Source organism: Prinia subflava, chromosome 8 (genome assembly GCF_021018805.1).
Source record: "Prinia subflava isolate CZ2003 ecotype Zambia chromosome 8, Cam_Psub_1.2, whole genome shotgun sequence".
NCBI classification, from domain to species: Eukaryota; Metazoa; Chordata; class Aves; order Passeriformes; family Cisticolidae; genus Prinia; species Prinia subflava.
In genome coordinates this window covers 24,660,821-24,721,768 of record NC_086254.1, presented here as the reverse complement: position 1 = coordinate 24,721,768, position 60,948 = coordinate 24,660,821, and the positions used below count along the sequence as shown (strand labels likewise).

At 46.3% G+C, this 60,948-nt stretch overlaps 1 protein-coding gene across 1 annotated transcript; it reads left to right on the top strand.

The window, feature by feature from the left end:
• The first annotated feature begins 1,038 nt into the window (after positions 1-1,038).
• On the top strand, positions 1,039-40,420 carry BMP7 (bone morphogenetic protein 7). The gene is made up of 7 exons (XM_063404217.1): positions 1,039-2,119; positions 24,865-25,057; positions 34,750-34,898; positions 37,453-37,650; positions 38,550-38,626; positions 39,247-39,357; positions 39,820-40,420. The coding sequence occupies exons 1-7, from the start codon at positions 1,606-1,608 to the stop codon at positions 39,967-39,969; spliced, it is 1,392 nt and encodes a 463-aa protein (XP_063260287.1). The 5' UTR covers positions 1,039-1,605; the 3' UTR covers positions 39,970-40,420.
• The last annotated feature ends 20,528 nt before the right edge of the window (positions 40,421-60,948 follow it).

The following is a 60,948-nucleotide window of genomic DNA, read 5'->3' as shown; positions in this document are numbered from 1 at the left end:
GAGCTTGAGCCATCCCTAAACAGGTCTGAGCTAAGGGTTTAATGCTGGTTCCACCACTATTTCAATAGCACCGTGAGTCATTTCTATGTGATGCCTCAGTTTCCCTGTTATTAAGGGGTGCACATGCATGCATACAAACACATTAAATCATTCATCATGATTTCCAGGTAGTTTTTTGACTGGGTACCAGCTGTTTACACCAAGATCTGAAACATAAAAACTAAAAGAAGTGCTAAATATTAGTTTCCAAAAGAGTTGCAGGATCTGGTGCCTGATACTACCAGATATTGCTCATGAGAAAATATTAGATGAACAATCTATCCAGAAACACCCCCAAAACTGCTGACCTCCTTTATCCTCCACCCTCCTCTTCCTCCTTTGCCCAAGGAATGAATCTTAATGTCAGCATAAAGTTAATGTATATATGTGTACTGCTTCTGAGGTTACCTCGGGCTCAGTTCAGACCAAACAGACCATCCCGGCTTCCCCTTATTTCCAAGTAAGATTTGGGAAGCATTAGTTTACATTTGTCATCTGATATAATTATTTTATTAATTACTCTTGTCGCAGACTTCTACCTGGCCTAATTGGGACTGGGTCTCCGTTTACTGTGGGTGTTGCACCCAGTGAGTTAAAAAAGTTGACGATCAATTTCAAGGCAGTATCCCCAAAAGGGCGTGAGCCAGGAGCAGAAGGAAATGGGAAGGCAAGGGCGCAGGGTAATGGAATGGCATAAACCACCCGTGTGCACAGGTTGATGGTTTCATTTCAAGTAAATGTTCCTGGCTTTACCATTCTTAGAGAATATCTCCCCCTTCGGATTTCTGACGCTTCTCCATTGACTCTCTCCCCACTGCCAGCTGGAAAAAGTGACCCGGGGCTCTGTGCACAGAGACATACACAAGTGTCTGTGTACCCGAATATATAATCATCACGTTTTAAATTATTTAATGGTGTTGGTTTTGTCACGGACAGTCTCTTCTAATCTGTACTTGTTAAAAAAAAAAAAAAAAAAAAAAAAAGAATAAGCAGGGGAAAAAAAGCGTGTCCGGTGCTTGCGCAGACAGCCGATGTACTCGCATCTATAAAGTCTGTGGGAGTTTGGGCCCCTTCCTTATACATAAACCGCCCTCCCTCCTGGGGTGTCTTCTCCTTAATGACGTTCGCGCTAATTTAGGCGCTCGGGACCGGCTCAGCCTCTCGCCCAGCCCGCAGCCTCCACAAACATCCTGAAAAGCAACCTGAGCAGACGTCCCTCCTCGAGGCAGTCCCAGGGATTTTCTCTCCCGAGCGGTTTGGAGCGGGCGAGCGAGAGAGAGCGCTTGGGTTCTGCTGCCTGCTCCTCCCACCAGAGACACCCTCCCGCCGCTCCCCGCCGAGCCGCGCCGCTCACACGGCTCCGCCGCGGCGTGCGGGACGCGGGCACCGCGCTCCGCTCCCGCTGCCGCCGCCGAGGGAAGCGCCTCGGGCCGCCGCCGCCGCCGCCCCGTCCATGGGCCGGTGCCGCTGATCAGCCCCCGCCGCCGCCGCCTCGGGCCATGAGCGGGCTGCGGCGCCTCCGCGGGGGCTGAGCGGGGCCCGCCGCTCGGTCCGCGCCCCCCGCGCATGCCGGTGGCGGGGCGCGTCCCGCGGCGGGGCAGCCCCGCGCCCCCCGCGCCGCCCCGCAGCCGCCGCCGCCGCGCCGCGATGCCGGTGGCGGGGCGCGGGCAGCCCGCCTCCTGGCTGCTGGTGCTGGGCGCCGCCGCGCCCGCCCTCTGGCTGCGCTGCGTGCTCGCCGACTTCACGGTGGACAACGAGGTGCACTCCAGCTTCATCCACCGGCGGCTGCGCGGCCCCGAGCGCCGCGAGATGCAGCGGGAGATCCTCTCCATCCTCGGCCTGCCGCACCGCCCGCGGCCGCACCTCCACGGCAAGCACAACTCGGCCCCCATGTTCATGCTGGACCTCTACAATGCCATGTCCGTGGAGGAGGGGGCGGCGGGGGCCGCCGGTGAGGACGGCGAGGGCTTCTCGTACCCCTACAAGCCCATCTTCAGCACCCAGGGGCCGCCTCTGGCCAGCCTGCAGGACAGCAACTTCCTCACCGAGGCTGACATGGTCATGAGCTTCGTCAACTTGGGTGAGTGCCGGTCTCGGCGGGGCTGGGTCCGGGACAACCGGGCAGCAACCGTGCCGGGGGGAGGCTGGAGCGGGGACCTGGTCACCGACGGGAGCACAGGGGTTGGTGGCGCAGGTGGCATCGGTTGGGAGCTGTTTCCCAGCGGGTCAGGTGGGTGACAGCCCACCTGGGCAAGGAAGGGCAGGTAGCGGCCCTCGGAAGGGTGGCTGCTTTGCCAGGGGTAATTGAGTGGCATCGGCGGGGAGAGGGCTCTGACTTGGCCATCGCAGCGTTTGGACACCGCGAGCTCTCCCCGCGCTCACACACTCCGACACACTGAGAAGACTTTGCCGTCTTCTCCCTTGCATAGTTCGCTGCACGTCAGAAATGGGATTTGCAGGTAGGAGTTAAACAGAACGATTAGCAGGTCTGCTCCGCATCCCACACCGCCGAGGAAGACACGAAACCCGGGCAGGAGCACGGCATGGGCCCCGCACCGCTGCCGGTGCCGGGCTGGCGCTCCCGCGGGATGCGGAGCCGCCGGGGCAGCGGGGAGGGATGGCTGGGATGGTTCCCCGCGGCATCCCAGCGCCGCGCTCCCTCGGCCCGAGGGGCTGAGCCGCTCGCACATGTTCTCCTAATGGCTTGGGAGGGATTCTACAGTAAATCCTTATTTACTCCTGCAGCTTTTCCTGTTGACCCCGGTTTGTGCCGCTAACTCGCCTCTTTCCACAAGCACATGTGGATGGGTTTATGCAAACGATACGAGAGCTGGCACGCTTTGTATGCGCCTCGCTAGGCCTCCCTAATTGGATGCCACGGCCCAATCTCATTTCTATTTGCTCGCTGTAGATTGCACACCCGTCTGGACTGACTTGGCCGGATTTGAGTAAAACATTGTCAGGGTGCACATTCTATTTTAAATAGATAATTACAGACCTGGCTCGCTCTATCCGTTTTTAGCCCTCGTCATGTGCGGCTCTTAAACCACACACATACAGATTGGGTGCCTGCAAGTTCAAGGCAGAACCTGAATTGCATTTACAAAACAAGATCAGCTCAGACTGTCCCAAACAAAGGGAAACACAAAGTGCAAGACGAGCACACCTCTGGCACATAACCTGCCAGGAATCACAGACCCCCATCTCCAATAAATCCATTAACACCTTTGTGGATGTCACTGTTCTGGACACTTCCACTGTCTGGAACTTCAGAGGCAGCAAAGATTAAATCACCACCTAAACCACCACCTCTCTAATCCCAGCACTTTAACTAACGTGAAAAGATCAGCCGCCGTAAAGGCTCTGTGACACACGTTAATAATTATTAGACACAGTAGCCATCCCGGCACAGTTCTTGCATGATAAGGAGCCACAGGACGCTGTGGGAGAGCTCCAGTTTGCATGAGCTGCTCCTCCTTATTAACTGCCATAAGCTTCCCAGTGGGAAGCTCGGAATTACATCTGGCCCGGGGGCTGTGCTCTAGGAGGGCTGGTGCTTTCCATTTGGAATTACAGTGTTTGTCTAGTCTCTGCTGGATACTTAAGCCGATGAGCAACGATACATTTACAGTCAAATATTTGAGCAGTCAAAAGTACCAATGGCAGTCAAATATTTGATTTTAAAGATAAGGGTGACCTTGCTAACGCTGTTCCCCCGTGGCTCTTGGGTCCTACACCGAGCGCAAGGGAGAGTCCTGAACAGAAGACAAAAGATGTTGAAATAACAATAGCAAAATTGGCGCTTCGCTTTCCATTTCAGTAGAGAGAACCTTATGAAACAATGTAAGTACATAATGGGAGGGACTTCAGCTCTGCTCCTCAGGTACAGTAATTTACTGAATCATCAGGGAAACTGCAGCGCTCCTGTCCCACATTTCCGATGTAAGGAATCCTCCTTCTCAGCTCACGTAAGAGTTATAAGAAAGAATTAATGTTCAGGCCATGGACTGTTTTGAATACAAGGGAGTGGACCCGATCCATAAATGTGAAATAAAAGTTACAATTTGGACATGTCTGTGTCTATGAGAGAACTTTGTGTGGATGGTTTCACCTGTACAAGCCGTAACCCCCAATAATCGACATCCTGATGCGCTTTGATGACTGCAGTCATATTCATTCATTTCAACCTGCCAGAGTTTTTGCCAGCTTAAAAATCCAAGAGTGTTCTTTACGCAAAATCCCGAATGATTATTTTATTTAATTGCCATCAGCATGGTCAGGGGGCAGTAAGAGCACAAGCAAAACCCAATAGTTTTAAGGACAGGTGGAATTACTATGAGCAAGGCACATTTTGAAGGTTTATCTGTGCTGTTTTGTTCCCTTGTCAACAGTGCATGCCAGGACGAGTTTAAAAAGGACACAGATCTATAATAGCTTTCTTCATCGCTGTGCACACCTTTCATCCCATTATAGTCATTGCTCTTTCATCTTTATAGGACAAAGGCAGGCTTGTTTATGGAGGTTTTAATGAATTAGAGCAGCCACTCACTCTGTATATAATCAAACACAACACCTGCTTTGAGACATACAGTTTTCTATGACATTCAGGGAAAATTAGAAGATCTATTGTAGAAGTGAATTTTTTTGGAGACTTTCTACAATGATCCCTTTTAAAGCAGAGCTGAATTCTTAAATGTGGACTGTAGTAAGCTGTGTCCTACTTTTGTAAGAGATACTCTGTGAGCATTGCATTTCACAGGTAGGCTTTTATTACTATACCACAACCATCACAATGAGGAAGTGTCACAGCATAATAAAGTTTCATTTTAGCACGGAGGAAGTAAAAGCCAGTAAAGAAATAATACTTCGAAATTTCAGTCAATAAAAAACCATCAATTACAGGCCTCCAAATGCTAATCTACAAAAGCACTTTTTTGGCCTTATATATATTCTTCATCCATCTAGTTGTACAGCTTTAGAGGGAATAACATTTTTTAAAAAACTACATTGCAAGATTTACTGGGCTCCGTAGTAAAATCCCAACAGCAACCCCCCCACACATTGATTTCTATGGAGATAGTGTGTATATGTGGTCCAGAGAATTTATGCTGGGTATTGGTAGGAGGAACCAGAATACAGGTGCTCTGTTTTGGGGAGCTTTGTACCAAGCAAAGTTTTACTTACTGTAAAATCTTGGCAACTAATTAGATTTAGATTTATAACCAGTTAATTCACAGGCTACATTTTGTCTTAGCTTACACCTGTGCTAAGATGAATGGGGAATGGAGTTGTGTCAAGAGTGAAGTTATATGTAAATTAAAAGAGAATTTAGCCACAGTGGTCTGACTAAGTCAGCCGGTTAATTACTGGCTAATTTTGTAAAATTTATTACTATAATTTTGGCACTTGCAATTTAATTTCAGATCCTGTCTAATACAGTTTACAAGCAGATCCATTTTAGGAACTGAAAAAAGCCAAAGCATTTTCTGCACAAGTTTAATTTCAAGTTTATAAACAGCAGCTAAGGAGTAAACATCCTCTAGATGACTTAGACCTTCTCTTCTAAAAATAATTGCGTTGTCCTTATGCCGGTAAACTTGCCTTGGTAAACAGACTTGCTTAGAATATTTTTAAAAGAGTCAGCACAAGTGATATGCAATTTGTTAATTTGTCTCGTGGTTGATTATAAAATGAACAACATTGTTTAATCCAGGCAAAAAAGAAGGGGAGATTGTGAATTAGTCATTCTTGGAAGGAGCACTTGAAAGTGGCTTTTGTTAATATAAATCAAGAAGCTGAAGAGCCCCCAAGTTTCCTTTTATTTCATACCATCTGGCTATCCTTTTTGTTGACAAGTGTTTGGCATACAGAACCATCTCTTTGCCCTTTAATAACAGGCTTTAACACTGTAGGGTATTAGAAAAAGATTCTATAACAGTTAAAAAATTTCCTTCGGGGAATACTTTATAAAGTGAGCACGGGCTGCAGGCATTTGCAGCTGTAACCTGGCTTGTGTTAAAATTTGGAAGGGGCTGCCTTGCATTCCAGCTCACTACAGGCCTTCATTGGTGTACAGCCAAAGGTTAATATAGATGTCACACAGTTTTTCTTTGGAGAGCCTCAGATATAAGAGTACGAGTACAGCTGTGTTTTTAGTAACCCTTTCATAATCACTTCTTTTAAACCTCATTTTCCTGCTTATATAAATCAAAGATTTTCAAGGATATTTGACCTGGATTTGAACTTATTTGATCTTCACATATTTCCCACTTGAAACAAAGCAGATTAAAAGTTAGCCCTGGATGCCTGGTTGCCATCACATGGTTTGTCCATACATTAGGCCAAGCCCTCGGCTTTTTTTTTCCTCTCTTTCACCTAGGGCTGTTAAAAGCTCTCAAGCCTGAACAGGTACATCCCATAATTGTTTTGGGCAGTGTGGATATGTGCAGCACTCACTGGTGAAACACTGGCTAAGACAGAAATATTGCAGCCAAGTAATGTTACAAAGGACACTGCAGCAAGTGACAAGCAGGTATTCTTTGAATGTACAGACTCATCTCAGAGAGAATTTAATTAATTTTCTACTTTCCAGGTGTAAAATGGCAGGACAGGAACGATTTCCCTCTGCCATGTGGGTGTGCTGGTAGCAGAGGAAGGAGCAGCCAAGGACAGAAGTCCTTACACAGGGAAAAAGGACCTGGAACTTGTCCCCACCCGCTCGCACACAGCAGATTTATCCCAGATTTATCCCAGAGCAGGGTCTTTCCTCTGTTCCCACACAGGCTGTCCTGGGGGGTGAATCCCCCTCTGCGAGCTGCAGTTTAGAAGCCAAAACACAGCAGCTCTTGGAGGGCTTTGAAGGAGACAAGGCTTGATGGCCAGGTCTTGTGATGCTGGTAACAGGAGCTGGGCACCAGTGAAGCGTGCAGGACCTGCTCCCGGTGCCCCCAGCTGTGCCATGCCTGTGTCCCTGTGTCCCTGTGTCCCTGTGTCCCTGTGTCCCTGTGTCCCTGTGTCCCTGTGTGTGTCCCAGCACTGCCCTGCAAAGCAGCTTTAATGGCCTCTGGACAGGCAGCACAAAACCAGGCACTACATTCCCTGGAAATAAGCCTGAAACACATTTTCGGGTCGGCGGGGAGAGATGTGTGAGAGAAGGTTACACAAGTGGTTGGAAACATTAATTAAAAAAAAAAAAGAGATTATAACTATTAAAGGCCAGTCAGAGCCGTTGACAGGCTCCTTTTAAATGGGACACTGTGATGTTTTAGTTTAATACATTCTGGCAGTGTCACCGGGGTTAAGGCTAATACTGGGATGTGTGGATCCTGTCATGTTATTGTCAGGAGGAATGCAGGGATTAGGTCTGAGAGTGGCGGTGGGTGAGTGCTGCAGCTGTGTACACTTATTATAAAAGATTTAAGTCCCACTGGTAAAATCAATATATTAAATTGCAAGAGCCCCTGTTTTTAATTAGTTTAAATCAAATATACGGTTAGTGCCATTAGGGCTGCTATCCTTGAACTGAGTGAGGAAATGCTAATATTTATATGGAAACTGTTAATTCGTGGTTCAAATGATAACACATTTAGTTTCATGCCTCTAAATTGTCCTAACTGGATGAATACCAGTGAGAAGTTGCAATGATGGATGGAGTCATCTGAGCAAGAACACAAGTAAGCAAATTTTGATAGCCTGCCAGATAAAGAGACTACCTGTTGATATACAGCATTAAGAGACCATGATATTTTAAACCCTTTCCAGTCCTCCTCTCTAGGGCCTACATCAAAGTACTTTTATGAATTAACTACATATATATATCAAAAATACATACTATTACTATATAGAAATGAAATATGCTATTTTATAAATGTGTATTTCTTCTCTAAATTGAAGAGACTTCTAAAGAAATGAGAGAGCTGTTTAAATTACTTTCAGGATGAAGATTTTCCTTCACAACTGTTTGAAATAAATGAGACTACACACAAAGACTAATCACATGGATAAAGTTCTGCACATGCTTAAGGTTGGAAAAATGGAAACCCAAGAGAAAATTCTTGGCTAGGTCTTCATTGGTGTAAATTGTCAAATTTCTACTGAAGCTGGCCCTGTGGTCTCATTTATACAACGCTACGTCCAAAGTAATTCCCATAAAGTCCCTCTTGATTTACACCAGCACCACTGAGAGCAGAACTGGGCCAGAGAAGTGCCCCTGTGTTGAAATAACGAGCGTGCAGTAGTTTCTGCTAGAGCTTCACTGAGTTTTTCCCTTAATCTTGAAATTGTTTCTGAGGGAAGTTTCCTTTGCTGCAAACAATCAAAACATGAACCAGCTCCTATTAGTCACTGCTTATCATTATTAGCCCGATCCATGTTGTTGAGCTACAGCTGAATTCCCATCCTTGCAACAAACAAAGAGTTGAGCAAATAATGTTTGACAAAAATGTGAAACTGATATTTCTTAATACAAGACATATTTCATATGGAGAAACTTCAGTGCTGAAAGATTCCTGGTATCAAAATATCTGAATCATAGTACAAATAAACAGCGCCTTGTAAAGGCTGCGGGGCCAAATTCCGTGCTGGAGTAATTCCACTGAAGTTAGTGGAACTGTGCCAGGAGATAAACTGCCATCTAGATTGTTTTGGTGTTGAAGGTTTTGTCAGTAAAAATCTTTGCTACAAAAGAAGGTTGCAGGTAGCAAAGCTGAACCCATTCTAATTAAAAAAGCCCTTTTGGAAATCCTTGTTTTATTGATGAGGACCACAAAAAGTTTGCTGAGCCCTCCCTTTACTTGGGTGTATGTTCTACAATTCCATTATTTATACATAAATATACCTGATTTACAGCAGGTAACAGAGAAGCCATCCTGGCTGTAATCTCCACCACACTGTGCCTTACCCCTTCTTTTAAATATTTGTGTCATCTACATCCCAAAGTCAGTAAAAATCCTTCAGTGATCCAGGCTGAGTGGATCGAATTAATGGCAACTTTGAGACTACAAGTTTTAGTGTAATTGCTTTATTGTTTTGGAACCAAGATGCTTACAGTCCAGTTCCTGTGCAAACATGTTTAACGTGTGTTAATGTGTTTCAAACCCAGACCCTCTCCACAAAATTCTGCTTTTCATTAATTGACATCAGTAGCATGGTACAGTATTTCAAAGCACTGGCCAAACATAAACTGTGTTTCTAATTTCCTTACTTTCCTGTGTTTGGAATGCCAACGTTAATTTGTTCCCATGGAAGAGTGAGAGCTGCCAACCACAGTTTTATATAAATGGCTTTACAGTGCAGGGCTGCCAACATTAAATGATACTCAGGAATTTTCATGACATTTTGTATTTAATGCTGTGTGTGTGTGAGAGAGAAATTGAGGGAGATGTATGGCATGTTGAACAGCACAGGCTCTGATGATCAAGGCAAATATTTGAAGAAATTGATCCTTTGAGGAACTGTTACTTAATGTTTCTTCTCATTTAGGATTTTTTAATAGTCTGTCAGATATTACATAGCATGTTCCTTGTGCCTAGAAAAAAGCTGTTTTGCAGGGAACTTTGTTGCTAACGATCCAAATAATTCCCCCCCGCAACCCCCAATAATTTTAGTTATTTATTAATAGATGAGCAGATGGACTTTAGTTTATATTGTTCCTCTGATCATTCTGAACTAGATTGTAAGAATGTGGTATTACTCAACATGAGAAAATGCAAAAGCTGAAAGAGCTGCCACAACTAAGGATCAGGGGAATTAACTGATTTTGGATAAACTGCCAACAGGTAATTTTTCTTTAGAAGAATAGGAGCAGCTAGATAAAATCATTTGCCTTTCTTAAAGAAAATCAAGCATTATCATAGTTTCTTTAGTGGTATGTCTGCCTTTGTACATAAACCAATTGTGAAGTTCCCTTTAAAGAAAGTTTATTTTAAACTGTTAATGGTAAAAACAAAGTCTGTTTATGTATTTCTCTTCTTATTCCTGGAAGATATTCAAAATACAAATTGTTCATGTTTCAGTAGATTCCCCTTAATGAGTGCTATGGTTTATCTCTCCATTTCCCCAGTTTATTGGAACAGGTGCAGTGTCTGCCATCTGTGCCAGCCCCTGCTATACCAACAAACAAAGTGTTGTTTTGGTTCACTGGATTTTAAAGTCTCCTGAGAGTAAAGAAATGAAAGAGAAAGAATTTAGAAAGTGCCTAGTGAAGGAAAGCCACTTCAAGTAATGTGCTTTGTCACTCAAGTCTTCCCGTAAATTACCTTAAACTATTTCTAAACTGTTTGAAAAATATTATCCGTGGAGGATTAAGTTTCTGTTGCATCTCCGAGGTTCCAGACTGTTCTTTATCATCTTTATCCTACCACAGTAGCTTCCAAGTTAGAGTATTTTGTTGTCAGGTTGAATTAAATTTTACAGAAGTAAAAACTCTTTCTTCCTTCTCTTAAAGTGGAAGAACTGTGAATATTCTTTTTTTCTTTCTTTTCAGTGTTTCGGCTTCCACCTCATTTAAGAGATACTGCAAATAGCCATCCAAGTTTAAACAAGATTATGTTGTAATTAGACAGACAAACTCATAATTATTTAAGGGCTAAACCAACAACAACAACCCTTTCAGGTTCATTTTGACAGTGTTTATCCAGTGTATCTGGAAAGGCTTACAATTAAAGTGCCTGAAGGGTGGGGATGAGATTTTTCAGCATGCAGTCAGTGCTATCGGGTCCACCTGGCCTGGGAAACTATGCAGGCTTTGTAGTGGAGAAAATCCCTCAACTTAGATCTTCATGGCAAGCTCTTAAAAGCTACCTTCTTTTAAAAAAACACACACACAAAAAACCCCAGCAGGGAAAAGGAGGGGAGAGGGAAGGCAGCTTCCCCCTAAGCAATAATTAAAAAGAGCTCTCTCAGGGGTGCTGATGAGCCCATCGTCAGAGCATCACTCTGTAAGGTTTTCCTTTCAAATGAGCACGAAATTTCCTCTGGTTGTGCCGTGCTGAGTGATGCTGGGCTGAATCACCCCTCAGCACAGCCCCACTGATGTCACCCCAGTGTCCTCAGCTGCAGCAGCCTGGCCCCAGGCCACCCCGGCAGTGAAGTCACCACCTCTGACACCATCCCAGGAGCTGGCACTGGTCCTGTGCCCAGCCTGGGGGCTGGAAACCAAACCTGTCCTGTGCCCAGCCTGGGGGGCATCAAATCAAACCTGTCCTGTGCCCAGCCTGGGGGTTTTAAGTCTTCCTGAGCTTTGCCCCTGGCACTGGAGCCCCTGAGCCAAATCCTGCCTTTGGCCATTGCCTTGGCACTGGCGGGGCTGCCTCGGCTTTACCAGTTGTTCTTCCCACAGCTCAGTGGCTGTAAAACTTTTTAAAAGAGACCAGAGGAGCTTTGGGAGAAGTGCTAAAAAATGCTCATAAAATAATACAGTATCGGTTGTTGGGAGTTTTAATCCTGATGGAGAGAGCAATCCTTCTTGTGTGAGGATTGGGGATAGGGCTGGTCCTATTTCCCTGTGTGTACCTGGAATATTCATTGACTGTTGTGAGTCCTTTGGCACCACAAAGGAAAGCAAATCCATGTCTGTCATTTAAATGCAAGATTAAAAATTGTAATTTAGAAATTCCTAATTCTGGTGCTTGCATTTGAGTGCTGTTCTTTTGTATCCATATTTTAGCAATTTATTTACATAAGGCAATTATCTGTAGTGCCATGAATGATAACCAGTCATCACTAAGAGGAATCCATTCCTAATTGTATTTGTTCTACCCACAAGCTGCTCCTCCCTTGGTTCTCAAGGTTAAAACTTATTGCTTCTTCCATCACTAAAAATATTCTGAACAATTTAATCTTGCTACTTTTATTTGTTTATTACTTTGCAGTCGTTATAATCCCACGAGGACTTTTTAGATGTTAATAAAGAGTACTGCACATCACTTTTCCTGAAGCTTGTGTGGCACTATAAACATCATGCTGAGTTTAAGTTCCCCTTTCTGACCATATCCTTAAAAAATCCAGCATTTGTTAAGAGAATGGAGGGGAGTCTTTTTTAATTTTCTTTTTAACAAAAAGAAATAAAAGAGGGGGGAAAAAAGAGGTAACTTTAGCCTCAATCTGCTAGCTACATAAAACAGTAAATGTTCAGTTGAGGCAGGGAAAAACCAGAACTGCTAGAGACTGGTTGTTTCCTTTTGGAGGAAACAATAAATGTGCCCACTTGTATTTTAACAACATTACTACTGGGCCCCCTAATTACACAAATATACTTGTAATAAACTGCAGGAGAGAAGAACTGAAACAGAATCATTCATCACAGATCCTTCTCCTCAGCTCAAAAAGAAACTTTTGGGTAACCACTCTTAAATCTTGGCCCAAATGAGGAGATGAAGATATTCCAGCACTGTGTGATGAATCATTTGTCTCCTGAGACAGGTGAAAAGGAGAAGCAAATCAGACATGTGGTGTAAAACTCCTCTCATTGGTGTGGACACAACTGTGACCTCTGAATACAATAGTTCCTGCAGTCCATGGCATGCACTGTAATTAAATTACCAAATATTGGAGTCCATACCCACGGAAACCTCTGCCTGTTCTGCTGTTTTAAAGCCGGACACAGGGAATACAGAAATGCACGAAGGAACCCAGAACCAGGCAGAAACTCATTCAAACAAACCCAAATCTTTCTGCAGCAGTCAGTAATTGTCTTTTTGCTCATTAACCCACAGCTGTGAGACGAGAGCTGCCTCAGTGAAAATCCTGCAGAGGAGGGAGGTGAATCTAATCTGACACACTGAGAGCCTTTCCCCTGGGCTGGCAGCTGCAGTCCAGCCAGGGAGCAGTGCCTGGCAGCAGGACACCGAGCTGGAGAAGAGCTCGGAGCTCCTGCTCCTTCAGAGACGCTTTCACAGCCCCCCACACTCATTTCTGTGCTATTTTTGCCAGTTGCACACAGCAGGACGTGAGCTGCTCTCCCCCTGTCCTCTCCAGCCCCGTGCGAGGACACCGGGGTGTATTTCAACAGCTGATCTTTTACCCCAGAACTGCAATTGCAAAATTGCCTTTGAAGACACACAAAAACCAAAACAAAACAGAAAATGCTGTTGTTAGGGGCTGACTCAGGAGGCCAGCACGGCCCAGCCCTAGCGAGAGGCTCAGGAATCCAGCAGGGCTGTGGTATGCAGGGCTAGGTGCTGCTGATGTCACTGATGGGCTTATCTTGTACCAAAAGAAAATTCCTCTTGTATAATAGGGATCGTGGGTGGGAATTAAACTGCAAATAAATCTTTGCCTCACCTTCGTATGCCGTTGTGCCTGGGGCATGGGCCACCAACGTTCAGAGGGTAAAGGGGACAGACACGTGCACATGCTCTGTAAGGGAATGTGTCATGTTTATCTTCCTGAGGACATTCCTGAAATAACAGTCTAAACTTGCCACCACTCTGCGACGCTAACATTTTACATCTGCAATCAGGAGTATGTGTGGATGTCAGCCACTCACAGCTCCTTAATATTCACAGCTCTCAGGGCTGTATAGAGTTAATAAAGGACAAACAGCCGCCTGCTTATTTCTCAATAAAATAAATGTGTTGCACAGCAGATATTCCTAGAAAGCAAAAAGCTCCTCTGTATCAGCTGTGAGTCCCATCACAGGCTAAAGGACAGTGAGAGGACGTGTGGTGCTGGCAGGGAGGGTCATCCCAGGCAGTGACCTCCTCTCCAGGTCCTGTGTCCCCAGCCCAGTGCCCCACCTGAGCTCGCCTCTCTTGGCAGCACAGAGGAAACATGATGATCTCAAAGAAAAATGTGAACTAGGTCAGGGAGTCACACTTGCATGAGGAAGGGCACGCCACAGTGTCTTTTTAAGCAGCAACTGAAGTTTCTAGTGGTTATTTTCCAAAACTTCTCTCCGAATACTTCATTTCTGTCTAATAAACTGTGTTAATACCACTGGACCTCCCACGCACAGCACACCTGAGAAAGAGGCAATGGCTGCAGCAGCCTGGGTGCAGGGAGAACACTCTGCTCTGGCAGGGATTTCCCCTCTGGGGCAGCAGGACCTTTCCCCTCAATAGTTTGTTGTCCCCTAATCTCCCAGCTGGCCCAGAGCTGCAGATGTTTGTTAGTGCACAGAAAGCTCCAAAGGCCCAGCTGGTCCTGGGGCACAGCTCAGTGTGCACATTCCAAGCTGAGATTTTGCTGATCACAATCAAAGGCTGAGATCCTTATCTGATGGCCCCGTGCCTGATATCTGCTGATTTTGTAATGTCCCACAAACTGCTCTCTCAACAGCACCAGAATCTGGGATTTCAGCTGAGAAATCCAGCCAGTCATATGGCTTCAAACCTGGGAAACTGGTTTTTAATTATTTTCCTTCTATCCCAGTAAACCACAAGAAAGGCTGGATTCCCTGGGACTCCTGCTGTGTTCCTCCCAGTGCAGGTGTAGGCCCACACTCCTGCAGCATTTGGGGGGGATGCTGGAATTGTTGTGGCAATACAATATTAAAGGAGGATTAATTAGATTCATGCTATTTATTTGGGCAGCTGTTCAGTAGATGAAAGGAAGTGTGATGCAAATGAAATGAATGAGCCTTAAGAGGCCAATGTCCAGTCACTTCTCCACTCGTGTCCCTCAGCACAGCTGGTGCAGAAATGGGCACATTCCTTTGGCAAAAATGAGGCATTTGAAGATTCCATCAGCTGAGATTTCCCTTTCAAGTGTTGCCAGTAGATGCACAGTATATACATGTGCTTTTAAAAGACTTTTATTTTGAACTCAAGATGTGAATCTATGGCATTAAGAAAAGCAGAACAATCCTTTATTTAGCTGCACCTGCACCTTAATGCCTAATGAGTTTAGTCTGATGGAATCCAGACCTCAGGAAGGATTATAAATTCTCATTTGATTTCATTTACTTCTAAAATACCTTAAACCAGCTGTACCAGTCCAGAATCCAGTCCTTCTTTCTCTATCAGTTTTTCAAGTGTTGAAAAACTTTTGCTGTCTTAAGTAACTTTACGCTATATAATGATACTGCAATAGTAACAAAAAACAGAGAGCAGCTTGAAAAAAATCATGTGGTAGAAGATAATTAGCATATAAGCTTAAAAGCATCAGATTATGAGCACAACTTTCATAAAGTTCTTTTGGCCATGGAGGGAAGATTTGGAACTTTCTCTGCAGACACCAGAGGTACCTTTAGCCACTTCTGTCTGTTTTATATAAACACATCAGAGATGTTCAGGCAGTGACCTCCCCAAAATTACTAACTTGGGCTGTTTGTTATGAATAACATCTAATTTATCAAATACTTTGAAAGACTTATTGCTTTGCTCCAGCGTAGGTACTGGAATGCAAGGGTAAGATTTGATCCTGTTACATCTCTGCATGATGGAATCATTGCATTGAGGAGTTGCTATAACATGATTTGATTTTAATTTGCGTGTCCTCTGCACATGCCAGTTGCAGATTAAGGTGTCTGTGCTCCCTGCAGGATCCCATCTTCCTGCAAGTCCTTCCCCTGGGGGCTTTTTTCCCCATTTTAGGTTTGCCTGTAGCAGTCTCTCACACTGCCTCTTATCTCCCCTGCCTGAATGCACTTTATTTCTGACCAGATCTGCTCAGCCACTTGTCTCTCCTTCCGTGGGCCTGGGGATGTTTCCATTTGCTCAGTGCTGTGTGTACAAGCAGTCAGGGCAGGCTGCTGCTTTTTGCATCAGTGATTTTTTGAGACCTGCTCAGTCTCAGAGCAGGTTGCAGGAAGCACCTTGGGCCCCATTTGTCGAGTGTCTGGACTGGGGGATTATTTTTCTCAATAAACCTTATTGCTGCTCAACTTCTCTCCCTCTTTGTGCTCTGCAACCTCTTCCCCCTTGAGACACCCATCACCCTCCTCCTCCTCCAGACCTGCCCTTGTCTGTGCTGTGGCTGCCACCTCAGCCTGATCCTCATTGTGATTCCTCCCCTGATTGCCTCTATCTCTGTGACCTTTGGATGCACTGGCAAAATGTGTGACTTTTAATTCACACCTGACAAAGCTGGCACAGCTTTCCTGGGAAGTTGGCCTGGCCAGACACAGCTCCCAGATTCCATCAAATTCCATCAGTTTCCGTCAGGGAAGAGCCTTGCTGTCCCCTGAATGACAAAGAGCCAGTGAGCAGCGTGATGCACCCATCATCTCTGCTCAAAGGGGGAAGGGAAAAATGTACTCCTGCATCTGCCACCATCTGCAGCATCACCACAGTCCCCTGCTTGCCACTGGAAACAGCCACCCACAAGGTTTTGGGAATGGGAGAGCTGGTGGGGCAAAGCCCCAGGTCAGCACTGTCCTGGGTTCTCCCTTTGCTGTGAAAGGAGGAAGAGAAACAAGATCTGAGAGCCTGGAGAGGGGGGCCCTGCAGGAGATTTCCTTATAGTGGATTCCAGGAGAATGAGGGTAGAAATAGAGGGAGTCTCAAAAGAAACTATCTCATGAACTCCCATTTTTTTTCTTTTCCCTGTCACCCCCCCAAATTCCCCATTCCCTCACACCACTCAAATCCCACAGCAATCCTCAGTGTTACAGCAGCTGCAGATGGATCGCAGCCCCATGTGCTGCTGTGTTTCACGTGGCAGGGCTGTGAATAAGGTATTCTGCAGAAACACAACTCTTCCCTGCTTATTTAACTTTGCTTTCCCCAGATACACATGCAGACACAGCAAACAGCACCAGGAGTCACACCACCACCAGTCTGTTTACTATTAGAAGAGTTTCGTGTTCGCAGAGCAGTCCCACGTGTAAATTTTTCACAATACCTTTCATCTCGTCTGGCTCTGCTTTCAGCAGAGAAACCACAGCCTGAGCGGGTACCCATCAGGGTAAGAAAATGGATTACCTGTGCATAACCTGCCCAGATACCTCATGGATGTTCCTTAAAAATAAATGGTTTTACCATCCAGCATTGCCTCAAGGTGTCCGCAGAGAAATCCCAGCAGGGAACGTCTGAATTCAGACAGCAGCACGCACGATTCTCTCTGTCCTTTCCTTCCCAATGACTGTTTGACTTTACCATCTACCACACTTGGGAATTTTCACTTAAAAGGCTCCTGGGTGAGAGGATGTGGTGGCTCACACACCCTCTGGTCCCCACAGCACATCCCATGGTGGCATGTGGCTCCTGCGCTTCGGAGCACTGCCCGACCCGGGTCCAGCACTGACCCCAGCCCTGGGAGAACACCAATTCAGGAACACCAGCAAGGGAGAAACACCAATTTCTGTCCTGAGCAGCCCTTGCTAGCCAAAGTTTGACTTAGTCAGGAGGGACTTGCTGCTGTTTGGGAGATAATTAAACCCATCTTCCCTCGCCCGGCTGTTTGCACACGCACAATGATACCATTGTTCAGAGTCATGCAACACATATGCTGACATTAAAGTGTTTAATCTTGTACTACAGTATTCCATTATTTTTTGGACATCTGTACATGATAGAAGGGCTACGTATTAGGGGATTTGTTGACAAAGAAATGGCTAATGCTGATACATGTGTGGACTGAAAGGATCTTTCCAAGTCGTGTTCTGCAGTAGGGAGGCTGCTGCTTCCCAGGCCTGAAGCCTGGCACAGATGTGATATGCACTGCTGCTATTACCACTTCTCAATTTATAACAAGGAGTCAGTGTTTAGAAGAATTTTGGAAGCTCCCTGCTGGGTTTGTGGCTAGGTGGTCTTGCTGGCAATACCAGCTCCATGCTGAAAGCTGAAAAAATGAAGTGATGGCTAAAGGGAGAATATTAACTCCAGAGGGGTTTTTTTCCCCTTTCGAAGCAAAAATGCTTACCCCAGATCACTTTGCAGAGTGAGCACTAAAGAATTTCCAACCTCTGGGTTTGAGGATCAGGATTTATGGAGCCTGGTTTTCATCTTCTTTGAAATTAGTGTATTATTCCCTCTCTCCACCCATGGATGGGGCAGGACTTTGCCCTGGCACACTCTGAATTTACCATGCAAGGAACAGTTTATCACCCTCTCCTCCCTGGGGTGCAGGTTCCCTTCTGCTGAGCTGTGCCTTGGCTCAGAGCAGCCCCTCCAGCAAAGGGCACACGGGGACAGGGCTTGGGCAGATGGGCCCAGAGCCCCCCAAATGTCTGGGGGTGCTGAGCCTGTGGCTCAAGGACAGGCTGTGTTTTTAGGAGTGGCAGGATGGCAGCAATCCCCGGTGATGGGATGCACTAATGAGTTATAGAAAAACCTCAGCCTATTTTTCTAGTGAGCTTATCTCACAGATCAAAATCTAGGCTGTATTTGTTTTTCCTTAAGTTTCTCCAAAAACCTGCACTAGCTTCTCGATGACTGGGAGAGCTGCAGCTATTCCATGTAAAAGGCCCTCCAAATACTGTTTTTATCACACTTAAAAAAAATTAAAATATATATCCCATCACACACCCCAGGACACTTGCTCTACTCCATTTATAGAACTCCCAATTTGTATTCTTCAACTACTTCTTCAAATATTTCTGTTACTGCTGCTTTAGCTGCCCATTGTCAGCATGTAAATCATGAAGCCGAGAGAATGAAACAAATGAAAACCAATCACAGAACTTTGCATTCCCAGATTCTTGCCATTATAAATTTCCTGCCACTGCCCCTGTAACTGTTGCTGTCAAGCACAATGAGGAGGGAAACATGTGCCTTCACAGACTGTGGCCTGGCATGACATTGCTGCAATAATCTTTATTATAGTCTCCCTTTTCCTCTGAAAAATTGAAGGACTGACCCCGCATTTCTTGCTCAATCAGGTGTCCTGCTGAGCCCAGTGGGCTCCTCCAGCTGCAGAGACCGCTGGATCCTTCCCCTAATTGCTTTCCTCCTTCTTGAACCTCAGCAACATAAGGAGAAAAGGCCTAAATTTCATAAGCGCCACGGTTCTATCCACCAATTTAGAGACAAAGAAGTGCAATTTATAGAGGGGAACATTTAATTCCTGTTAATTAGAAGCCCATCAAGAGGTCTGGGATTTGGCATGGATAAAATTCACAGCTCAATTTCACAAGCACCACGAGCCCCAAGCCCAAGGGGTGGCCCTGGCCTCCCTCCCGCCGTGCTGGGAGGGCCCTGGGTCCCTGTGTCGGGAGCTGGGAGAGGACAGCATCCACCCCAAAGCTCATCTGGGGAAAGGAAGGGTTTTTTCCAGCTGAATACACTTCCCAAGGGAGCTGGAGGGCGAGAAAGGAGACAGGAGGGGAGCTTCCCTTGGAGACCCAGGCTGGAAGGGCTGGTGGGGCTGGCCCAGGGCAGCTGGTTCCTGGGGATCTCCTGCTCTGCACTGAGATGATGCAGCAGAGATGCTGAAGCTTGGGCTTCGGGGAAATAAAGGTAAATTTTCTTGGAAAATTCAGATAAGACTTTGCACTGCTGGATGCAAACGTGTCAGTCAGAGTTCAGTTTGCTCTTTCATGGAAACACTGAGGCTGAGATCAATCTGCTGGACCTCAGGACAATCCAGGCAGCCCTGGACACCTCTGCCCATTTTCTGTGGCTCTGCAGCTGTTGAGAAAGCAAATAAAGGCTTTCCTGCCCTCTAAACTCACCACACAGACTCTGAAAACCTGTTAATGCCAGAGTGTGGCAGATTTTTTTTTGGCATCCAAATCTCTGAGGGGTTTCTCAAGGCAACTGGTGATGGCTCAGCAGCAGGCTGAGGCAAGGGGGTGTTGTCTTTTGGAATCTATTTTCCTTTGACTTATCTTTCAGTCTCAGGAATTCGGGACCTTTAATCTATTTGAGATTAAAGTCATTTACAAATCCCTTCTGGCCTTTTTTGGGAGTGAAGAAGTTACAGACACCCTACTGCACATTCCTTCTGGTGCCTTTTTCCATTGTAAATGAGAAACAAGTAGCTCTAATTGTTGTAAGCACTACAATAAATGAGACAACTGCTCTCAAAGTGCCTTATAAAAACAATTAACATATTATCAGGTGAAAGCGTTAACAAGAAAGTCTAAATTTTTACTTGTTTATATATTCAAAGTATATTCTAAGTGCATCACCCAAATGTGCCAGGGAGGAAGAGGTGTGGAATTACCAAAGCATTCCCAGTTTGACAACCTGGGAATGGAGTCTTCATTTGATGTTGAATGTCTTTCTGAAAAGCAGCTTTTTGCATCTTCAGAAAACAAGAGAGTAAAAATACCAGAGCAGGGAGATTGGCCTCCCATGAAATCCATTGAAATTAGTGAAAACTTTTCTGTTGGCTTCCCTGATGTTTAGATAAGCTCTTTAATGTTTCGGTAATAATTATTTTTTTAACACAGTCATCCTTGGAAAAAAAAAATCTTGCTGTGAAAAGATTCACCCGGGGCTGGTGATTGACACTGTGCTGCTGAGCTGGGATATGTGGGGAGAAATAACCAAGAGCTGCCAGCTCTGCCTCACCATGATCCCTGCTGCCAAACCCTGCCTCCAGCAGCCCTGACACAAACCCAGAGCTCCAGCCAGTGTTTGTGAATTAGCTCAGGTTGGCTTTGTATTTGCCAGCAGAGATTTACAGAGGAGCTGCAAACTGCTGGGGTGCTTATTTCTAATCTCAACGTACTTTGCTGTGGAAATGACCAGCCGTGGGATCAGCTGAATTTCCAGCTTTATGCTGATGTGTCATTTGTTTTGGAAATTTGGGCACCTGGGGTGCTAAATCAGGACCAGGAGGTTTTCTGTCCAACATTGGTTTTTTGGTACTGGTTTTAACTGCATTGCTCCAAGTTCTAAATATCAACAGCTACACATTTTCATCCCTGCATGCTAAAGTTTTTAAGTTCTGTATCTTCAGCACACGTCAGAACAAGCACCAGTATTTGTTGACATTTTATCTCCATCTTTCCCATATTTTTGGATCTGATACCTGGCTACTTCACACCTGAGCACATGCACCCATCCTGTTTTCTTTTAACCATCCCTGCCAGTTGCACAACCGTGTCCTGCCCCCTCTTGTATCACCATCAGGCCACAACAGAGGCTTGGAGAGACAAAAGACTTCAGAGAGCTGGGAGCCCTCTCTGTCTCAGATAGAGCAGCCCTCAGATCCTGCTCAGATAGGCAAGGCCAGGCTCTGAAAGGTGCAGATCTCACTTGCATATTTGTGACAGGTGTGGCCAAGCTACTGATAACCACCAGCCTGAGATATTCCTTGTTTTGGCTGCACCACCTCAATCGTCCCCCCACGATTTTTGGTGTCCTGCCTATTTTCTCATGCATCTGATGTCCTCCTCCACCCCACAGCTCTCAACTCCCATCCTTTCCCAAGGACTGTGCCAGAGGGAGTGTCTGACCATCCCCGTTCACCACAGCTCCAATCAGCTGCCACACTCACCATGCCAAGGGTTATTCTACACCAGCAAATGTTGAGCCCTGTGTTAAATTAGGCCAGAATTCGTCTGCAGTGCTTGTGCCTCCAAAATGCAATAGCATTTCTATGTTTACACATGCGTCACCTGTGAGTGACTTTGATTGTTTTATAAGGAGGGGAAATGCACTCTTTTCCCACAGTCAAGGCACACAGTCTGTTTCATAGCAGAATTATTTTTCAAGGGTGTTCTTCCTTTTCCTATTTTACAACCTTTGATTGCACATCCAGAGCTTTGGCTTCCTCTCCAAGCAGCTGCCTTGCCAAGGCGTTTGAATTGTGAGCTGGAATTTCCAATGTTTGAAATTAGCATCTGGGCTAAAACCATTCACCAAAGCCTTTGGGTAGTAGATTTGTGAGAACTGTGAGCCTGGGCCAAAGATGAGTTGAAGTTCTGTGGGCAGAAGGGCTATGAAGCATATCCAGCAAATATTCAAAATGCTTGATGCCTTTTAAGGGAGAATTTAACATTAATTTAGCATTAATGGCTAACAAACAGCTGAGACTAAGTCCTGCAAGAATGACCAAAAGGTTCTTCTTATGGTCATTGTGCCAATGGGGATCGTGGATTTTATAAATCTCACGGAGAAACCACAGTCACATCCAAAGAGCTGCAGCAATTCTCCTGACTCTTTCAGTGAACACTTAAAATACCACTATTCCCCCCTGCCTTTTTTTTTTTTTTAAGCTCTCCCCCCTACTCTCCCCCTTCCAGCTCCTCAGGTAATTAACTGGAAATGACCCAGTTGCAGCATTGTCAAAGGTCTAACACCCATCAAACCCAGGAAACTCAGGCTCCTTGAATGCTCCCCTGCTTACCCCGTGCTGTTGTGCTTAAGGTATTACAGGGGTCTGCAAAAAGTGCTTGATCAGATATACTGTACCATATGTTCCCAAATACCAACACACAGCAGCATGACTTAGGGATAGGGTTTCAGCCTTCATAATGAAGAGTCTTGCTTTTATGAGTTCGAGTCAGACCCTTAACGTTATTTTAACATAGATTTTGGTGTTTAATTATGTAATAAGATTTACTGCAGTCATCTAACAGATGTTGATTCAGGGTCAGTGTTTCTCATAAATTAGTTCTGAAAGGATTTGTTACTTCTGGGTCAGCAGATAGGTCCAGAGTGCAAAGAAAAAGGGGAAAAACAATAAACACTGAGTTGAAGGGTTTCTTGGGATTCTTACTTCAGTTACATATCCACATATTTTCATGATCTTAATGACTACAGCCACAGGAATGTTTGCTTTAACACTAAAGATGGCTCAGGCCAAAACCCTATATCCAAACATCTGCAAAGCATGGGAAAGTTCAAACTTTGGGGCTCTTTATTTCATGACCCCGGCCGTTAATTTTTCATACTAACACGACACATTTTTTCTAGGGCTCAGCAGTGGGAATTGCTGTGAACTTTAGCAGCACCCCAAAAAGTTTCATCTTCATGTGTTTGTTGTCAGACCTTGTGTATAAAGTGCAGCTAAAGGCCAGTGTTGGTTGATGTGGTTGTCATCACACACACACTGAAAATGTGCACCCACCTTCCTCTGGAAATTCAGACTTTGGAAGGAAATTGTATTTGTACATCCTACTGCTAACAGCTGCAACTAAACCCACACAGCATTATCCTCATTCTTCTACGTTTGTGGTTAAAGGAGTGAGTCCGTATTAAAGTATTTTTCCGTTCCCCTTTAATTTAGCTTCAGATAAATTCCTTTAAAACAGAAATTACGCTCTTTATATCTTATTCTATTAGGAGTACTTTGGAGGAAAGGGATTGAGGCACGTTTTATAGCGTTGCTAGCACGTCCAGGGCTGTTGCAGTCTGCCAAGTCTTTTACAAACACCGGTGAATATTCACAATATTCCTCCACATCAGGGTATGAGACACCAAATGTTGTCCCTGAGATGTTTTAGTAGAGGTGCAACAGAGACTGCTCAACACATAAAACCATTTGCTGAACTTAATCACCTTTGTCTTGGAAAGTTTAGAGGTTTCATACCTAAAAAACTCCTCTAAGATGAATCCCAGCTATGAGTAAGAGCTCTGCAGCATTTCCCTGAGCAGCAATCACACAGTGGCAAACTGGACTCCTCACAGAAGGGATGTGAGAGGGGAGGAAGAGTCCATGGCCAGCAGCTGAGCCTGGGCCAGCAAAGCAGGGCTGAACCTGCTCCATGCTTGGACACAGCCCTGTTCCCAGAGCCTCTGTCCCTGCCATGGGGACACCCTGGCCAGTGCTGGTCTGTGTACCATGCAGAGCTGTAAATTTAAACAGCACTTTCCAGACCCAGGGTTGGAAACTCCTCTTTTTTCAGGAGTAATTCCCTTTAAGTCAATGGATTTACACAATGGATTTGCTGCTGCCAGAAGAAAATCAGGCCTGTAGAAAGACACACATCCTTTGCCAAGGAAATCTCAGAGCTAACTACTTGAATTGTGCAGTCAAGCTGCAGAGAGGTCAAGTGGACAGACGACAGGACTGGGACATATAGGAAGTCCCTGGTTCAAACCTCAGCTCTTAAAATGTCACGCGTTGTGACCTTGGGCGAGTCAGTTCATCCCCTCATACCTCCACTTCCCCCTTCTCCTTTGTCTGACTTGTCTGTTTAATTTGGAATTTGTTCCAGGAAGGGTGCCCTGCCTCCTGTGCTGGGCTGGGGCACTGACACCTCTCCTCCCCCTGGCTGGAGCACTGGCTTGGAGCCTTTGTTTCCCCCCAGCACTGACCTCTGCTTCCGGGCCCGCGGGCAGGGCTACAAGGGACCACCAGCCGTCCATCAGGGGACAGGCAGACCTGTCACCCTGTGGGACAACACACGTCCCAACACCGGCCTGGGAGGATCTGGCACTTGTTATTTCACAGTCAGGAGGCAGAAGAAAGCCCTCCCTTTGAACAGTTGCTGCACAGCCCTGATCACTGAAGGTCCTTTGAAACGAAAGCTTTGACCCTACGGAGCGGAGCCATGAGCTTGTGATGAGTTCAGCTGGCACCAAGTGTGGCTCACTGGCATGGGAAGCCTCAAGGGCTGGAATTTGTGTCTGTAGTGTGTGGGTATGAGTGTGTGTGACTGTCAGAGGCAGAGCCAGGCCAAGGACCAGCTCTCCTGAAAAGGGCCATCTGTTTGTCCCACAGCAGCTCGGTCGTTATCGGTGGCAAACGTCCAGAGTCACTTGTCAGGCACAAAGCTGCCAAAAATCATTAAAACACAATGGCCCCCTGTGCCAGCCAACTGTAAAACCATTCCAAAGGGAGCCTGATAAACACATTTATCCCTATAACAGCCCAGATAGGGGCAGGTATTTCCCACGTGCTTTAACGATTGGAGCAGCCCGCGAGACGCTGCGATCACGATCAGATTTTCCTGCCCTTTCCTGCTGTGACAACCCACGGGTGTGTTTGGTGGTGAGGGGAAGGGGAAGGGGAGCAGGGCAGGGGCTGACGGGCTGTTTTCTGTTCCAGTGGAGCACGACAGAGAGTTCCACCACCAGCGCTGCCACTACCGCGAGTTCCGCTTCGACCTCTCGCGCATCCCGGAGGGGGAGGCGGTGACGGCGGCCGAGTTCAGGATTTACAAGGATTACATCCGCGAGCGCTTCGACAACGAGACCTTCCAGATCAGCGTCTACCAGGTCCTGCAGGAGCACCCGGGAAGGTGAGGGGCCTGCAGGGAGACCCTGCTGGCACAAGAGCTGGGGTTGTTCCTCCAGGGAGTTACAGCCAGGTCTCGATGCCATCAGCAGGAGTGGGTTTGACGTGGGACCCAGGGAATGTCAACCCTGCTGCTGCTGCAGGCACACGGCTCCCGTGTGTTGTGACATGGGGACAGGTGCCCTGTGAGCCTCCCGTGCCCCAGGGAGCATCCCCAGCCTGGGCAGCAGCCTGGGCGTGTGCTAGTGCAGAAAAACGATCATAAACCAGCGATATTTCAAGATTTCTGGAAGTTCCCCCCCTTCCTCCTGCCTCTGATGGATCCTGAGGTGGCAAACCCAAATGCTTCCTTTGGAATTGTAGCTTAATTACCAGCCCTTATTATCAAAGGCATTCGAGCTCCCTAATTAACAAAGACAGATGACACCATGCTTTTTATATTGACTGATCGCTTTGCATGTGCAAAACTACAAGATGAGCTATTAAATAGCTTCCAAGCAATTATTAATGTATGCCAAGCCCCCTGACAAATCCTCCAGGGAACTTGAATAAGAACATATGTTCAATTTTCTCATCTGGTTTTAGTTCCAATTAATCAGCAATCCCAAACCACTTATCAAAGGCACTTAGTTTCATTTGCACATATTTCTCTCACATACAAATCCTACCAAAAGTGAGATTGCATTTATTTACGTGAAAAGTATTTACAATCTCATTCTAGTCAGAAGTTATTCTTTAGGACTACTAAATATGGGCTAATAATACTACAGTTCTAATTTAGGTTTATGAAAAGAGAAACACTAGGGATTTAAAAAGTGAAAAGTCCACAAGGGTAAGGAAAAAAGTATAATCAGAACTCTGGCTTTATAGTTTTATAAGAGCTAATAAAAATGCAGAAAAAATTGAAATATGTCAGGAAACCTTGTCAACTTTTTTTTTAATGATGAGAATTTCTACTGGCTTTACTGGATGGTAAAAATATTTAACCATGGGTGTGTTTTCTTCCATGTCTGAAATTCTGATTTTATAGCTTAAAACTCACAGTTCTCCTGGCATTTATAATGATGCAATTATTTGCGGTGTTTGTGGCCTGTGCTAAAATGAATCTATTTTTATCAAACAGTGGTAATTCAAACTGTGCATTTTAACCAGGTCTTCCTTGAAGGAGACAAGCCAGAACTGTTCAAGGACCCTTTAGATGTCCTGTTTACCCTCAGCATTTCAGTTTATTCCCTCTTAGGCCATTCCAGAGGCAGCAGCCTCATTTTGCTGTATTCCTTGGGTGGATTATTTAGGTCCAGGCCTGCAGGGATGTCTTTCCAGTGTTGGGAAGAGCAGAAACTCTAGATGTGTTGGCAGAGGAGGAGGAACCAGCCTGTGTGCGTTGGGGAATTGCCAGGAACCTGTTCTTGAGTAAATGACCTTCCTCATCAGATGCCAGGGAAGTTCTCCCTCGGGTCCTGGTGAGTGAGGTGCCCATTAGGAATCTTACTGACAGAGCCAGAACGAGGTCTGATATCTGAATTTTACAATGGTGCATCCAAAAGTTTGTTACAGCTTTGTTTAGAGAGGATGAGAAGGCACCATTGTGGAGCAGCAAATGCTTCTGCAAACTGTCTCCTCCACTAATTCCTATTCCTAAAGGAAAAAAAATGTGTGCAAAGGGAGGGCATATACATCAAGTCTGGAAGAGGTGAGGAATCTTGCTAATTATACAGATGTTCCAGCCACAAGATTAGATGCAGTTTAGTGCATCATATTCACCACAGGAACACTATTTTTAATGAGTGTTCATGCATATTCCCCTTTTGCATACATTTTGGCACAGGCTATGGTGAGTTTTGAACAGTTTGTCCTGAAAAAACATCCCTGTTGGTTTGGATTGACCAAAGGTAAAAATATTGTCACTAACATTTGTAAAAATATTTGCTCTTTTTCTGCATTTTTCCACTGACATTTTCCACCCGGCTCTGTCACAGCCCAGTCATCCAAGTCAGTGTGTCATTGGGCAAGTGGAGAAAGAAAACAAACTCTCTCCAGTGTTGATCAAAAAACACCCATTCCCTTTGATGCCTCCTTGGCTGTTTGTCTCATCCCGAGCCGCTGGAAAGTCAGCCCCATCTGACGTTGTTAGCAACAGGAGCAAAACAAAGCCAAACCCTCCCCCCCACGCAGGCAGGGAAACCTCTGCTGCCTTTGGGTTTCCTTCTCTGCTGCTGAAACAGAAGCACTGCTGGAATTTGCCTTTTGAGACCCAAAAAATGAGAGATTCCCCAGGCTGGTGCTGCTCCCGCGCAGTGCCCGAGGCACGGCAGCTCCTGCCAGGGGCAGCTCAGCATCACCTCAGGCTCAGCAGAGGGCAGGACAGCTCCCAGGGCCACACAGCAGCACAGGGCGGGCTGGAAAGCTCAGGCTGAGGGTGGCTGGAGGGATTTTCCTCTGTGAGATGCACTGAAGGCAGGATTTTCAGTGAAACCACAGATGAGCCTCCGGTTTGGAGGGTGTGATGGTGCCTTCAGCTCACACAGAGCAGAGGAATGAGCAGTTAATGACTTCACGAGTTCAGACAGGTTGGAGGTATCTAACCAGCAACATCTCTTGTGTGCACCTCACTGTCAGTGCAAAAGCCAGGCTTAGGGGTTTCCAGAGCAGCAGCTGCACCCCCAGCACACTGTCCCTGAAATCCTGTCCCTCAACAGCACAAACATCTGCAGGGGAGAAACTCTGCCCATCCAGCTGCTCAGCCTAACAACCCTGGCAGCAAAAATGGGAGCCCAGCCCAGCCCTTTGCAGCCACTTGAGATGAGATGCCACTTGACTTTTACTACTAGAATTTGTATCTCTGTTGGACTGAAGATATTATTACAGGTGTTTGTACAAATCAGGTTAAAGGATCAAATATTCTTTCTGACTTTTCCCAAGCTTTCTTTGCAAGGCAAGCTCTTCAAACTGGCAGCATCTCCCTGCTAAGGAGGCATGCACAGCATTCTTTAGGCACATAGCATCAGTTATTCGCTTTAGGCAAACAAGTACATTCATGAACAAAAATGTCCCGAATATCACAAACACTGATGATGTTTTAACTGGTGTAACGTGTCTCAAAGCTTTCGAATGCATTGCTCAAAGTCCAGTGACTCATGTCCAACTTGTGTTTGGACGTCGTGGCTCCCTCACCCAACAGCCTGGGAAGGTGTTTTACAAACACCTGAGAAGGGTAAGAGCAGCAGGACACCACGTTTGTGGTGGCAAACCCTTCTCAGTGGGAGCTGCAGGTGGCCCCTGGGGAGCCGGGAGCTGCTCCAGTCTCCTCCTGGAAAAGGAGGGAGGGCAAAGCAGATCCCACTGCTCAGTCAGGGCATCCCCCTCAGTTCATTCACCTGGAGCTGCTGAAAAATGCAGACTGTAGAGCTGCCCCAAAGCTCAGGATCCTGCTCTTCTGTCTGCACCTTTTGAAGGTGAAATACCTCGTCCCAGAGTTACATCTCCTATTTCCTCGGACCCAGCACTTGCACTGCAGAGTGAATCCCCAGCCCTTTGAAGTCGATGGGAGTTTTGTTACTGGAGAGGATAAAACCAGGTACTTGACCAGCCTTTGGTAATTGAAATGTAGTTGTTACATGTTCACTTTGTGGCCATTATGGATTTCACGGGCTTCAAAGGCAGTGATTTGAATGCTCATGTTACCAGCCCTACAGAAAAATCAGATCTTGCAGGATGCATTCCTGGGTTTGCCTTGCAGCTGGAATGCTTTAGCCTGAGCTTCAAACCACACCACTGCTGCAGCAGATCAAACCTGAGCCCCTCTCCAGAGCCCTTTCTGCCGTTCATTGGAGTCTGGTTCCATGCTGTGGGTTGAAACATGTAATTCTAGTACCTCAGAAAGGCTTAGGCCCACCCAACCCATAAAGCAGATGTGCCTTCTTTTTGGAGCTTTTTAAAGTTCCAGTGTGATCGTTCTGAGGATGGCCCAGCACAGCACAGTTTGATTTTATGATGTGCCCCAGCACCACGACACCATCTGCAAATACTGACAATAACTTTGATTATAATTTTTGGTGACTTATCTGCAGCTCAGTTGGTAACTACATTTATCTCTCAGCAAGTAGCAAGGGAACTTGAGCACAGAGATCCTGCAGCTCTCCAAGAACAGAGCTGTATCTGGTTTTCTCCCTCAGACCATTCCTAAAAGCCACTGAAGCCTGCAAAAGCTCTGACAAACCTTGAACTCAGCGAGGCACAGCTCTTCACAGGCACTTGAGGAGCTGCAGGAGGCATTTTGCACACCCCAGTGGGTCCTTGCTGGGTGAGTGATGCTCTAATGAACAGCCCTTCAAAGCTGAGCAGAAACAGCTGCACAGAAAGTGTCAGACATACGTGTATAACCTCATTTCTCACAGCAGTTTTTACAAAAAGCTTCATGTTTAGGAAATTTGTTGCATTTCAGTAACAAAGTCCCATTTTTAATCAGCCTTTGAGATCTAGATCTCACCCCTCTCCAACACTGTGTAAGAAGGGCAGCACAGCTACTAGAAGCACACAGAGCAGATTTAGGAATCTGCTGCAATTTTAAAGTGAATTTAGTTCTTCCCTAGATTCAACAGAATTTACACAGATCTGTTTCACTACCAGTACAGCCAGTTTTCAGGCCAATCCTTGGAAAACACCTCTAGCAAACTGAATTCCTGCTGTGGGCATCCCTTCACCTGGCAGAGCCCCCGGGTGTGTTTGGCTGGTGGCTCCTGCCCGGGGGCATGGGGAGAGCTTTTATCAGTGGGGAGGGGGAGGGAAGGACGAGCAGGGGGTCCCGGGGAAGGGAAGGTGTGGGAGGAGGGCTGCACCAGGTCTGTGTGCAGAGGGTGTTGCAAACGTGCCAGGGAGAGGCCCAGGGAGATCCTGGGGCCCTCTCAGAGTAGGAAAGTCTGAAAAATATTTTCCTAAGCTTGTCTTTGGACAGCTGCAGCTGACTTTAGGCAATGACACCAGGCAAAGTGGAATCTGGATATGGCAGGTTTTTAATCCAAACAGATGTCTTCTAACCCCACATCTCCTCTCTCCCTCCCAGGATGCCCTTTTTGCCTTCTCCTCCCTCCACCTGCTCAAAGTTGGATGTGAATAACCCCCTTCCCCCCGTGCCAGCTCTGTCCTTGGGCTGCCTGTTGGAAAACTTGCACCGTGCCTGTGACCCAAACAGCCCCTCTAGGGTCAGAGTCAGGAGGAGAGGATTGTGCTCCTGCCTTAGACACTGTGGTTTACATGCTGAATCAATAAGAATTCAACATATCCATGCCTCAAGTGTTTTCTGCTTTAGAAGCAGCAGGGTTAACCCACATTTGTAAAGCCATTCAAAGGCGAGGTGGCACTGTATGAAAACACTGATGGGTTTGTAACTCCTGCAGGTAGCAGGGAGGGATCAGGGCAGCCCTGCTGCCAGGTTGCCCTTTGGGCTGAGGGATGGCCTGTCCCTGCTGCAGGCAGGGGACAGCAGGACCTGCTGCTGCCAGGACAGAGCCAGGTGAGCCGGGGCTGCTCCCAGCACAGGCTGGTCACAGAAATCACCCTGTCTGACAGTGTGATGGAAATTGCCAAGAGTCACCTTCACTGCTGCTGCCTGTCCTTTTTCCCATTTATTTTTATCCCACTTGGAAGGGCTCGTTAGTGTTTACTACCACTTGTCAACCAGCAGCTTGAAATAACAGGGCTGACGAGTGGGATGGGGACAGGGGGTGAAGAAAACAGACGTAAAAGCAGGGACTGTTTGGCAAGAGGACTGTCCTAAAATAGTGTAGACCTTACAGCATGATAACCTACAAATGCAGAGTTTTGTCTCCTGTTCTCTTGCTAATGCAGAATTTCTATCTTTTGTTTTTTGATCCATGTTCTCCTCGTGCCCCAGCTCACCAAAGCAGGTGATTTGGGCAGATGCATCACTTCTCATTTTTGTGTTTATGGCTTCAAACCAAACTGCAGCCCAGGGACTGAAAAAGTACCCCAGCAAAAAGCAAAGAACCCATACATACTTTTTTCATGAAGCTTCATGAGTTTTAATCCTTTCTCTTGTTCCAGAATTGCCACCTTGCAACAATTTCCTTTATCCCAGACCTCCCCTGCCTTTTCTGTACTTGTATTCTCTTATTCCTGTGCTCATGCCCACAATCCTCACTTCCTCCAGCCCTTTTCTCTTCCACTGATTATTTGTGATCCCTTTCCTTGCCACCATCAGCCCTTTGGCAGGTCAACCCTTCCACCTCCAAAGCTCCAGCTGCTTCCCAGACACGATCTCACATGCATCCTGCCCAGCCACCCTCACGCTGCAGCACTTGTTACTCAGCCCTGAGCCCAGAAAACAAACTCACTGAGGAAGTTGCACAGACCACACAGCACTTACGTGACCTGCAGACAAATTTTTGGGAGCGCTTTCTAAGGGGAGGTGACTCTCCTGTCTGGCATCCAGTGCCAGACACTACCATAGACATCAGCAGGCAAATGCCAACCCCTGTCTTCATCTCAGGCTCTGCTGAGAGCCTGATGCTTGAGAAAACCGAGCAGAAAGCCTCAAATTTTATCATTGCTAAGAGCTCTGACACTCCCGCTGATGTCAGTTCTTTGAACCCTGAGCCATTTTGATGTGGTCTCAACAGAACATACTTGTGGTCTGGATGCAGACTTTGTAATTTATGTAACTCTAATCTAGACATTAACGTTTCCATGTCCCAGCCTAATATTTTTGTCGAAAGAGGATCATGTGCCTTTCCTATCTCTTGCTCTGGAAAAGGCGTGGTACAGTTTCTTGCATGCTCTGAAGTTCTAAAATGAAGGAACAGAACTCAGGGCCAAGGAACCAAAGGGGATTTTGCCTCCTTGCTGCAGAGCCATCGTTCCCACCTCTCCCGCAACATGCTCTGTGAGTACAGAATTGGAAAGTGAGGTACAGGAGTGAGATGTGCACTAGAAACCTTTTTGCTTTGAGCTGAGATCCTTATCTCACAGCTGAAACCCAAAGCAGCCACATTCGTTAGACTTAACCAGCTCTACCTTCTGTGACAAGTCATTAGATGGGAGCCCTGAGAATAAATGTTGTTTAAGTCTCAGCAGAACAACATTTCTCTGCTGTGTTTACTGTGTCTTGTCCAACAAGGACATCTCAAGGGCTGGCTGCCTATTAGCTGGTGATTTAATGCTGTTTGCCTGTCTTTGGAGAGCGGGACATTCCACTTAAAGGGGGTTGTTCTTTTTGAAAAGAACGAGAGGTTTCTTTCCATCGGAACAGGAGCCACAATCTCAGGAGCCTCTGCTTGCAACACCAGTGAGGTTTTGCATCCCAGCCCTGGCCACTGCTGGTGGGCCAGGGCGGAAAGAGCTAATCCAGGAGTGCTTGAGCTCCTCCAAAGAGCATCTGGCACGGGGCTTTTTGGGGGTCCAAATGTTCCAAGTGTGTGTGGGAAGGACATTTCCCTTCAGTGGGTCCCTTTGATCTCTCTCACTTCGGGCTTCCCCTCCAGGCCCATTGTTTGCACATTGCTGTAACTACAGGAAAACAAACGCATTATACAATTTCCCAGGCTGACTCACCCTGGTACTTGATGCCTCATGTTGTCTGCTCACCCCATTGCATCATGTCAGCATGGGAACCTTAAAGCCTGCTTTTTTCTGAGTAATAATACTGCAGTTGAGCAGCAGCTAAAACCAAAAAAATGATCATGATTGCTACTATGATCAACCTGCAAACTGCAAGGGGGGAAAAGCCAAGCAAGCCAAGTCCCTGTTAACTAACCCTTGTGTGAATCATGAGTTCCAGTCAGCTAAATAATGTACTATGTGAATATAAAAGCCCTTTACTCCTGGAAACTTGGCCTCAGCCACTGGAATGGGCCAATCCATGCAACTCCCTCATTCCTGGCTCCCCTGGGATGTGTTTGGTTCAGAGTTGTTGTAAACAGGGAAGGGTGGGAGGTGTCCTGTGCTGTGGGAATGGGGCCACTGCTCCTGGGTGGGGGTGAACCCCAGGAAATTTGTCCCCTGGTTGGAGTTCAAGCATCTTGCATTGCTGTAACTAATGCGAGAGGGGTCACCCATCCTGTTGAACTTCAGTTTTCCTGGAGCACTGAGCAGAGCTGACTGAGCTCGCAGCACCTGCACTGAGCCTCTGCATTGCTGCACCACAGCCCCTTCCTGAGCCACCCACTTTGGCTCCAAACATCCACTGCAAGATTCCCATGGGATCCCCTCTGTCCTAGCAAGGAATTGTTGCAGCAAGTCCAGTCCTGATGTAGGGCTTCTTCCAAAAAACAGAACTTTGCTTAAAGGCAAGCACTAACTGCACCCTCAGCAGCACTGGCTGCACATTCAGCCATGGGGTATCCAAATCTGCCCTGCTTTAGGGAATCCTAAACACAGAATCCTCTTTTTGCACACCCTGGGCCATGTGCTCACGTGTTCTGCAGGAAACCAGTTCAGAAATTTAATTTCATGTAAGCCAGCAGAGTCAGAGGTGGGTGGTGGCATCCCTCAGCTCACAGAGGAAAACTCATCTCTTACACACCCTGGCCCACTAAGGTTGAAAGGAAAGCTAAACAGCAAAAGGATTGCAAAAACTCCTCCATTCATGTTCTGTGTGGGACAAAAGCTTCTAATTTCTTGGTATGTCAAAGGGAAAAGAATCACTAAAAGCTGTGAGTCAAAAGCCCTCGTGCCAACAGCTCTCCTCGGATTCATTTCTGATCACCTGGTGTTTCATGGGAACAAGAGGCACTGTGTAAACTAAACTAAATATATATATTTGTGCTGACAAATCCATAGTGACAAAATTCATAAGGCTTTTTAAAGATTTGAGGATGTGATTAAAGGGTTTTTCAAGGATAGTTCTTCATTCAAAAGGATATAATTACACTTGAAGGAGTTATCATGTTTGTTCACTGTAGGTACAAAAGCAGCTCTTACAGGACTTGTCTAGACACTTCCACCATGTGTCTTTGTTCTTCTTTTAAAGTATTTTTTAATAAAAGAACTGCATCAGCATCCATTTTTAATCTGAATTTTATAACCTTCTTTTCTCATAAGAGAAGATTCCTTCATTTACTGAACCTGTGTTTTGTCAAATTTTAATTTTTCAGAAATTTGCCAGGAAACATCGTGTAAATCTGAAATAATGTCACCTTTTTCAAAAGAACAGAATCTCTCTATTTAGGATCTTTTTCATTTTCTGATATTATTTCTTCATCTAGAGTAACCCAGCAGTGGCCTTTCAAAAGAAAGCAGTGCAGACCTGCCACACTCATTATCTGTAATCTCAGATGAGCAAATTAAAGAAAACCTATTACAAATGTTAATGTATGCACACCAGTGTTCCAGCTGGCTTGCACCAACACTACAGTCACGCATGGAAGTCAGGAAATTACGTGTGGAAAGGCTAATGAGCAGCATTGTCTGCCCAATTACCGGGTTTGCACATGCAAACAATAATTCTGCAGGTCTGCAGTTGCATCAGGAGCTCAAGGTAACAGCAAAGTAACCCCAAACCACCTCAGCTCTGCTCCAACCCATCCTGTCGTTTTTGAAATGAAACTTTCTCCTGAGGGAGACTGGAGGGACACAGCTCTGCCTCCTGCTGAATTCCCAACCCGTGAGCTGCCCAAAGGATGCTTGTGGGGACTGCAGTGGGAGCCCTGGCTGACTGGGAATTCTGCTTCTTTGCCTCAGGGATTCAGATTTGTTCCTGCTCGACTCCAGGACCATCTGGGCTGCGGAGGAAGGGTGGCTGGTGTTCGACATCACCGCCACCAGTAACCACTGGGTGGTGAACCCCCAGCACAACCTCGGCCTGCAGCTCTCCGTGGAGGGCGTGGATGGTGAGTGTCACACACCAGCAGAAGGCAGGGAGCCTCTGCTTCAGGCACCTCATTCCCAGCCAGGGGAAGCACCAGGAATTCAGCATCCTGTGCTGTGAACACAGCAGGATCTTGATGCAATGCTTTATGCTTGGGCAATCCTCAAGGGTTTAAGTGACGTAAAAACTAAAATAAATCAACCGCCAGCCTTTCTTTGTATCTGCTGTTACATGATCTGTAATCATGAGACAAATACAGACTATTTAAAGAAAAAAATCATACAAAATAAGTGAACAGAGAGCCCTTTTCCCACCCTCCCTGGCCAGGCTGCCTTGCAGGGCTTCTCCAGGGAAGTGTCAGCTGTCCTTTGGCATGTTTGATTTGTGGCTGACAAGGCCCAGCTCTGTCCTTACCAAAGGACCACAAAACCTAAACAAAACAAAAATTAACATAACTTGGATTTAGCAGCAGCACTCAGTAGCTTGGGACAGAATAATCCTGAACATCACCTCTGCATTTCACAGCTGCACCCAGACATCCCTCAACAGCAACAGGGAGAAATATTAAATTTCCCACTGCCACCCTCTCCCTGCCTTTTTTGTAAACAATTGATTTGAATCTACAGAGAAACCTACTAATTGTCTTTTACCAAAAATCAAATTATTGTAAAGCCCAAGATGAAGGACATACGGATGATAATCCAAGTTTTGTATAAACAGCAATAAGCAAAATGTCTCTAAACATTTGTTTCTCTCAGCTGAGGTATATCTGGAACTCTGTCAGCATTTTGTACAAAGCATTTTTATTTTAAGCTAATAACCTTCCAGTGGGAATTTAGTGTTCCTATGGGCTGAGTTTTATGGTTCCTTTTATAGGATCACTTCAAATTATAGGTTGGTGAACTTGAAGAAACCCCTCAAAAGAATGCAGGAAAAGTTAATGCTGAGCGGATTTGGGTTAGAATAATTATATGTAGGACTATTTAATGTAACTTTTACACACAGATATAAAATGAAGTTAGCTGTGCTGAGCTGCTCTTGTCAGAAGCAGCTTTGCCCATTAAGTCCAGGTCTTTGGAGGGTTCATGCCATGCTCAGGAGTGACCCTGACCAGGCAGCAGCTCTGCCCTGTGTTCACACAATCACAGAATCACTGGGTTGGGAGAGATCTCCAAGATCATTGAGTCCAACCCAGCCCCAACACCTCAATTAAACCACGGCACCAGTGCCACATCCAGTCTTTGTTTAAACACATCCAGGGATGGTGACTCCACCACCTCCCCGGGCAGATCATTCCAGTACTTTATCACTCTCTCTGTGAAAAACTTTTTCCCAATATCCAACCTGTATTTCCCTTGGTGCAGCTTGAGGCTGTGTCCTCTCATTCTCTCAGTGCTGCCTGGAGAGAGAGCCCAACCCCACCTGGCTACAACCACCTCTCAGGGAGCTGTAGAGAGAGATAAGGTCACTTCTGAGTCTCTTTTCCTCCAGGCTAAACAACCCCAGCTCCCTCAGTCATTCCTCACATGGAATTGTGTTCCAAGCCCCTCACCAGCCTTGTTGCTCTCCTCAAGACCCTCAACGTCCTTCCTAAAGGTGATTCTGTTATCCTGTCCAGGTCCTTGCAGGGTGCATGCCATGCCCAGGAGTGACTCTGAGCAGGCAGCAGCTCTGCCCTGCATTATCCTGTCCAGGTCCTTGCAGGTTTGATGCCATGTCCAGGGATGACCTTGAGCAGGCAGCAGCTCTGTCCTGTGTTATCCTGTCCAGGTCCTTGCAGGGTGCATGCTATGCCCAGGAGTGACCCTGAGCAGGCAGCAGCTCTGTCCTGTGTTATCCTGTCCAGGTCCTTGCAGGGTGCATGCCATGCCCAGGAGTGACTCTGAGCAGGCAGCAGCTCTGCCCTGCATTATCCTGTCCAGGTCCTTGCAGGGTGCATGCCATGTCCAGGGATGACCTTGAGCAGGCAGCAGCTCTGTCCTGCATTATCCTGTCCAGGTCCTTGCAGGGTGCATGCCATGCCTAGGAGTGACCCTGAGCAGGCAGCAGCTCTGCCCTGCATTATCCTGTCCAGGTCCTTGCAGGCTTGATGCCATGTCCAGGGATGACCTTGAGCAGGCAGCAGCTCTGCCCTGCATTATCCTGTCCAGGTCCTTGCAGGTTTGATGCCATGTCCAGGGATGACCTTGAGCAGGCAGCAGCTCTGTCCTGTGTTATCCTGTCCAGGTCCTTGCAGGGTGCATGCCATGTCCAGGGATGACCTTGAGCAGGCAGCAGCTCTGTCCTGTGTTATCCTGTTCAGGTCCTTGCAGGGTGCATGCCATGCCTAGGAGTGACCCTGAGCAGGCAGCAGCTCTGCCCTGCATTATCCTGTCCAGGTCCTTGCAGGGTGCATGCCATGTCCAGGGATGACCTTGAGCAGGCAGCAGCTCTGTCCTGTGTTATCCTGTTCAGGTCCTTGCAGGGTGCATGCCATGCCCAGGGGTGACCCTGAGCAGGCAGCAGCTCTGCCCTGTGCTCTCCTGGCTGCCGGCAGAGCTGCTGCAGACCCTCTCACCAGCCTGTTGTGCTTGCAGGACAGAGCATCAACCCCAAGCTGGCGGGGCTGATCGGCAGGCACGGCCCCCAGAACAAGCAGCCCTTCACCGTCGCCTTCTTCAAGGCCACCGAGGTGCACCTGCGCAGCATCCGCTCCACGGGCGGCAAGCAGAGGAGCCAGAACAGATCCAAAACACCAAAGAACCAGGAGGCTTTCCGGGTCTCCAACATTGCAGGTACAGCACAGGAGGCTGGCTCTGTGCTTTTGGGTGTGTGTGAGGTTTTTATCCTCTTTTCCTCTTTGTGTTAGAGCTGGGAACTGCGGGAGTCGCGGTTTCACGTTCGGACTCGGTGTTGATTAATTCTTGTCTGTGTTACAGGCTCACGAGTTGTGAGCTCTGAGTAGCAAGGTAGAAAATGGAGGTAAAATGGAGTACCTCTCTATTCTAGAAGGTCTTTTCAAGGACAATCTGTCCAATTGTAAAACGCCACCTAAATTATTTTTACTTTAAACCCAATAACTAACCACTTGAAGTCTGCAATGCAAACTTTACTAACCAACAACAGGAAAACACCCAAACCCAGGAAGAAAAAGGTGAAGAAGAACTTAGACACTGCCCAAAACCCTCCATATTGCTTCACATATACTACTATATACTAAAAATCTTAAATCTAAGTTTTCCACCCTGTGATGTCACACACTTCTATTCAAACTCCACACCCACAACCCCAGTGCTGTCACTCAATTTTGGAAGCCTGTTCCATGACCTCAGGTCAGATGTAGTGCCTGCCTGAGGGTCAGTGCCCCTGAGCACAGAAAGGCTGAAATTTTCAGCTTCCAGAGTTCCAACCAGTGTGGGGTGACGTGGGAATGGTTTCTCCCACATTATCTGTTTTTTGTCCCTTTGGTCCACCCTTGGTTTGAAGCTGTGTGGGGTTAGAGTTGTTCCAAAAATGTCAGGAAGAAAGAATGTTTCCTTGAAGCAATGTAAATTGAGGGATTTCTTGATCCAAATTTGAAAAATACCCCAAGCACCGAAGTGCAGCAGAGGAGCAGCAATGCCTCGCTCCCTGCTGAGGTCTGTGGGAGCTGGGGCAGCCCAGCCTCATGGCCAAACCCATTGTCCCCTCACAGAGAACAGCAGCAGTGACCAGAGACAGGCCTGCAAGAAACACGAGCTCTACGTCAGCTTCAGGGACCTGGGGTGGCAGGTAAGGGCTGCCTGGGCACCTCTTTGATCAAGGGCAGCAGTGGGATCCAGACACTAACTGGGATTTTTGTTTTAAATCCTGAGGGGAAAGATGCTGTATGCTGCCTTTAATGTGCTGAAGTGCTTCTGCTCGGTTGGGAATACAAATATTTAGTGTGAGACTGGCTGGGAGCTCAACACACTCAGGTCCTTTTGGGGAGCTGTGGCCGTGCAGGTCATCTGGCAGTGCTGAAGGCACTCATGGCTCTCTATTTCATCTACCCGGTTTTTGGGACCTGGTTAAAGACATTTTCCTTTCTGAAAACTTGTGTCTGCATTGTGTTGCTGGGTGAAGTGATCCTTGTGGACAGCCAGGACAGTGCTGAATGGATAAACAGCTGAAGCCAGATGTGCAGCCACTCTGTGGGCACATCTGCAATGTGGGATGTGTCCCTCCAGGAAGAGCAGGGACTTTAGAGGCCTTGAAGAGAGCTTTAGAAAGGCCAGGGGGGCAGATTTTTATTTTTCAGGCCACTGTAAATGTCTGTGCATGTATGAATGTTTAGATTTATGTGCTGGTTGGCTTTTTGTTTCACTACATTCTGTCTTTCTCCACAACCTAACGGCTTCAATTTAATCAAGGACTGGATCATCGCTCCGGAGGGCTACGCTGCCTATTACTGTGAAGGAGAATGTGCTTTCCCCCTGAACTCCTACATGAATGCTACAAACCACGCCATTGTACAGACACTGGTAGGTGCACCCTGCCTCCTGGCACAGCCTTACAGCTGGCAGGGGCTGCTCAGAGATAAATTCATGCGCCAAAGGGTCTCCAAGCTGACAGGGGAAGGAAGATCTGCCTCAGCTCTCACAGTGCCTGCAGCATCTGGTGATGGCCCTGAATTAGCAGCTGGGCAGAAATGAGCCTGTCCTTGCTGCAGGCTCTCTCTGGTTGGAAAGGGCCCTGTGACAGGCACTGCAATGGGGTTTAGTCCCACTGCACGGGGAGGAAGGAGCAAGGCTTGAGACCCACTGTCAGCAGCTCTTGGGAAAGCTCTGTAAGGATCCACTCCCTGCTCCCCAAAGGTGGGTTTGGGGTCAGTGAATCCCAAAGTTACACAGCTACTGTCTGAGTGAGGGCTGCCCAGGAGAGAAGAATACAGGGGAGAAGAGGGGAAAAGTAAACCTTAACATTCCTCTATTTTCATTCCCCAGGTTCACTTTATAAACCCAGAGACTGTGCCGAAACCCTGCTGTGCTCCCACACAACTCAATGCCATCTCAGTGCTCTATTTTGATGACAGCTCCAATGTTATCTTAAAAAAATACAGGAACATGGTGGTACGAGCATGTGGCTGCCACTAGACTTGTAGGAAGGAGAAAGAAGAAAGAAAAAAAAGTTATTTGTAAAGAGTGGGTTTGTGTGGCTGTGTGGGGGAGGGGGAAAGGTTGGTGCTCCAGCCATGGGTTTAAAAAAGTCCCAAACCATTTTAGGACCAGGCCTCTGAAAGTTCAGACAATGGAACAGTTTCTGGATCTGAAGAGGCATTTGAACACATTTTGTTTTAGTTTATTACAGACAATGAGCTTGTAAACTGAAACAAGCCAGAGAAACCGTTTAAAACCAAATCTGCTTACAAAATTGGCTCCTACAGTACATACTTTTGCAAATGAGTCTTTCTGGAGATTGCAAACTCACCAGTGTTGATTGTGAGTAAAGCAGTAGTAATCTATCCAAGGTGAGACTGTGCTGTGACTAATAAGTGTGTGTAGTTCCTGTAACACGGTTTGCAATAAAATAAGTGAACAAAATATACCTGGAGTGAACAGGTATTTTGTTAGAGAATTATTGCTTCCATCCCTCTGCTTCAATTTCATAAGCAAAACCAAGGATGAATTACATGCAAATTCCAGTTTTAAACTACAGTAGCAAAACCTGGATGTGGATTGACAGAAATTCAAAGGACAGATTAGGCTAAGAAAAAAAAAATCAATTAGCAAGGAAAAGAATTGAAGAAAAGTGCATCAAAGAATGAGAATTTTGGGGTGTATTTTTTCCTATCAACAAGGAAAGAAATCTCCTCTTGCAGCCAGAAAGTATTTCAGTTTGCTATGAACTTGAAACAGGAGAGCAGCAAAATGCTGAGAAGCAGGGATCAAACGTGATGTTTAGCTGAGGTCTAAGCAGTCACAGAGCTAAAGATCCTGCTGCTGTGTGGAAAATGTGGAAAATGGCATTGACTTCCACTGAACCAGCCCAGCACTGCTCCCAGAGCGTGGACACCCAAGTGCAGGAGGTGCTGTGAGCTGGGATGCACACCCAGCCCACACAGGCTGGGAACAAGCTAGGAAAGGAAACCTTCCCTCCTGGGGCCAGTGCTTCTGATAAACCCCCTGCTCTCTTGGCTGCCCCTCAAAAAACCCCAAAACCATCCCCTCCCGGGGCCACCAAGAAGCTGGAACCTGAAGCAAGAAAACGTCCCCTCAAGGCTTTTCTTCTTCCTTCTTTTAAAGTCACAGGTTACACAAACATCACACTTAAGTAATTAAGGCTCAGTTAAAGTTTTTGCAAAGAATACACAGTTGCAGTAACCCAGCACAAACCAATCCCCCACTTTGGCAAGCACCACAGCAGATTGGCATAAATTTCTCCAGGGAGATAAAAAGAAAATAATGCCCAATAAAAGATCATGTCCAGCACATCCAGCTTTAAATCTCCAAACTTCACAAAGCTAAACCTCCAACAGATGGGTCCAGGACATCCTGAATGCCGTGGGTCTCTGCTCAGTGAGCAGAGGGGGCCATGCAGCCACAGTGGGGACTTGGCTCCACCTCTTGCCTTAGAGGAGAGTTAGAGAAAGAAGATAAATGAAATTCTGGACTTCACTCGCTGCTCTTCTCCCTTTAAGTCACAGATCAAATCCAGACCAGATGCCTCACTTTGAAAAGAATAAGCAAAGGAAGAAAAAAAAAACCCTTACTGTCTATGAAATAAATTGGAAACTCCTTTCTGATGGCCTAATTCTCATCTCATTTAAGTCAATTGGTGTTTTCCCAGCAATTTTCTCAGTAGCAGGATGAGGCTGATGGGAAAGGGGAAATCTATCCGTGACACTGGTAGAGTTTGGACAGGGGCCTTGGTGAGCAGCTGCCACATTGCCAGATGTGCCTGGCACCCCAACATCTGCAGGAGCAGCCTGGCACTGCACAGGCTCCAGCAAACCTCCCCACGGGGAGACCTTGGGCAAACACAGCCAGCCATGGCAGGACAGCAGCTGAAGCCAAAATCCCTCCTCTGCTGGAGCCTGAGACAGCACATCCACCATCAACCCCAAATCTGCACCCCTGGTTCAGAGTGAGGGATGAAATCACACAGACAGCAGGAGCATCTTCTGACATTGTATACCCACATCCACCAGTGCCTCTGTAAAGCTCCTGAAGGAAGGGAAGGTGCTGCCTAGAAAGCTAAAAGCCAATCATGCCTGAACTTCCACTGTTTAGTAGCCAAGGATTATTTTTCTCTTGCGGGTGTTTCAGTGTTGGTGGTCACTGCCTTGGTGTATTGCATTTTTAACTTGGACCACGGTGTCTTGCTGTATAGGATTCATATATTAAATATTATGTGGGGATTGTTTCTGGGTTTGGTTTCTTGTTGTTGTTTTTAAGCATAAAAACAGGACTTCTGTTGCTAGGCTCAACATCAGCTTCACTGTTTGTACATTTTTATGTAAATAGTTGTCACAAGCGGAAGAAGAATTATTTATTTCCATCTCTGAATTCCTTTTCAATCACATGCAGGAAAAATGATTCTGGGTTCCTAAACACATTTGTTTCCTTATTTAAGAAGATATTTATTAACAGTTGGCAAAAATGCATACACATTTCTGGTTCTTTTCATAGAGCAGTTGTCAGAAGCCTTTTTGTACAAACCAGTAAAATAAATCATTGCAACTTTACAAAAGATATCCCGATGACATTGTGTATCTGTGTGGTTATTCTCCTTTTATTCAAAGAACCCTTTTGGCTGGGCAATGTCTCATCCTGAGCCTCTGTTTTCATGCAGTTCAGTCTCTATGTACGGGCAAAACTGTCACATGTCATTATTTGGTGCAGCTCCTTCGGTCCAAGTACAACAGGGAGGGAAGAATAGCAAAAATATGGATGTGTTTTGCAGTCTGTGCTGCAAAGATCCGTGATTGAATTATAGTGCAGCTGTCAGCAGCTGTTTCAAAGAGGCAGGGGGTAAATTAGTTCTGTTTACTGCTAACATAGTTCAGAGATTTAGTCATCCCAATAAAATTATAGAGGCACAAGAAAGGAAGAAAGAAACTCCAAAGGAACATCAGCCAAGAAGCTGACATTTTCTAATTTAGATTGTTTTAGCATATTTGAGAGATGCTGCTGGCATGAGGTTTCCTACTGTGGATACCACACTGCATTGCTAGGGAGGCAGCTGAAAAAAAATAATGGTCTGAATCCCTCTATTAACTGAGCATTGTCTTTGGGGCACAACAGCAATTTTGGGGTTCTTGTTTACTTCGAACTGTGAGCAGAGTTGTGCCAGTTTACGTAGATATATTTGCTGGGCCAGAGGATTAAATCATCAGCATTTGGGAGTTAATCTGCCTTTTTCCTCAAGCAATTAGAAATTTGTAAGTAAGTTTGCTTTGTGCACTGCTCTGAGTCCAGTAAAGCATCAGTGGAAAGACTTTTATTGTCTTTTATTGATGTAAAACGAGATCTACTCAGCTTCGGTAGGCCTGGGCTAAATTTAGAAGGAGGGTCCTCTGGTATTTCTCATTATGGTCCCAATTCTCTTCATTTAGGTGTAAGGCAGGGGTGGTGCCAGCAAGGGGAGAAAGAAAAAAATAATTATTTTAGCTTTGCAGGGCCAGTCCTGCAGCCAGCAGCAGCTTTACTACGACTTCAACACATCCAGCCTTATATCATGAAATATCTGCTGGTTTCCAGCTCTGCCACAAATACACACAAGTTGCTGGATGGGCTTTGGAGCAGCTTTCCCAGCCTGGGAGCCAAAACTCCGTTCCCAAGCTGGCTGCAGCCTCCCCTTGGTCTGCAGCACCCCTGTGGCTTTGTCTCCTCTTCTACTGTTCTGGAAGAGGAATCCTCGACAGGAATACATACACTGCCATAAACCCCTGGTGAACCAGCCTCCAAACAGCTAGATTTATCTGAGTAAATTTTAAAGCACATTTAGGGCATTTTATAGAACAGTTATTTTAACTTCCTTTCAGGCCAAACTTTGAGGATGTTATGTTTGCTTAATTGAGCTGTTTCAGATCTGTTCCAGTGCTGGCAATGAGAATCTTTTGTCCTCCTGCAGGAAACTGCCTCTGTTGCTGCCAGTGTTCATATGGTACAAAATAATGGTTTAAATAAGCCTTAGTGCAATTTAAAAATCCTGATTGTTATGGGAGTGCCAGCTGTAAAGCCTAAACCCAGAGAGGGACAGCAGAGCTTGCACAAGCACAGCTCAGGGCATGGCCAGGGGCTGCAGGATTCCCTCTGCTGCTGGATTCAGTCCCTCAGCTCTGCCTGCAATGGGAACAGAATCTTCTGGATAAAAATCCCCAAAGTCTCATCTTTTGGGTTCAGAATTCACATCCTCTGTGTGCTTCCATCCAAATACCCTGCTTGCTGACTCCCACTGCTGCCACAAACACATTATTCTCTGTACTCAACCTTCCTTCAGAGAGAAATTCTGCCCAATTAAGCTAAAAGGAGCCAGTTTGAAGTTTTTATTTATCAGGTAATGATTGACAAGACCTGGAGGCAAAAACTAGGAGCACTTTATACTACAGTCATTCATTACCCGAGTACAAAAGCAACACAAATGGCTTATTATGGCCACTTTGAGTTACTCTGTTTTAAATAAAAATATCAATTCCCTTTTTCTGCTTAATTCTGTGGAATTTGTACCCCTAAATCAGCAGCTGAGAAACACCAGAAGTTTAGGATAACAGGTTTAATACACTGATTTGTTTCCTGGCTGGTTTTCCAGGGTCCATTTACCAGGCAATAGGAAGAGATCTTTTAATTTTAATATTTTGGAAGATGTTTCTTGGTACTGTGAGGCTTACCAATTTGGGATAAATCTGTTGTTTCCTCCAACAGAATCCTCATTTATGAATTAATTCCATAAATGAAGATGGCACCATCTTAAACCAGCTTAAGTTTGGCTTTGTATTTAAAAGGAAAACCGGACAAGCCACAGACAGATTCACCAGCTTCACAAATTTTTCCCCCAGTGAAAGGTACTGGGGAATATTGAGGAAAAAAAGGGAGTTCAGCCTTAGCCCACAGACCCTTAGAAAGACAACTCTGCACTTGACCAGCTTTTGCAGGCATGGTTTAGCATTTAACCATCTGCAGGCTCAAGCTCTACATGGCTTGAATTAACCTCACCTCAAAGAACTGCCTTGCTTGTCTGCAATAAAACCCAGTCCCAGGCCAGGCAGCAGCAATTTGGGGAATGGGGCATTTGTGTCTGGGGCTGGGGAGGAAGGGGTGAGTGTCTGCATCCACTGCAGCCCCCTGCCCGTAATTAAAACCATAATTAAAACCACGCTCAGACCCTTTCCCTGGAGCTGAAGTGACTCCTGAGTGAGCCCCTCTGTGCTGCTGATAACCTGGGCCTGATGGGTTTATTTTAGGAAGCTCTCAAGAAGAGAGGAGGGGATGCCAGGGGCTCGGTGGGTCTGCTGTGCTTTAGTGTGTCAGCACCCGGGGCTCCAGCCCAGGACGTTGGGGCTGTGCTGAATTTCCAGAGCAGCACTGCACGTTTGGGATGTCACTGAGGTGGTGGAGTGCAAAAAGGGCCACAGGGGCTTTTTTAACCTTCCCTTCCATTGCATGGTCTCTCCACTAAGGCCCAGAGTGGGCAACAGCCCCAGCAGTGGCCAGACACTGATGGTGACACCAGCAGAGTGACTTTTTGGACTTGCCTAAAGGAGGAGAACAGTTGCAGGCTGCTGGATTTATTCCCATGTATTTGTGCTGCTGTGTCAGGTGCTTCATATAAAATACATGGAAGCAGAGACATTGAGTGTCTGGATTCAGTTTTGAAGGATCAGAGCTCAAAGATATCATTCCTCAGGTCCCAACGATTGAAGCCATTTTGTTCAGTGTTTAGAACAAGCTGTAGACAAGAGCAGAGCAGTCGGTGGCTCCACATCTCTGCCTCAGACAGAAGCACTACTCAGACTCTTTAAAAACAGAGATTTGGGCAATTGCTTAATGAGAATAGATTCATTATTTTAGCTTCTGTCTTAGGCTACATGCTAAGCTCACAAGAAAGGAGAGCAACCCAACATATCAACTAATCCAAAACTGACTGAGGAGTTCTGCTTCTTGTTTATACACCTCTCACAGTGATCTACTGCCACTGCTGACCTATTTTTGGCTCCTGAAGTGAGAAATCAGCTCTTAAATCCATCGAAATGAATTGTTCTTCCTTAACAGGGAATGACCCGGCTGAACTGCAATTTTAGGGGTTGGTTAATTGCTCCAAAGACGGATTTTGTGACACCTCAGGGCTAATCTTTAGAGGAAACAGCAAACAGAGGTAGGGCCAGGCCTTTGTGGGAAGAAAGAGTTCAGCTACTGCCTTTGCAATTGTACAACCAAGCTCTGAAATCCACCTTGCAGGGCTCCCCTGGAAATCCAGCCAGCAGTTTTGGGGAGAAGGAACACAAAGCTCACAGAGATTGAGCCACCATCAACTTGGAGCAACTTTAACCAGGAGATCTTTTCCCTAACACCAAGGCAGATTTTTTTTCTTCTAAATCAGAAAAATGCACAAGTGATTCCAAGTTCAGCCCATCAGTTGTTTTGGTTTCACATGACTACTGAGAAATCAACTGTAAAAGCTGGTGCAGTTATACACACACATAGCATGCACAGAATGTGAACTGTAAATACTGGCAGGGAGTCTGGTTAAGAAGCTCAGTTAATGTGGTGTCAGAAGAGCCCTTGGAACCCCCATTTCCAGAGACTTGTAGTGCAGGCGGTGGGGAGGGAATAAATCTGATTTTGCTGGAGCTTTGCCTACAACTTCCCAGCCATAAAGCCTTTATTTATGGCTGTTACACAGCATGAAGGATTCAATTTGTGCTTTGTTATGAATTTCAGTGGATCATGTAACTGTTTATTTCCAGATATTTTAAAAAAAGTTGGTATTTTTGGTTTACAGGAAAAAGAAAACCCAAGCTCCTCACAGTCTACATTAGTGGGGCCGTGCTTAGACCACACTTGATAGAGACAGGGGGTCCCAAAGCCCTGAAATTTCCTCCTTGGTCAGGAATGGCAGCAGCCCCCTCAAGGCACTTCTTCATGGGAGTAGGTGGAAAAGCACAACCAATTCAAGGCACAAACTGGATCAGCTCTTCACAGCTTTGAGAGATTTCCTGCTTCTGGTAGCAGCTGAGAACAAGATGCTCAATAAGGAAAAATCACAGCCAAGGGGAGACGTGTGTCTCCAGTGACTCACTGCACTTTGCAGTGGAGTCCCAATGACAGTCCTATTAACTAACATTTGCTAAGCGTTCCCTCTTCAAAGAGGTTTTATTGATGTCAGTTTGAGAGGAAAATATTTGTATTTCGCATTTATTTATTTCATGTTTCTCATCCGCCTCAAGATCAAGCCTTGAGAAACCTGGTTTTTTTTGGTGCAAGAGGTAACAGCCTCAAGTTAAAAAGAGATGGAGGCTCCTTCCTGGGAGCTGTGGGAGATTGACAGCAAATTAAGCCCACGGGTCAAATATGTTCTCCAGATGGGAACGACAGGCCTTGAGGAAGCAGATCTGGTTTTCTGCTGCAGCACCTCTCAGAAAATGAAAAGAAAAACCTCTCTGCTGCACTGCAGGATGTGGAGTGGCTTTGGCTTCATTTCCAGACCATGTGTCAGACACAGCCTGGTGTCCCCTCAAGTGTCCTCCTTGCCTTTATCAGCAGAGGTAGAAGAACAGGGATGCACCAAGTCTGTGATTCACCTGCCTGCTCTTGAAATATTCTCAGCAAATGGAGAGGTGGGACAGATCCCAAGGATTGTCACCATCCAGGTCAGACCTCGCATACCAGAAACTGCATTTATTTCTCCTACAGCTTAAAAAGCAAATTATTTGGGGTGGTTTATTGCCAGTATGAGAAGAGTGACCTCAGGGGCTTGTTCTAGGTTCAGGATCCCCCAGTTTTGTGAGGCCCTGGTTGAAAATACACAGGTTAATTGGACAGAGGCATGGCAAACCTTCCCAGCTCTATTCCCTGCCTCTGAAGGGAGTGTAAATGAACAACATGCCAGAGGTCACACACACATTTCCAGAGAAGTTTACATTTAATCAACATCTGTCCCTCCCACCCAGCACACATGAGGATCTTCTGGGAAAAATAACAATTAATCAGTTCACAAAAATATTGAGCTACAGCTCTTCCCAGTCAAATTAAAGACCTTTTCCGTGCAGCAACAGCTGATAAACACTGTGCCCTGTACTTTAGGTCCTCGTTCCTGGTGTCTGCCTTAATTGCTGCTTCCCATTTGCTTTGGCCCCTTCTCAAAGGAGGCAGAACATCTAATTGCACACGGAGGGAGATGTCTGCCTCTGATCTGTCTGAGCAGTTTCTCCCTCAAGTAATTTAAAAGTGTCTCTGTTGCTCTAAACCAGTAAATGGGAGCAGCTCTGGGATTCAGCCATCTTCCCCAAACTAAAGGATTTTCCCTGTTCAGTAGGATGTTGTCACATCTGGCTGCCAAAACTGCTTATTGTGCTGTGAGTTGTCAGCCAAAGTGAAGCTCCTCTGCTGCCTGAAGTTGTGTTTGTTGAGGCCCCCTCATCTCTGAGAGGAAATTGCCATATCCCCCTCCCCACTCCATTTTCTTCTGCCATTTACTCAACTGCATTTCCAGCAGCAGCAACGTCAGAAAGTTTGTGGCGATGGGACTGGAATTCCTCAGCGGAGTTTAACACATCTAGAACACCAGATATCTACTGAGCTATGTATAGAGATAGGGCTACATCTCTGAAGAATTAAAAGAAAAGGCTTATACTTCTGAAAGCCACGAGGCCACAAAGAGAGATTATATGAATTACTGTCATTACCAAAATTGCTGGTTAAAGAAGAACTTCTAAGCACCCTGCATGGCTCTAGCAGTTTGACTATAGGAACCACTGTAATTACAAAGTATTTCAAATCATGCCAGTACAAACACAATCTGGAAATGGAAAACACCGTGCTAGTCACTGCATCTGGAAATTAATGGTTGGCATGGAAGTGCATGGAACTGGTTACTCATGCTGAGCAGCGGGCACGGTGAAGTCATGTCCACCACCACTCCTGACTACCTTTGACTACAGGCAAAGGTTATTTCCAGTCTCACCCACACTTCTGGCAGCCCCCAGCTCCGAGGGCTGCTGTCACAAAGGGCTGGCATCGCTGACAGGGGACTGAGCTGTCAGCTCAGGGGTCAAGAAATGTGTGACACACAAAGGCCAAAGGGCTGCACAAACCACATCACCCTCTCTCTCAAGATGAAATCAACATTTAAGTCAAGTAATGCAGAAAGAAGCATTTTAGTGAGCCTATTTGGAATAATAAATGTTAGGAACTTCTTACTAAAAACCTGTGAGACAGGAGTTTGTAACCAAGAAATTTCCACTAGAGAGGGGGGAAAACCAACCCAAAAAAAAAAAAAAAAAAAAAAAAAAAAAGTCTTTACAGCAACCTCCAGGTTCAGCTCACACATTTCACTGGCAAGAACAGCTTCTCCCCCCAGCCTGTGCACAAGGAAGGAGTTGTGGGTGGACAGCAGAGAAGGACAAAGCAGAGGCTCATCCATTTCCATCCCACCTGAGCCCTGCACACAGCAGACAGGTCCCTTCCCCAACACCCTGTCCCAGCTGCAGGTGGGACCTGGCCTGCTGCACACCATCCTGGGGACTGATCTCCAAACACCATCAGCCTGCAGAGTGCCTGCCCTTATCTGCTGCAGAGCAGCTGTTGGAGGCTTCTGTCTGCCAGATCAAAGCAGAGCTTGTTCCAGTCAGGTTACTCAGAGCTGGGCTCAGCCTGCTCTGGGATGGAGCTCAGCCCTACCCAGGGCTGCAGAGCAGCAGGATCGCTCCAGCCAGGGCTGCAGCTGAGCTCTGCTGTCCTGAGGGCAAGGGCAAACCAGCTTCCAAAGGCAGAGCCTCTCCTCATTCTGTGTCTCTGCACCCCTGGTTCCAAGCAATGCTTTTGGTCCCCTCCATGGGTAGAGCGACACCCACTCTTCCCTACAGATCAAGCTACAGCAACAAAATTCACAATTCCAGGATTATTTTGTCTGCAGGAGCTGCCCCCAGCTCTGTGCTGTGCTCACCCCTGGCAGTGAGTGGAGCAGAGTGGGTGGCAGCAGAACAAGGCCCAACACACAGAGCCAGCAGCCAAATTTTGCCAGCTACAACAAGTGAGGCCACTGCCTAAATTGCTTCTGTCACAACCAGCCCCAGCCATGGTCAGGACCAAAAAGAAGGTGAAGCCAGAGCAAATACATCATTGGAATAACAATTAAAATAACGTTGCTCTAAAAACAGTACACGGAATCTCCTCTACCAGGATTCACACACTGTTCCAAGCTGCAGCCTGTTCAGTGATCAATGCAAACACCTTTCTCAGACACTGCAAACTACTGCATCGTGTTATTGAGGACTACAAAAGATAAATCTTACCTCTCCAGCATCAGAGGTCACCTTTTTCATTTCCTCCACGCACTCTTCTCAAGAGAAGTAGGCTGTGACATCAAGGTAACACCAGCATTTTGTCCTTCCAGGGAAAAGAGAACATGCACCTTTCTGAAGTCACCAAAATTCCAGAGGCCACAAGACCTTTCCCTCCTTAGGACAAACCCTGGCCTCTCTAAGCAATCTCCAGCTCCCAGCTCAGTTTCTCAGTGACTGGTTCAAAATCCCACAAAACTCAGCCCTTTCTGGGAACTTCTGATTTTCACCTCATGTGGTGATAATTTACCCATCAGTTTGTTCAGTTAGGAGGCACCTGTGTCCCTCCCCCATGTGACATGGCTGAAGTATGGAGAGGCCTCTCTCTGCCCTTCTCCCAGGCTCATCCCCAAAGACCTCACTAATTAGCAATCACCCATGCTGGTGATCACCTTCACCTCAGGGATTGTTCTCACACAGCCTCTCAGGGGCCACGCAAAGCCACCCCACACCTGGCCCCTCTGCAAGGGCACTTTCTACCCTACATCACTGTGGGGACCAGGAAGGACCTGCCTGTCTTGTCCCCCTCTCCCTCTCCAGGCTGACCCAGAGAATCAGGGTGTCCAAGAATGTTTTGGGTGTTTTACATGTCCAGATGGGCAGTGGGGAGCTCCTAGTGAAATCACTGCTGCCCTGGAAAGCCTGGTGTAACAAAGGTAGATTTTTTCACATCTCATGGCTCGTTTCAGCAAGGATTGCTCCCAAAACCATCCTCTCCCAAGCTGGTCTGGAAGGATGGGGGGCCCCACATCTGCAGAGGGCTCGGGAGCCCTGCCCACGTGTGTGGGTGTGCAGGCATGTCTCACAAGCCCCAGGCTGCTCACAGGGAGGTTTGGTGGAGGCACAGAAACCTTTTCCCCCTCACATGTGCCTTGCAAAAGCCACTGCTGGCTGTGCCCAGCCCTGTGTCAGCCTCCCAGGCACTTCTGCATCTTCCTCAGAGCCACAGCGCAGCCATCAGCACCGCTTTAATGTGCTCTTTGTTCTTTCTGCATCTGGGTCCCACATTTGGGAGCCCAGCACTCTGCAGTGCAGCAGGGGTGAGTGACAGTGCCCCAGCCCCTTCCCTGGTGTGTGCCAGTCCCCCCTTCCCTGCAGAGATCTTCCTCCAGCTCAGAGGCACGGGCAGCGCCTCCCACACCTGCACAGGGCTGTGCTTCAACAGGGGTTGTGAGTCCAAGGCTTGCAGCAAACCACACAAGGTCTCAACACAGCCCTTACTGTAACTCGAGTGATTTACATCAGGGAATTTCAGAGCCTACTCCAGCAGAAGTATATTGAATACTCCAGTTCCTATATTGAATATTGATCATTTCCACTCTCATTTCTGTCCTTTAACAAGACATAACTGGGTATGATGTGGAAGGAGCTGGAGTCCTGATTTCTGTTTCACAGCTTCCAGTGCACAGCTCTGAGCAGGAGGCCTCACCCACCAGTGCCACAGTTTCCCTGCCTGGACAATTTTAATTTTGCAGAATTTCAGAAGGAATGGGCATGATGGGATGGGCTGTAAAGGACATAAATCACTGCACTCAGGGGACAGAGGCTGTGGCCAGGGGTCTGGAGTGACCACAGTGAGCAGACAAGAGGAAGGGCAAGCACAGAGTGGCCACAGGTCCTGCCAGCCCAGGTGCCCCCACCAGGGTCCCTGAGAGCAAATAAAAAATTCGGGGAGTGCTTGGCCCCCATCCACCTGTCCTCATGCAGGCAGTGCAGGGGCCTCTTGATACTCTGTCCAAAGGAAAATTTATCCTCTGCAGATATTTGTGATGTGTCACATCTCTCAGCCTGGTGCACAGGCAGATCTGCCAGCTGAGGGTTTTATAGGCCTCACAGGGGGAGGAACGGAGCGAGCTGATCCCATCGCCATGGAGAAATAATTAAGAGGTTTTGTTGAGTAAGGCTGGGAAAACAAAAAAGTAACTGGAAATGGATAAGGGTCTAAATTGAAATGTATTTCAAATTTACAGTTTTATCAATAATTTCCTTTTTCTCCACTCAAAACCGCCTCTGGAATAATAATTAAAAAACCTCTATGGAAAAAGGTGTTGTATAAATAATGTACAGATGTCAGACACGGGGAAGAATTATTTGAGGTTTAAACTTGCAGCAGAATTTGCAGGAAAGCTGTGTGAAAAATTTTTAAAAATACATTCATTTTTATTAGAACTTTTGTATTTGCCACTTTTCAGCCTGTTCCTCATAAATAAAACCAAATTTGAACTTCTCTAGAACTGTGGTTTCCATAAGCCAGGTGTAAGGGTAGGCACAAGACAATCCCTACAAGGGGAGGGAGCTGGATCTGGGAAAGGCTCACACAGCACCTCCTGCAAACTATGGTCAGTTTAAAAACAAAATGACTATTTGTCTGACTGCAGGGATAGAAGAAGATTTTTGGCTCACCCATGAGCTGTTTAAGGCACTCATTCATCCACGGAAAACAGTGGATCTGCATGACTCAGAAAGCTGGGATTGTGGGGATCCACAGCCCTAAAGATGGAGCTGGAGTACCTGGCAAAATTAAGATGGCTAAAAAAGGTTGTAGGTGCTGCTGGGGACATCTGGGGATCCCTGGGACTTCTCTGTCCCTCCTTTCTGTGTTTGCCCTTGGGACAGACCCAGCCCATCCACGTGGGCTCTGCTGTTCACTTTTCTCAAAGCAAGCTGAGGCTCCTTTGAAAGCTCATCTTGTTTTCCCTAATTCAATCCGGAAAAGAGTCACATTAATACCAACAGATACCGCCCACACACAAATCAGAAAAATTAAAGGGCATTGCAAAAGCGCCTGTTTCCAGTGGTCAGATTAGCTGCAGACGGAAGCAATTGGAGCTGCATTAAAACTAACAGGCTGTAATTGTCCAGAGGCATTGTCTCGCAGTGCAACGCTTCCCTTTGGCTCCTCACAGAGGTTTCTTGGAATTTTTTCAATCTCTTTTCTGCTTGAAGTATACGCTGCATTTCAGATCTTTCCTTCCCATGTCACAAGAGAATGAGCTGAAAGTTCATCAACAGCCTATGGCAACGTCTCAGTGGAGAAAGCTGAAGTCATTTCTTAATGCCATTTCTTATTAGCTATCATCATTGTGTAAATGCTGCGAGTACAAGAGCACAGGAGGTCTGCTGTTAATCATTATGAACCTTGGTTTCTCCCTGCCTAGCAGTTAAACCTTCAGAATCATTTCATTTCTTTAAAATATACAGAAAACTGGCTTCTCCCAGACCCTTGGGTGTTCTAGTGAATAATACTGTGGACTTGGTTCCCAACCAGCTTTCTGTAGTTAGTTAGTTAGATAGATCTTCTATTTAAAGATAAGTTCCATCCCACCCCTCTGCAATCTGGTTATGATTACTGGTTACTGCCACCCGCAGACTGATAAACTTATAACAGCTGCATTGCAGGAAATCACCTCCAATTCAACCCTGATGTTGTAGGGATGTCTTTAGTTAGCTTAAATAGGCTTTTAACATTCATTTTTTTGTGTGCAAAACACCTATCATTAATTTTGACTCGAGAGATCAAACAGTTAACAACGTGTTGATCCTAGCTTACTTTTAAGTGATGTATTGTATCATTTCTGAGAGTTATGAGGGGTTGATATTTTCTTTTGCTAATGCATCAAAGTCGATAAGTGAGTGGGGCAAACCCGCGTCCTGGGAAAGGAAGCTATTAACAGCTCTGCTCGGAAGGTTCTGAGGGCCACATTGCGTCATAGCCCTCCAGTTTATTGAATGTTAACTCTTTTTTTTTTTTCCTTTTTTTTTTTTTCCTCTCCCCCCCTCCCTAACCAAAGGAAATGAGTTTCTATAATCCTCCTCTTTGAGCTGCATCCTCAGTGGGGCAATGAAAAATGACCCACGCCATCCGATAGCGCGCTGCTTTGCACACAATGGATCCTCACAAGGGCAGGCACAAGGCCCCGGCTCCTCCTGCCCTGCGACTCACAATGAATTTATTTATTGCTGATCCAAAGGGCTGAGCTCGAATCGCCCCAGTTTGGCATGGTAAGAGAACGACCAAGGTGCAGCCTTGGGAGAGCAGAGAGTTTTTACGAGGGGTTCCTGAAATGTTGGGTTGGTGCACATGAGGGAGCAAGGCAAATTGGGTCCACCAACCAGGCATCTGCTTCCCTGAAAACTTGTTTTTTTTTTTTCCTGGCAGAATTTGTATGCGAGTTGGGCATGTTGAGTGATTTATGGGGCCATTAAACATACACTAAATCAATCTCTATTAGGGGGAAAAAAAAAAAGTGCCGTGTACTTAAAAAGGGCCCTGGAGCGAGATTGCTGAACCCGAGGTCTGATGTTGAGGCAGAGTGGTCACTGGCAATTTGGAGAGGTAACGTGAACTCAGTCAGTCAATTCGGATATGATAGTTTTTAATGTTCCGTGAATCCAGCAAAATGTGTGTCCAATTAACTACTACTACAGCACCTTATTTATAAAAAATAATACTTCTGCGGTCAGGTTGCACTTTTTCCACTCGTTTCTGTACACAGTTCAGGCTGGACATTTGGTGTGTTTGATTAATGCAGACAAGCACCCGTTTTGGGCTGGCTGCTCCTGGCAGGGCTGGCCAGAAAAGAGGTTTTGTGCCCATTATCAAAGATTTAGGCTGGGAATGGAGGCAGGAGAAGGATTTTCTGCTGGAACCAAGCAGCAAGAATTAAAGCAAGAGCTTGTCCTTTGCTGAGGGGTCTCTCCAAAGGGAAGATCCAAGTGTGGAAACACTGAGTTGGCAAAACCCTCAGCTGTTTACTCAGTGCTGTTTTGAAGCTGAAGAAATTCGTAGGTGGTACAAACGTGGCCTTCAGTGCACAGGAAAAACATCTTCCTTAGAAAACATATCTGAATTATTTAAAGGATATGTGCAAAACGCGTGCATCCCAAAACAGCCCCTTTTCCAAAGTAATTTCATTTTAAGACCATGCAGACCTTCACAAATTCAGGCAAAACAAGGTTTTATGAACTCCCCTCTGAATTGCCTATGCAAACAAGCGTAACGTTCAAATGGAAACAGGCCAAAAGTGTTTTGTGAATAGAGCATTAAGATATTTTCTTCTTGACATGGTAAGGGATGGAAAATCTGTAGCAAAGCCCTAGAGCCTGTCAGAGAAAATTCTCCTGTGCGTACACACACACTCGTAAGTGCAGGAGAGTGACATGTAAAGTTTCTGACGTGCTTCAAGATGGGATGGGGGAACTCAGGAATGCTCTGTGGATCCAAGAGCATTTCTCACCCAAGCTCAGCATTTTATGCCCAGCTTTTCTCCAGTATTGTTTTCAGTTAAGTTTTCTTTTTTTCTGATTTAAAAATGAAAATATTTGAAGTGTGAAATGTCTGAGTTTCAGAAATGAATAAACAACTTTGTTTAGAAATTTAAAAAAGGAGCAATCCAAAGTGCTCAGGAAGAAGAGAATGAAAAGGCAAAGGAGTGAGATTGGAACAGGAGCTGACCTGGGCACAAGAGAGGACGTGGAAGTGATGAGGCTGTTCCTGCACAAGAAACCCTCGAGCTCCACCACAGCCCAGCACCTCCTGCAGCTTGGGGATCACATGGGAGGCGTGTCTGGAACAGAGAATCCTTTTTTTTTTGTGGAAAAGAGGCAATGGGATTTAAGTTTTGGATCCTGCTCTCATGGCTCTAGGGTTCAAGGGCAGTGACAGCAGAAGACACAATCAATATAACAAATCTAAACCAGGTAATTACTTTGGTGATACTCTCCTGCTTGGTGAAATACCCAAACCTGCCTCGCACATCCTCCTTGGCTTTTCTCCTCTTTGCCATTTGCATTAAAAAGAAACAAAACAAAGCTTCTTCCCCCCCAACCCCAAACAAACCCATTTTCTTCCTTTCTTTCAAAAGAAAAACCAAAATAAACAAAGAAACGACAGCCTTCCCTCCTCCCTCCTCAGACCCTCGGGGGCAGTGTGGAGGTAGAATGCCCTTTCTAATTTCATTGACAGTGCTGTTGATATATAGGGTAATTTTATCTTAACAACCTGTAACAAAGGATAAGACAGTAGTCGTCTTGCATTCCAGACAGTAGGAGATGTTTACTCATTCTCCCAGCAGACTCTCTCATCATTCATCTAGACTTTATTAGGATGCCAGGAAATGGGAAACCTATAATTTAAGAAATGTATCACACAGAGAAACTTCTTCTGTTTGGTAAATAAAAGGTAGCTGAGGATCTGAGGTTAATTTGCTTTTTAAAAAACTGTTCTCACCGGTTTTCTCATTTCTTCCCAGAACTCTACTTTGAGCTAAACTTTTACAGAGTGTGGTATTGAGGAAGAACCTCGCCGGGCACCTCAAGAAGAACTGGGATGTGTGCTAACCCCAGGGCTCTGGAATCCTGTGCTGCTTTTCCAGCAGTGGCTCAGAGCATGAAATGTGTCTGTGGCAGGGATGGTTTTGCCTTTATCTTTGGAGGCATCACATTGTCCGGGCTGGAAACACTCTGAGCAGTCTCCTCCATGGGGCCAAGAGGAGGGGAAGGGAGCAGAGGAAAGCACACATTTTGCAGCAAACATTCTTATGGGTTTTTGCTTCCTAAGTGATTTTCACATGAGTGTTTATTCCTGTTTATGTAGCCTGACGTGAATGCCTGGCTTTGATTTGAGGACAAACTGCCCCATAAACTCATGAGTGTCTGAATTTAACCTTCACCTTTCCCCCCCTAACCTTCACTCTTGCTTTCCCCTCCATAATTGGTGACATTCTCACAGCCAAATTTAATAAAATACGTGTTACTGAGAGGGAACTAGACTGTGAGCACAGAGGGAGGTGGGGAGGGATGATGTGTGATGCTGGTCAGTGCAGGGGAGAAAACTCCTGCTAAATCCAGGGGCTAGGACAGAATTCCTGCTCTGTGAGATTCCCAGTGGCCAGGAAGCCATTAGCAAATGAGTAACCCCAGTCCTCCTCTACCCTTCAGCCACAGCTTGGCCTCTCCCTCTGACAAGTCAAAGAAACACCCAAATTCATCAGTTCCAAGTTCTCTAAGGGCCACTGGCCATGGATCAGGGCTCCTGCCACGCCATCCACCCCTGCTGCCTGCAGGGCTGCAGTGGGAGCTGCTCAGCCTCTCCCAGGCACAGCTTCTCCTGCAAGGAAGCACTCACCCACTGTGGAGACCCATCAAAGGAACCTTTCCCCTCTGAGCTTTCCCTTCAGCCTCTGCCCTGCAGTTTCCAGCCAGGAGCAGGGGATGCTCTGGCACCCTCCTGACACAGCCCCTGCCGCTGTGTGGGCTGCACAGGCTCCACCTCTGCTCAGATTTGGCCCTGTGGTTTTGAGGCTTCTCACCCCGTGACGGATTCCCAAAGAGCGTGGTCGTTGTCATCTTCCAAGGAGCCATTAAAGCAGAGTTGAAGTCAGGGTTATGTTCTGCCACAAACCTTTGAAGAGCTTCTCTGCGTGCTCTGCAGAGCAAACCCAAAAGACCACTGGTGTTCTTTTCCTGGGTCAGATCCATCTCTGCTGTGAGCTCCACCTAATCCTGGGGAGTGGCTGGAGGGAGAATGTGGTCAGCCCTGTGATCATTAAAGGCCTCTCACACTTGGATGTATCTGATCATACCTGTTCAACTGCATGGCACAGAAAAGAGATTTTTTCTCTCTCATTTTATACATGGATATACACTTGGAAATAGACTTCAGCAGCTGCAGCTTGCTGGAGGCAGTAATAGATGGAGGCAATTTATCCTGAGTATTTTTTTCCCTGAAAGGAAATTTAGTTTTTAAATGCAGTCATTGTGGGGTAAGAAGAGAAGGAGGAGGGAACTGAGAGAGGATAAGAGGCGTGCCTTTAATGACAGGAAAAGAAAAATCTGTGAGCTCAAACTAATGCAACTTCCAAACTCAAATAGATGTCACCATGGTGACAAAGCCTCAGACTTCATAAATTTTTTCCTCTTCCCGTTTGTGGTGAGCTCTGGTACCCTGCTAAATACATCCAAAGCCTTTTAAAGACTCATTGGAAGCATCTGATCCAGTAAAAGATTTCCTCGTAATAACACTCATTAGATTTGGGGAGAAACCACATCTCAAGCTGCCTTCCTGTCTCTGAACACCAAAGACATGAGCCTTGGAGTTAAAATTCATCTAATGTGTGAGACTCATTTGTATAAATATGATTTCCAGCACAAAAATTCCAGGGGGGAGGCCTGTGGTGGGGTAACAGTCCCCAAGATCCCCTTCACCTCAAGGTCTGTTAATCAAAACCCAGGGACTCATACGTGTGTCTGTAAATAATGTTTGATTTAATACCAATCCATGATGAACTGGAACGGGAATCAGGCTGGTTTGCACGGCCCCAGCCCATTTAACCTTTTCAGACAGATTTCACTCATCACCTGTCCTTACACCTCAGTCTAAGCACATCCAGGTACTCCAGAGCCATCACCAGCTCACAATCACTGCAGACAGCAGCAAATAAAAGCAGCATTTCAGCCTCTGACCTGAAAGGTCTCTTTAAATGCATCTGATGCCACCCAAACCTGAGACTCACAGCAGGTTCTTCTGTGAAATCCAACCAGTTTTGGGCCCCAGTGTTGACCAGATATGCCTCACTCAGCATTTGCCAGCTACAAAAATGTCATGGGCCTGAATATTTCAGGATTTACAGCTGCAGAAACTCTCCAGTGTCACCTTTCTCCCCTTTTATGGCTCAGCCATAATCTTAAATTCAGCTGAATACAAAGAGCTGCCTGTAGACAGCTAATCCTAAAGATGGAGCTTTGTGTAAAACTTGGAGGGGAAAAAAGAAGAAAAGAGAAAGAAATCACTGAGAGGCATTGGCAGGAATGACAAATACTTTTGGCTAATTTTTGCGAGGATCCTTCTACCCTGGTTTGGGGCTGAACTAAGAGCCCTGAACTCCTTAGCCCATTCTCACACCACGTGCCCAGCAAAGCAGATAATTCAGCAAACAGCAGATAATTCAGCAAAGCAGATAATTCAGCAAATACTGCAAACACCGGTGGGGCGGGAGGGGATGGCTGAGCCCGGGGAGGAGCAGCAGCCTCTGCTGTCACACGGGTAAGGATTATCCTCGGGATCAGCACTGAAATCCTGGGCTGATAATGCTGAGGTAATGCTGATAATTACACAGCAAAGCCAGCCTGTAACTCAAGTCCTAATTGCATTTAAAGAGCTCCTCTTGTCCCCAGGGAGGTGCTGGGTTTGGGAAGCTGAGTGGTCCTGGCTGTCCCGGACCTCCCCGGGCACTGGGGACCTGCTCCTGTCTCATCTGCTGCAGCAATACCTGCCCAAGCTGCTGAAGGTTTTGCAGAATTTCCAGCTGTGCTGACCTTAATTTATACAGGCTGTGATCCAATTCCTTGTCAGAGTAGCCTGAGGTGCATCAGGTCCTTCCACCTTTTGGCCCTGGTCCTTCCACCAGGGTCAGCAGAGTTATTCTAAGTACCTTGAAAATCACCTGACATTTTCCCTGCTGTGCCTTTCCTAAACACAGAAGCGCTGCCCTCAGGCACCAAGAGATTCTCGCAGGTATTGGGAGGCAGCGGAATAAATTTAACCTTAAAAAATAGTTCTGTAGCCACCACTGAATTTCACATAGTGACAAAAACCCTAAATAGAGACCATCGTGCTCAAGGGAAGCCAGTGACCTCCACTCCAGTTTGGGAATCCACCAAACGAGGGATATCTCCATGAAAGATACACTGCAGGGAATTATTTCCTGACATTGCTGCTCACCTACATCAGGAATTAAAACGTGAAGGATCCTGAAAACAAGCCAAAACAGTTGAAAGCTAGATAAATACATAAACAATAAACAGCATTTTTCTCTCCTATTATATTACTACAGTGCGTGTATGTAACCAAAAATGGGCACTTTTTTTCTTTTTTTTTTTTTTTCTTTTTTTTTCTTTTTTTTTTTTCTTCATGTGTTAATCAGTTAGCAATAGGCTTAATTTTTGGTGTTATTTCAGGAATTAGTGTTATTAGGGGAATCAGGAATGTCACCCATATTAGGGACGCTGAGAGGAAGGCAGGGCTGCCCTGACGCTGTCTGGCTTTCCCTCGCAGTGTCTGTGTGAGCTCTGGGTGGAAGCACAGAGAACTTGCAGGGGAGCAGGAGCCCCTCCTCTGCCCTCGCAGACCCCTGGATCCCAGGGACACTCCCAGAGGTGCTCGGGGATGACTCCAGCCTCCTTTTCATGCTTACAGCTCAATTCTGCCATCACTACCCAGGGACAGCTTGTGAAACCAAAGAGGGATGATGCAGCTTTTATTGGGAGACTTTTTCCCCGCTGCCAGCTGCAGGATGCTGTTTTACAGTCCGTGCCTCTTTGATATCTGACACAAGCTGCTGTGTGGCTGCTTACCTGCTAAAACTGTTTTGATTTGTCCTGGTTCTTTCTTGTCTGCATATGGTTTGCATCTAGGTATACTTTGCTAATCTCTCATGACATTTTTTAAGTAGCCCAACCGTTTTTGCCCCTGCTATTTTTGGTATGCTGAGTCTAATTGGTGCCTTGCAATGAAAAGAATCTCAGTTACAAGTGAAAAAATACTTTCCCTCCTTTAGTTATGATCAGCTCTTTA

What these genes read in the sequence shown, in the direction of transcription:
- BMP7 (XM_063404217.1), top strand. Translation starts at nt 1,606, where the DNA reads ATGCCGGTGGCGGGGCGCGTCCCGCGGCGGGGCAGCCCCGCGCCCCCC. An exon ending in CTGCAGGAGCACCCGGGAAG is followed by an intron (nt 25,058 to 34,749) that starts GTGAGGGGCCTG and finishes TCTTTGCCTCAG; the next exon opens with GGATTCAGATTTGTTCCTGC. An exon ending in CCGGGTCTCCAACATTGCAG is followed by an intron (nt 37,651 to 38,549) that starts GTACAGCACAGG and finishes GTCCCCTCACAG; the next exon opens with AGAACAGCAGCAGTGACCAG.